This window comes from Triturus cristatus, chromosome 4_1 (genome assembly GCF_964204655.1).
Source record: "Triturus cristatus chromosome 4_1, aTriCri1.1, whole genome shotgun sequence".
Classification (NCBI taxonomy): Eukaryota; Metazoa; Chordata; class Amphibia; order Caudata; family Salamandridae; genus Triturus; species Triturus cristatus.
Genome location: NC_140585.1, coordinates 938456906 through 938528994, shown reverse-complemented (window position 1 = coordinate 938528994; position 72089 = coordinate 938456906).

Genomic DNA, 72089 nt, shown 5'->3' with positions numbered 1-72089 from the left:
TGACAGACATGGCACAGAATGTCCCTCCATTATCCCATGGACCATGACACAGAAACTTGGGAGGCACTTTATGGAGTGGTGTCATGCTTCACAAATGCTCCTACTCCTTTAGGTTTGTTAGCAGCAGTGGCTAATGATAAAGATGATTAGCTGAAGCTGGTTAGTCTTCTACAGCTATGTTCTCACTTTTATTGACAAAGTCATGGAAATAAACCAGGGCCATATATAGAATTTCCAAAAGGCTCCAGGTTATCAGAACACCGCTCTTTCTGCAGCAAATCAGTGCATTATGGAATTATTAATTTTGATTCAGTTCAAATAAACAAATCAGACTAAAACACCTGAAAACGATCTGTAAAAGTCAAGGACAGAATGAAAATATTTTATGCAGTAACATGGTGCTGTCTGAAAATGAGGGTGATCTTATCAAAAGAGAAACAATTGCATAGAGCCCCTTGTGCTAGGTGTTGACTTCCTCAGCAGTAACAGTAGTGTTGGTTCCAAGCAGGAATTTACAAAACGAGGACTCAATGAACCATGGGATCTCAGCACCTGCCTGCCATCAGCCTTACTGAGCAGTCATCAAGTACAGACAAAAGGGCAGGCCCTGCTTTGAACCTACATCACCTTTAATAAGAGATGCAGTGACCTACCCCTTCTGCCATCTATGTTCACTCAAGTAGAACTAAACAGCAGCTGTTTTCTAACAAGTACCTCACATCATTTTGGTGGGAGTCTTTTCTCCATAATCCCTAACTTTGGTTCTGGGTCTCCAACCACTAACCACAGGGATGCAGTCAATACACTTACACTGTCTAGGAAAGATGTATCTACTCTCCATCATATGCCATGCTATACCAGGGGCCATTTGAATATATCATACTAGGCTCAGTACTAAGACTTTTACCACACACACAATCTTACTACTACACACTTGCTACATATGCTTTGCACGTGGGCACACACACATGGAATGTCAGCATAAAGGTCTGGGAGTCAAACAGACACCACTACTGGTTTTAACACTGAGTGCCTCTTTGTTAGCCTTCCAAATACATCTGCCACATATGCATCTCCACCACCCTGCATGTAGCCCTCAGAATTCCACAGACCACTCATCTGATTCTGAAGCTGTCATTGTTATTTTGGTTCCCTGTATTTTCACAGCTGGTAATCAGAGCCCTTTGTTACTAAGAATCCCTCTGCGGGCCATCTGAGATGCCTCCCTCACACCATCTTCTGCTCTTCAGATCCTTCTTATGATACTGGGTTCCCCTTTGCTGATTGTCCTTGAATTATGACCCGCATTGTTATCCATTATTCATTTTTGCAGCAATCTGAAATTTCTGAAACCCTTTCTGCCATCCTACACCACACCCCTTTTGAGCCATTCACCTGTATACCTCTCTGTCAAGTTTCAGTTCCTCTGTCCCCTGAACCACACTAAAACTACTAGGCCAGCATCAGACATCGTCTGCTATTACTCAAAGGTCAGAGTGAAACAGTCACTGCTTTTTAGCGCTTCACATGATCTGATTGTTTCCGCAAATGCTTACCACTTCTTTAAGTGTGCTGAGGTTTCTGGGGCCTTTGGCGTTGGGATGGATGCAGGGCCTCGCCTCAGCCCAGGCTCTGCACCCAACAACCTGTGGATGATAAACAGTGTCATTTTAAATAAGTCAGACCTACTGGCTTTGTCAAATGGTCAAAACACTAAAATATAAAATAGCAGGAGGCCTATTGGCTTTATCAAGTGGTCAGTAGATATGGGTATATAAGTAGACCTATTGGTCTTCGCCAAAAGTCACAACTAGCTATAATTAAATGTATACGATTAAATTCACACATTGCAATTAGGGTGGGAGTAACTGACGTAATTCTCTCTAGCGTAATTATTCGTAAGTACCAAAAGATTGCTACCAATTATGCATAATTGTGTGAGAGGTGTAATCTAGCATTTAGCATTATTCTTTACTGCAAATTGCACCCTTGTGTTCAAAATATACCAGAGGATGCATTTGTGGTAAGAAAACAGCACTAAATGCTACAAGACAGGAACAGCAGTAGCCAGCAGCTGTTCGCTCTCTCTAAGTTTGTTTTCCCTCTGCTCTTGCAGTAGGATTTTTTTCGCCAAATTACTCATAATTACTCAAGCTGGAGTAATAGCTAACTTTTGGTAATTTCATCACAAGGGTATTGTGTAATTAATGAAATCACTCCAATTACTCTGGCGTAATACAATTTTTGCCCAGACCTAACTGAAATGCTTAATAGTAATGATTGGGGTGAACAAAGCAAAACCAAAGGAGATGATGGACGGAGTGTTGAACATTGCAAGCACTCACCCCCAGTCAACTGATCTGGGTTTAATCCATCTTCATTCTTTAGCTCACTCTGCCAGCCCAGTTCAGACATGGCCATATGCAAATCAGTCTGATCATGTGCCTCATGGAAACAGTCCAGTCCAAACTGCCAAGTCATGTCTTCCCTGGACCGGAAACAAGCATCCTGGGACCGGTTTCGGGTTCATAACCCTCATCAGCCAGGCTATCTTGAATCCAGTGGCAAAGTGAGCAAGGGACCCACGTCAGGGCATACCCTGCCAACTTAGGGCGAACAAAGCAAAACCCTTTGGTTTTGCTTAATAATAATGATTGTCATAAGATGTTTTTAATAAAGCATATTTTAAATAAAAATATTAGACATGTCTTTGAACCTTTTAAAAATATTTTTCAGACAAAAAAATATGGTAAGCTCTTCTGGGGTCATGGATTCAATGACACAGGAAACTTACTGTTTTATTTTAATGTTGCTGGGGGCTGCTGTGCTCCCTGCAGCCCTGCCGAACGTTACAGGAAAATGCTTGATGTGCTCCCACCCTTCTAGGGGCACAACCAGTATCGAAAAATATGATTCAAAATTCCTCAGAGACCATTATGGGACACTCCTTGCAGAAGCAGTACATAATAAAATGAGTGGCTATTTGTTCTTTCTTTTTCCTTTTTATGTTGTTGATTTTTTGAGTGCCCCAATGCCCACCCCAGGCACCCACACTTTAAAAACAAAATGTATAAGTTGGGGGCTGAGGCATCAACAGTCCCTGCAGGCTCATCATGGGTTATGGCAGTTTTAATTTTAATTCATTAACTGCTGAGGCATTTTCACTTACTACAATGCTCAGACCTTTTTTTTGGCTATTTGGGTTACTCACTGTTAATTACGTTACATTAATAACGTTTTTACCACATAATGTATCCATGCCTAATATGTGCCCATTTTTCCCAACATCTTGGGGATTCTAAAAGTAGCTTGGGTTTGTGGATTTCCCCAAAGGGATCTGAGGAAATAGGCAAAATATATCTACATTTTCATTTTTTGGGAAAAATAGGAAAAAAGTGCTTTGCAAAAAAACTATTTGTTTACTATAGTTTTGGCATTTTTCTAAGAGGTAGCTTCTTTTTCAGAGTTATTGTACTTTCAACCTACTTCCGCTTTGTGGTGGAAACTAGTGTGAAACCTGTAGGTGATCCCAACATGGCTAGATTTCTGAAAGGTAGACAAACTGAATATAGCAAGGGGTGTTTTGTGTAGACCCCTCAAGGTTTTCCTAAAGAAAAAGACTGTTAAAAAAACATATTTAAAATGAGTATGAAAAAACGGTCATTTGTGATGTTTTCATCTGTAACATCTTGTCACAATGGCCAATTTGCAATAACAATATGACATTATGTCTGCTGGACTCTTCTGGTTGTGGAGATATATAGGTTTTGTAGGTTGTCCATGAACCAGAGGTACCCAAAGTCAACAACTGAGCTGCACCTTACAATGGTTTTCATTATGTGCCAGGTATTGTGCAATATCTATGGTAAAATATATAAAGTGAAAAACTGGTATCAAGGAAACCTATGTATTTCTGAATTGGACACCAGATACAGATTTAATGAGCAGTGGGTATTTGTACATCCATGAATTTGTGGGTACCCATACTAGGATATGATTCAGAGGGCATTTTTTAAAATGCCTTCTTTTTTACACACCAGCTTACATTGTCAGAGAAATCCAATTGGTGACAACAAATGTTCCACTATTGTGTGTTCCCACATGTCTCCTGGTAAAAATGGTACCTCACTTGGGTGAGTAGGCCTAGTTCACGAGATAGGGAAGGGCCCAAATTGCAACATGGCTACATTTCATTTTTCAACCAAAAAATGGCCCCCTTTTTTTTGCAATGTGGGGAGCTGTGGATTTTGGGCCATAGCTCAGCCAGCAAATGGGGAAACCTAGCAAACCTGCACATTTTAAAAACTAGAGACCTTGGGGACGCCTGGGTGGGGTGACTTGCGTGGCTCTCACAATGTATTTCTACCCAGAAGCCCTTGCAAACTTCAAACTTTGACAAAAAACGCATATTTTCCTCACATTTCTGTGAGGACAAATTCTGTAATCTATGGGGAGCCACAAATTTCATATACCCAAAAGATCCCACATGTCTCTCAATAATAATGGTATGCCACTGGTGTAGGTGGGTCGAGTGACAGCGACACAAAAGGCCCTAATGTTCTATGTGGAGAGATCAGCGATAGAGGTAGCTGCTGTATTTGGGGCCATACTTGGCCGCCATTCATGGAAACCTACCAACCGCAGACACTGAAAACTAGACACTATGAAGGGGGCAAAAAGACTGGTTTGTCCCTTTTGGGGTGGAAGTGTGGCCAATGCCAGCGTGCACTGCCCGCACCCCTTTCCTTTGCTTGAAACGCAAAATCCCTGGTGTCTAGTTGGAGGTAGTTTTCAGGCAGCCGCCCAAATTTCAACAAACCTCCTATCAGCCTCCATGCAGGCAGAAAGACTCAATTGCCCCTTCTGGGGCGGCGGTATCACTGGATGCCAGGGTAGGCTACCCTCTCCTTTTTGTTTTGTTCCAGTGCCATTTGGAATTCTCTTGTGGTGCCTAGTGGATGTTCTGCCCCCCCCCCCCAGGACAAATTGGGAGCAAACCCCCTGTCTGCCCCTGGGGGGTGGCTAATGCCAGAGCGAAACACCTGCACTCCTTTGTTTTGCACAAGTGCAAAATCCCTGTATTCTAATGGACATTCTGTCATGTGGGTGGCAGATTTGGGGCATCTTGCCCAACTGGGAGGAAGCTTCTATTGACCCCGAGGTTGCAGAAAGACACTAGCCCCCCTTCTGGGGTAGTGGTATGACTTGATGTCTGGGTAGGCCACAATCTCCTTTTGTTTGTTTTGGCCATTTTGAATATCTTGGGGTCTAATGGCCTTTCTGCCCTCCCCCAGGGGCGGCAGGGTGGGGCAACTTCCAATCTGCCCCTCAGTGGGGGCATAAAGACTGTGTGCATCTTTTGGGGGTGGTGGCATGTCCATGCCCATCGTGGCAAGCCTCCAGCCCTCCTTTTCTGCATATTTGTTTTTATCCCTGGTGTCTAGTGGGTTTTCTGCCCCTCCAAGGAGCTGATTGCGGGTAATTGCCCCATCCAATCCCCATGGGGTTAGAAAGACTGTTTACTCCTTTTTTGGGGTGCAGTTGTGGCCATGACCGTGGTGGCCAGCCCCCACCCCTATTTCTTTCTACCTCTCTATGGTGTTTAATGGGCTTTATGTCCTCCCCGGGGGATATTTGGGGTGCTAGAACTGGGGTTGCTGCTTGGCAGAGGTATGCACCCTGTCCAAGCAGGAATAACCACTCTAGTCAGGATATTCTAGATACACACTAAAAGATAGCCTGTGCTCACCATCTGGTAGTTTGACAGAGAGCAGTCAGGCTTATCTAAAGAGGCAATGTGTAAAGTATTTGTGTAACATACACACAAGTAACACAATGAAAGTACCACAAAAATACTCCACACAGGTCTAGAATAATAGACAATAATGTTATGAGTAAATAAAGTTAAAAAAAAATCCAGTGAGTAGAACTTGAGTCATGAATTTTTAAAGATGAAATCAAAAATGTAGTGCTTAGAACCTAAAGCGATTATGGGTTACTGGAGGTCATGCTCAGATCGACCGCAGTGGAGGGCAGGCCAGCTACATGATTCACACAGGTCCCTCTGAAAAAGTACCTTGGATGAAGCGCCGATGTCGCAGCCTCAATGTGTCATTTCCTATCCGTGCAGGTGAAGAAGGGTTCGTCGATGAGCTCCCTTTATGATGCAGGAGCTGCGTCATGGTCAAAGCATGCTGTCCGTTGTTGTCAAGTCGCACAATTCGTCAAAGCGATGTTGTCGATCAGTTCCTGCGACAAAGGCCAATGCAATGGTTCCATTCGTCACAAAGTCATCACTGAGTCAATTTTGATGATTCTGCACAGCACAAGCTCACTTTCAGGGGCCCAGGACGGGAATAATACTACATGGCAGGGCAAGACTCATAGATGGCAGAGTTCAGTTGCTGTTGCAGGGTTGAAGGAAGTCTTTCATGGCCCTGAGACCTCTGAAAGGGTGCAAGCCAGCAAGCCCTTGGAATCACTCTGGGTTCAAGTGAGATGAGTCCAATCCTAGTCTTCAGCAGGGCACATATCAGCAGGCAGCAGGGCAGCGTAGCAAAGCAGAAAAGCAGTTCCTCCATAGCAGTAGTCAAGCAGAGTGACAATCCTTGTAACACAGCAGTCTTTACTCCTGGCAGAGTTATTCACAGGTCCAGTAGTGTATTGTCTTTGTAGGGTCAGAGGTTCAGCACTAATTCCTAGTTGTGCCTTTGAAGAGGGGGTGACTTCAAAGAAGGGTCTTTAAAGTGCACATAGGTACTTTCAACACATACCTGGCCCCAGACTACCTATGGGAGGGGTTTAATCAGCCATTTGTGTAGGAAACAAGACACTTCCTATTGAAGTGTAAGTGTCAGCTCCTCCTTTTCTTCCAGCCCAGGAAGAGCTATCAGAAAGCAGATGAATGCAGATGAGTGCTCAGAAACACCTATCCTTCCTCTGCTTGTGGCTGTCCAGAGAGAATGCACAAAGTGTAGCTGTCATCCACCCCACAGTTGTATTGGAGACAGGGTCCAGGCACACAGAACAGTAAGAACAGAGCAATGCCCATTTTCTAAAAGTGACATTTCTAAAATGTAATATTAAATGCAACTTCAATTATATATGTATGCACATAAATGTGGTTCGACATGTGAGAGCTGCATGTTTGGGTTTTCGTTGGTGTCAATAATGGGTGTTTGTCAAGAAAGACTCCTACTCGCTAACAATGGTAGTCATTATGTAGGTAACTGATATCATGAATTAATTTTTTAGATTTGTGTGAACTTTATATACCATTATGCATTACTCCAGGAGCAGGAATGCCTCTTGATGCTTACTTTAAAGCTCACGCATTGTTCAATGATATTGTGCAAATATTTACTTAGCATGATGTCTGGTTGACTTTCCATATATTTTGTAAAGGTTTTTATCTATTGTCACTAAGAATGGCCATGGTGTTCAAACATTCATCTAGGTATTTGAGATTTTTATTAATGGGCAGTATAATACCTGTTCACTGTTCACGGAAGACTTAGGGGCAGATTTACAAGCCCATTGCGCTGCCGGTGCATCACGTTGCGTGACACACTTGCAGTGCAAACTGTTGAGTGATATTTACAAGCACAGGTAAAGCCACCCAGCATGACTTTACCTGTGCTTGTAAATATCGCCCCTTTTCACGCAACACTTTGCGTGTCAGGGGTGTAACATGGGTGTTACTGTGGGTGTTCCCCCGCAACACCCATGTCCACTGATGCATTTATAGATTTACGAGAAATAGTAAATCTGGAAATGCGTCAGAATGCTACACCACCATTGGGGTGGTATAGCGAGGTCGAATTAGGAGAAATGTTTTAATTTCTCCTTGGTTGTTTCGTCTTTCAATGCGTGCTGCATTCTACAGCACGCATTGGAAGAGGAAATCACCTCAATTGATTGTTTTTGTGCAGGAAGAGGCTCCTTCCTTCACAAAAACAACCTCCCCACGACGCAGGCATCCTTCCACCATGGTGCAAGGGTGGCGGCACGTGGAAGCAGTATGTGCGCCAGCGCTGGGGGAAGCACAGAGATGCAACATATTGGTGTAAATATGTCGCATCCCTGTGCTTCGAAACTAACGCAGCGGAGCAAAATGACTTGCGGCACCGCGCTGCGTTATTTTCTTGTAAATCTGCCCCTTAGTTAATATTTTGAATTTGTTTCCACCTGCACATTTCAGTTGTGTGGCCGAGATGTAATTTTAGTGCGGTGTACTGCGTTGCACCAGCATAATGCTGGCTCAGGGGGTGGTCAGAAGGATGGGACATCTTTGGCTAGGGCCAGCTATGGCAATTCTTTGGTCTGAGGTGATGGGTTTTAGTGGAGGGCTGGAAGGTTTAGTGACCGGACTTAATCAAGAATTAGTTGTGTGTAAACTATTAATACCAGTTATTAGTTGCCACTTTCATATTGAGGTTACAAAAGCAGAGTCATATCAAATCATAAACTTTGACGGTACAAAATGTTGCCAATTCAGAAAGTGAAAGAGCAACAATGAGAGTTCCCACTGGGGCAAATTAAGCCCTGCCGGGCTAATTTGGGGATTGCTCCGGTAGTTTCCTGTAAAAAGGTCCATTTGCTCGAAATCTCGTCTTTCTGTGGTTTAGCTGGTCTCCAACTTGGAAAACATTTTTCATTGGAATCGTTTCTGTTCTAATTTTACATTAGTTTAACCAAAGAAGGAAAACAGCTACACAGACAAAAAGAAGCGAAAGACAAGCAAGTATGCGGTGAGATGCAGAATTCGAAAAACAGATGAAACCACCGAAAAAATATTGGCTTATTATGTTAAGGGGTGCGTGCGTGTTCTCATCCTGCGTTTCAGAATGGTGACGACTTCTGTTGTCATGAAATTCAACATCAGATTGTATTTATGAGGAAAGGACAAGATTTGTCGTATAATGTTTACCTTAGCAAAAGTACAAGTAACAAAATGGATCGAATATGCAGATGGCTGCTCTTTCAGTGCAGAAACATTTATTTAAAATGTTCACATTGTAGAAACAAGTTATTTACATTAAAATCGAGTCAAGTTTATAAATATGTTGTATCATTCTAAAACAAAAGATAGTGGATGTTATGATCTCTCTAAACATCAGTATATTTTGGGCTCAATTTAAATAGTGTTTAAGTAAATTAACTCAACACCAGGGCCGCTAGAATTATGGGGCAGTGGAGAACCAAATTATGCTGCACGTTTGACTAAACTATGTGCCAAGAAAGGGCAAATTATGCGGTGTAACGTGGCCTAATTATGTGATAGTATTAGGTCTTTAAGTTGTCACTTTTTCACATGTTAACACTATCTGGGCCAAGGTTTTATCTCATTAGCACCAGTTCAAAACACAGACACAGCAATATACAATAGAAAAGTGACCAGTGAACCTTTGCACTAGGCCTTCCACTGTGCTGTAACAAGCGTTGCAGAGGTTTTAGTAACTTTTGATCCGTTTAACTAGAAATACTTTTTTTAAAAAATCTGCAGAATATACAGGAAATGCTGGATTATGAGGCAAATCCAAAAATATGCTGAAAACACCGAAGCTGCAAAATCGCAAAGGACCTTGCTCAAAACGGACACAATTGTAGTCCTTAAAACAAATGTATCTCTATTTATGTCAGGGTGTAGGAATCAGGTAAGCACCGAGCTAAATCCCAAGGGTGTGAAAGCACACAAACAAGAATTGACAGAGGAATCATTTACGCTTTTTTTTTTATATAATAAAAAGCTTTTCTCAAATGTCACTGTGAGATGCAGAAACTGTACAATATATCAGCAACGTTCAAGTATCCCTCCTACATAGAACAAGTGTGCATGGGAGCATCAGTAGAAGATTCCCTCACACGTACACTGAACAGATATAGCACGTACAGAAAACGTGTAGGCTTCCCTCATTCACAGAACAGATACAGCATAGAGGACATCAGTCCAAGCTGCTATGCACACATAACAGGTACAGCTAAGTCTGTAGCAGTGGGCGCTGCTGTCACACCTAAAGAAAACGTGCAGTTTTTGGACATCTACATTACAAGGTTCCCCAACATACAGAAGACATACACATTACTAGCATCAGCAGTACAATCTTTGGACACACAGACAGAACAGGAACATCTGTGCAGCAGCAGTGGGGCATTCACTGACAAAGAACAGGTATATCACAGGCAGCAATACAACAAGTCTTACTCTTTAAAACAGCAGAAGGACCCTGATGCATATTTTGGGATTTGATGCCTGCGAAGCGAGGATTCTTCACATTTTTTAATGTAATTCTGAATTCGTCTTGGCAAACCCAGGATCAAAGGTGTTTGCTGCATTCAATAGATACCTTATCTCAGGGTATCGGTATTCACATAGTCCAGGAAATTTCTCCTCCTCCCATTCGTGAGTTCCACTCACTCCTAATCAGGGCAATAGACTCGGTAAAGCACAAAAACAATGCAATGTTCCTCAGGGCTGGACTGGATATAGGACAATCGGTAGTGCCAGAAGGACCAGTCTGATAGGTCAGTGTGTGGGCCAGTTTTGTAGTTATGTGTGGGCCAGTGTGGTGGAGTTGGGATGTGGATATACATGGGCTTTTGTTGGGAAAATGTTTATATAATAACTAGGATGCAACAACTGGAAGCACTGTACAGGCAATCAAGGGGGTGCTCTGAGAGCTCAGAGCAGTTTAGGCTCAGTGGATGACATGATCTAGCAGAGTAGCATTGGGTCATGTTCAGTTTCTGTGGCAGGCAGTGCTGCTGTAGCTTGAAAGTCTTTCAGCTGCCATCCAACCTGCCATGGTTGTTGAACGCTCAACTTCCTGAAGACCTCCACCCTCCAGCCCTACCCTGCTCCTACTCCTGCAGATGGCACAAGTGAATGGCCATTACATAATTCCAGCAGCAACTAACTGTCTGGATGGAAGGCGTGGCCTGTCTGGGAGCTGAAGTGGCAGTGTAACCCACAAGCTTGTGTGGCCATGGGCCTTGCAGGCATTCATTTGCATGACTGTATCGAAAAAAATCACCCCAATCCTTCGATTGAGCCCCTTGAGAACCTGTCCGTGGCACCTTTGAACAGGCACAGACCGGGATGATTTCTGGCGTTGTGACTTGGCTCAACAGATTTCTCTGAACCACGAGGCAGGATGGTGGCCATTCTGTGAGGTGGGTGCAATTGGTGGCCATGCACTAGATTGACTCCTGGGGGCCGAGACAGGAGGTCTAGATGACTCCTCAGGAAACTGTGACACAACTCCTAGTCACTGCAGATGTCTGAGCGAGTGGCGAATGTGCCCTCTGGCAAACAGCCTGCAGATACATAACTGGAGAATTGACTGGGGGGGGGGGGCAGGTAGCTTGATTAGGCCTGGAGGGTGGTTCTGCTTCAGCGGTGTCGGTGTCCGAGCTAGAGTACCTGGTGGTGGCCACCTGGTTCCCTCCCCTGAGTAAGTAGAGGCTGGAGGGTGAGCCTCTGTACTATCTGCCACACCTGGGCCCCTGCTGCAGCTGAGAACCACAGTCCTCTGTGCGGATGCTACCTCCTGGAGGATTCCTGAGGCCTGGGCCCTCAGCACGAGTTCTGCATTGAAGTTGTGAAGGACAGTGGCTCTGTAATGGGAAGCTCTCATCCCAGATCCTAATAGGGCTTGGGGCGCTTGATGGTAGCCAACTGCTCACCATCCTTATCAACAAGATGGTTAAACACCAGGACCCAAAACAACCCAAACTACCCTCTAAGGGCCGTAAGTCCCACAAACAGTCAGAGACTCTACTAACAACACTCATTGGAGTGGATTCTTTTTATGAAGTGTTCATCGTGAAAAGAGTATACAGGTCTCTGGTGTTCCGGTCCCCTCCTGCACGCCCTATTATAACCAAGCTACTGAATTATCATGATAGAAACTCTGCACTTTGACTGGCATGAGAACATAAGGAACTACAATATAAGGGAGACCACATATTTCTCTACCTGGACTTCACCTTGACTCTGTGTAAGAGGTGTGTGGCGGTTTTGGTCAGTAAGAAAAAAATGAGGGAGTTGGATATACAATATGCCAAGCGGTACACAGCTAAACTGCAGATAAGTCATTTGGGCACATCTAAAATCTTTGCACAGCCCTACCATGTGATTGCCTACATGAAACAGATATGAAAGAAAATCACACATAATGGTGCCAATTCCGATCCTGTAAAAACCGGGTACGAACCGTCGGACGGAGCCTTTTCTCCGTCCGACTCGTACCCGGTGCGAAATCCATCCGAAAATGCAAGTACGATTCATACGGAAACACCATTTCCGTACGAATCGAACAAAACACCGACCGAACAGAAACTAAACACAATTCCGATCCTGAAAGGCGCCGACGTGACGTCGGTATGCATCCAGCCTACGTTTCACGAACCAGGAAGTACGATTCGAACCGACGTCATCCCGCACGGAAAATATTTACCGGCTGCCAAAAACTGCCGGGAAATCAGGACGACACACGCAAGGAGCAGCTGGACGCGACGAACAGACATGGACCCGAACCTACGTGCCATCCCTGCCCTCCTAGCAGTCCACCTGGCGTACAGGAACCGACGCAGACGCCGCAGAAGGTTAGCACAACAACCAGGGGCAAAGGGGGGGGCAGGGGCAGGACACACAACACCAACACATGGTACCAAATCACACATGGCCTGGACATACCTGACCATCAGGGCCTGGACACTGCCAGGGTGTGGGGGCGAGGCCAGCAACGCAAGCGTCCGCCACAACGGAAGTGGATGGTCACGCGAACCGGTACGTACCCTACCCAGGCCGCAAGAGCGTGGGTACGGAACGTACCACGCGTCCCCCTACGTCACTCCAACAATAGCGGTACGGCCCGTACCCACGTCAGAAAGGCCTTGGTACAGCTCGTACCAGCATTGCTGGGGTCATGTAGGGGTACGCGTGGTACGACCCGTAGCCACGCCCCCAAGGCCTGTGTACGGTGCGGACCCCACGGCCCCGCAACAATGGTGGGACGCACCGTACCCACCCACCAAAGGCATGGGTACGGCCCGTACCCAGGCACGCAGAGCGTGGGCAGGGGTATGTACGGACCGTACCCCCACCCGTGGAAGTACGGCCCGTACCCCCACCCGTGCATGTACGCCCCGAACCCCCACCCGTGTATGTACGCCCCGAACCCCCACCCCACCCTGGTATGTACGCACCGAACCCCCACCCGTGTATGTACGCCCCGAACCCCCACCCCTGTATGTACGCACCCAAGCGCCACCCGTGTATGTACGCACCAAACCCCCAGCCGTGTATGTACGCACCGAACCCCCACCCTGGTATGTACGCCCCAAACCCCCAGCCGTGTATGTACGCCCCGAACCCCCACCCGTGTATGTACGCACCCAAGCGCCACCCGTGTATGTACGCCCCGAACCCCCACCCGTGTATGTACGCACCCAAGCGCCACCCGTGTATGTACGCACCAAACCCCCAGCCGTGTATGTACGCACCGAACCCCCACCCGTGTATGTACGCACCGAACCCCCACCCGTGTATGTACGCACCCAAGCGCCACCCGTGTATGTACGCCCCGAACCCCCACCCGTGTATGTACGCACCCAAGCGCCACCCGTGTATGTACGCACCAAACCCCCAGCCGTGTATGTACGCTCCGAACCCCCACCCCACCCTGGTATGTACGCCCCGAACCCCCAGCCGTGTATGTACGCACCCAAGCGCCACCCGTGTATGTACGCACCAAACCCCCAGCCGTGTATGTACGCTCCGAACCCCCACCCCACCCTGGTATGTACGCCCCGAACCCCCAGCCGTGTATGTACGCACAAAACCCCCAGCCGTGTATGTACGCCCCGAACCCCCACCCGTGTATGTACGCACCCAAGCGCCACCCGTGTATGTACGCACCAAACCCCCAGCCGTGTATGTACGCACCGAACCCCCACCCCACCCTGGTATGTACGCCCCGAACCCCCAGCCGTGTATGTACGCCCCGAACCCCCACCCCACCCTGGTATGTACGCACCGAACCTGCTATAAGAATGGGGTGTGCAAAACACCCCCAGCAGTGCCCAGACACAGGAGGGGTGGGTGCAGAGTCCTCCCAGCAGTGTCCAGACCCAGGAGGGGTGGGTGCAGGGTCCTCCCAGCAGTGCCCAGACACAGGAGGGGTGGGTGCAGGGTCCTCCCAGCAGTGCCCAGACACAGGAGGGGTGTGTGCCTATCACTCCCAGCAGTGCCCAGACACAGGAGGGGTGTGTACCTATCACTCCCAGCAGTGCCCAGACATAGGACAATATACCCCATCAACAAGTTCAGTGACCTACAAGGGTGAAACCCCAGATGCAGGCGGAGCCATCGCTGAGCCAGCATGGCTATATTGAACGGCAACCCTCACACATCCAGGAAATGTAGACACAGCACAGCACAGCATTTGGGAGACACCCTGCAGGGAAAATGGCCTGGGCCACAGAGGATGGAACACACCTTGGGACAATGTCACCATACAGTGAGAGCAAACATGACCAAATACCATTGGCAGAGACCTTTGTGATGGCACGCAGATGGCAGGGTACACCCCATGAGCAGCACACTCCAACATTTCACAGACCCCTAACACATTATCACCACCCCAACGCAGGGAGCACCAGCACCAACAGCAAGTCCAGGAAAGCATCAGTGTGCAAAACAAAAAGAAAAGGCTTTATTCAGCAGGAAAATATATCAGAGAAAATGTCCACTATGTACAAGGGCCATGGGCCAGCCCAGCAGCAATGTCCGGGGGGGGGGTACACATCGGGACGTGTGTCCCCTAGCTTGCCTGCACAGTTCACAAGTCCATTTCATCCACAGAAGAGGGGGCATCAGGGGGGAGGGTGGAAACAGGCACCGCAGGGACAGGAGGGGAAAGGGTAGGTGTTGTGGGTGCAGGGAGGGATGAATCTGCCACAGGGGGGGTGCCAGCGCCAAAGGTGGAGGACAGAATGGCGCTGCACACGTCGGCAAGTTCCCCCAGCGACTCCCCCGCACCCAATCCAACCACAGGCCCCAAGGAGGGGGGGGGGGCAAAGGGATGGGTCGCAGCGCCACTGGGGGAGGGTGTGGACAGGGTGGGGGACTCAACTCCCCTGGCCGGGTCCCGCCTCCACCGCTTGCGGGGTGGTGTCATCCTGGGGCTGGGGGGCACACTCGCAGTGGATGATGCTGTCACTGACTGTTGGCCAGGAGAGCTAAGGGGAGTGGATTTGGAGGGAGTGGGTTGTGTGGAATGCGGACTCCCACTGTGGCTGCGTGTTCTACGTTTCCCCCCCGACCCAGTGGGTGTGCCTTCCTCACCCTGTGTGTGCGTGACAGGAGGTGTGCGCTTCGACTTCCCTGGTGGTGTGGTGCCTGTGTCTGTTGGGGTGCGTGCACGCTGACGTCTGGATGTGCGTGGGACAGGCACGGGAGTGGGAATTGGGGATGGGGCAGGGGTAGGGGGTGTTACGCAGCGCTGCAGGAGATCCAGTGCTGCAGTCAGTGTGGAGTCTATGGACCTCAGCAACTGCCGTTGGTCAGACTGCGCAGCCGACATGCCCTCCATGTATGCCTCCATCTGGGTCAGCACCTGGGTGTGGGCATGGAGGACATTTAGCATCGCAGTCTGACCAACCTGCAACTGCCTCAGGATGTCCACAGACTCCGCACTCACCGCAGCAGTGGTGACAGGGGCAGGGGGTGCGGTGCCTGGCAGGAAGGAGACATGTGGGGACCGAGCACGGAGGGAAGGGCCACGAGCATGTGGGAGGCCGGTGATGGAACCTGAGGTGGCGGGGGGATGTGGAGGGCTGCCATCAGCTGGGGGGGCAGACTCCGCCACCTCTGGGAGCTCAGCCTCGGACCCGTCTGCGTCATAGTCTGTGTTGGCAGTCAACAGGTCCTCCGCCTCACTCCCTTCGGCCTCCGTGCCACTCCATGTGGCAGACAGGACAGCACTGCTGGCACTGGTGCTCAATCCCTCCTCCCGGTCCGTGCTAGTGTCTCCTTCCGTGTCCCCCGGCGATGCTGTGGGCAAGGTGAAGAGACAGGAGAAAATCAGACACCTGTACACTTATGTCACATGAGTCAAATATACATAGGTCACATTGCATAGCCTGAAAAGCAACAGGAGTAACACCTACAAAACAATGTACACATGTAGGCCATGGAACACACAGTTTTTCGACCCACCATACCACTGAGACACAATGGAGATCATGACACAACAGCAAATCACTGCACCTGAAATTTTAGAGAGGAGTCAGCCTCTGGGGACAAATGTGCACGGCACCTGCACCACACTGCGTCGTCAAAAAGGGATGAGCATGAATGATATACCTTTACTCTTGCCGCATGCTGCAAAGGCAATACATGAAACCAGGCCACACATGACAGGGTCACTGCACCTTGAGCGTATGTCCAGTCAAACATCACACACAGGCTAAACCCAGCAAGGAGGATGAAGCATCTGACATGTAGGCCTTGTACGCACAACCCACCCACACCTGAGACAATCTCATTGAGACGGAGAAAGTATGTACACCTCTTACTCTGGGATGGAAACACATGGCCTCCACTAATTCATGACTGTACACACACAGCCCCTGGTGGCCATGTCCACACATCATTGACAGGCAAACATCATCAGATTGTCTCAACAACACACACAGGTAATGCCCACTGTGAGTATGCACAAGCAAAATGGGTCCCCCTGTACAGTGGACACATGTAGCAACCTGTAGGTCCTAACAGTTGAGCCCAGGGTACAATGCCACCCTACGCAACCCATGGCGAAGACACAGTGAATGGCCATATTGTTGGATGACGCACATGATACCTAGGAAGAGGTGCCCCAGGGCACAGTAGTGCCCACACTCCTCCATGGTCCAGGATGGACATGACTGCAAATTAAGCAACCGTCCCTGCACTTAGCAGGCCTCCCACTCAGGCACATCATGTCAGAGGGCACACAATTGGACATGCATGCTGGAAGGCTGTACATTTTGGAGACACACCCCTATGTCGTGATTCACAATCAGTGCCAAGTGACATGGACACCACAATGACTGAAATTGGCCATGGCACACGCAAGGTCCCCATACCTGTGGCACATCACCCCCACACATGATGCTGATAGCATAGGGCACCTGCATGAACTGCCTGCCTAAATAACCTTGTGCAAGAGTGGCGACAGACCAGGGAACACATTGCAAGGAGGGGAAGGGAGGGAGTGAGAACAGCACTGTGCTACTTTGTGGAGAAGTTGACGCACTGCACAATCAAACCCTGGCAGTGTATCCATGCAACTGCACACTTACATTGGCTGGGGACACACAACTGACACACATGTACCAACCCCCTTCCTGCTGCTGCCTCTCCTGTAGGCGCCTGTCCATATCGGGGAAGACCACCGCCAGCACACGCTTCTGGATGTGGGTCAGACGACGGCGCCCACGGTTCTTACGGCTCTCAGGTGAGTCCCCCAGCAGGAGCCGTGCAATCCTCCTCGTCCAGCACCGGATGTCCTGCCAGCGTTTCCTCACCTGAGACAGGCTCCGCCTCCGACCCTCTGTACCCCTCACGGCACTGACGGCTTCCCTCCAGATCTCCCCCTTGGCAATGGCGCCTACCTGTGAGGATGCAAAAGAGAGAATACATTAATCCACATGAGCAAAGACACAGAGACACACATATAGAACAATCCTCATTATGAACAGGCCATGGTATGCATGCAACTAATTGCACCTTTGTCATAGGGACATTATCCACTGTGGAAGGCCAAATGCACTACGTGCCAGTGAAAGCACACGGGTGGCATGAGGGGTACCACACACTCACTGACCAGGGATCACACTGTGCCTCACAGGCTACACCAGGATTATGTACAGCACCTCACAGCAGTCACCTGCCCCAGCACACTGATGCTACCTCAGCAGAGTACACAGACACACACAGGTACAGGACAATCACATGGCATTGCCAACTGCGGGTACACACCTCACTCTGCCCATGTGCCAGTAGACGGGGGTGTCACAGGTGTGGGGCTGGCTCAGCACGGCATGCACACAGCACTGCTCCCTGCTCACATCGGATGGCCAGGCCATATCCATCCCTCATGCTGCTTGTGTGCAACACTCCCCATATGCACTCACCCACATGACAGGGGACTAACACACACACCAATGTGCAGGGGACGAACACGGCCTTTGGACACTCACAGCACAGGTACACTGAACAAACACACATCCATGGGTACTGACACCTGTCACACTGGGGGGAACACAGGATCACATCAGGACTGTGGAACCAACATCCCCAGGAGGAGTATGCAGGCAGAATGTGGCATGCACCTTGCATTCATTGTCACAGTAGGCACTATGCAAGTGAGGAGTGCACACAGGAAACACAGCATGCTCTGCATGGGTGACATGAGGCCTTCCACACCCTGGGACCCACTCCAAACAACAGTGCATGTCTGTCACACATGGACACAATGCCAGAAGTCACTGTCACACAAAAGGGGCACAGTCTAAGCTAGTGGAGTCTGCACTCACCTGAACCCCTGGTCGACCATACAGGCTCTGGAACTGTGGGAGGATCACATCTATCAGGGCAAGGTTCTCCTCCTGGGTGAATGGCTGTGACTTCTCCACAGTCCTGGACATGGTGCCAGAGGAATCACTATCAGCAGCAGTGGTCATGGATGAATGGATGTGCAGGCAAGTGCTCTCTCATGGGACCTGGCTGCCTTATATATGCCTGGCTGGCCTGTTCATGTATAGGAGTACAGATTGATTGGTCAGTCACATTAGCATCCTACGTTTCATCCAATCCCTTCAAACCTACCCCAGTGTGTGGCTTTGCATGGTTTCAGTTTTGATAATGATGTCAAGTCAACATCCACATTGCAACAATGTAGATTCTTTCAAACTGACTTCTGCTGTGCACCTGGTGCTCAAATTCAAAAATTTAACTCAGTCTCCATGGCAACCATCAGGCATTTAGGCCCTTATACTTGTCCCTCATGTGTCCCCTATGTGTTTTCATACATTTACACACAGGTACGGTGCGTTCCACGCCCTAGGGCACCCCACAAGCAGTGATACCGACCGTACAAGCGCTTGTACGGTCCGGATCACAATATGGGCGCTGGCGTATGCGTACGCCACAGTAGTACGGACTGTACAAGCGCTTGTGCGGTCCGGATCACAATATGGGCGCTGGCGTATGCGTACGCCACAGTAGTACGGACCGTACAAGCGCTTGTGCGGTCCGGATCACAATATGGGCGCTGGCGTATGCGTACGCCACAGTAGTACGGACCGTACAAGCGCTTGTGCGGTCCGGATCACAATATGGGCGCTGGCGTATGCGTACGCCACAGTAGTACGGACCGTACAAGCGCTTGTGCGGTCCGGATCACAATATGGGCGCTGGCGTATGCGTACGCCACAGTAGTACGGACCGTACAAGCGCGTGTACAGTCCGTACTACTGTGGCGTACGCATACGCCAGCGCCCATATTGTGATCCGGACCGCACAAGCGCGTGTACAGTCCGTACTACTGTGGCGTACGCATACGCCAGCGCCCATATTGTGATCCGGACCGCACAAGCGCGTGTACAGTCCGTACTACTGTGGCGTACGCATACGCCAGCGCCCATATTGTGATCCGGACCGCACAAGCGCGTGTACAGTCCGTACTACTGTGGCGTACGCATACGCCAGCGCCCATATTGTGATCCGGACCGCACAAGCGCGTGTACAGTCCATACTACTGTGGCGTACGCATACGCCAGAGGAAATATTGGCCCAGGGACCCTATACACGCGCTCCGAGCGTATGTATGGTGCGTTTCACAACTGTCAGTGGTGACAGGCGGCACACAGACAGGAATGGAGCGGACAGGTATTGCCAAGGGTGGACACCAATGCATTGTCTGTGCAATACCACATGTGTGTGACACAGGTGTGTCAGGATGTGATGTGGCACTTTACCCCTGAGGTGTGGGCAAAGCACATGTACGATGAGCTGTGTACACATGTCGTGTGTGATGGTGCGCATTGTACCACACATCCCCTGCACTCCTTTGACATGTGTGCATGTCGTACACACTAGTGGAGCCATGAGTCACTTGCATGTCCCAGTCACGGACACCCGCACCTGTCCCCTGATGCCAGGTACACGGAATATTACACATGACACGTGTATGGCTGCGTTGCACGCTGCAACCATGTCATGTGTGTGGCATGTCTTTCCATGATTTTGCTGTAGGTGTGTGGTTCAATGCGTCAGCAGTTGCTGCTGCCAACATGTGTCTGTGTGTCGATGGGCATGGCACACTGTTCCGCACACCAGCCCACATATGTGACTTGCCATGAGGTGTGTATGTATCCAACTACACGGAGTATCAACACAAGTACCTATCCACATGCTCCCTATGTATGTTCTGTCTCGACATGTACTCCTCAAAGGCAATGTGTGTGGCCTGTCCTATTCCTATGACATGTGACCAGTGCATATCGCATCCAACTACCTGTCTGTACCATACGCATACTACTTCTGCACATGTGTGGATGTCTGTGAATCCTGTGATGCGTGTGCATGTTCACTTACACTGGCCCACAGCTAGTCTCATGCCATGTCATCGTGATCTTGCCCCCCTCCGTTAGTGGCTGTCCCTTGGTAGGAGTGTCACCTGACTGGCGTACGTGTCCAGGAACTGTGGCACAGACCTGACTCACAACGTGGCATATGTGTATTGGCTGTGTAACATGTGCTCAGTGCATTGACGATGTTGTTGTACAGTGCTCACTCTTAGGTGTTCCTTCCATTTCACTGCAGGGCTCCGCCTCTCCCTCGACGTATGCCAGACATTGCTGCCCTGCATGAACGGGACTGTATACGCCGCTACAGATTCAGCCAACGGTTGATTGATGAGTTGACTGGCCGGCTGGAAGCACAACTCCTCCCGCGCCACAGGTATCCCAGTGCACTGACACCCAAGTTGAAGGTGATGGCATCCCTACATTTCCTTGCCACGGGTACGTTCCAACATACCATTGCTGATGTCGGGGGCATGTCCCAGACGATGTTCAGCCGTGTTCTGCATGATTTCTTAGAGGCCATGTTGGTTCACCTGGATGAGTACATTAAATTCCCAAATCGTGAGCAGTTGACAGATGTCAAGCGTGAGTTCTATGCCCTGGGAGGGATGCCCCATGTCATTGGGTCCATAGATGGGACACATGTTGCGTTGGTACCACCACAGGCACAGGAGGTGGTGTATAGGAATCGCAAACATTATCACTCCATTAATGCCCTTGTGGTGTGTCTGTCCAACATGGTGATTTCACATGTCTGTGTTCGCTTTCCAGGATCAGCACACGATGCCTTCATCATGAGGCGTAGCAGGGTGCCTGAAATGATGCTGCAGATGCGGAACGAGCGAGCATGTATTGTTGGTGAGTAGACTCTGGCAGTTCAGTGTTTGGCGTCATCTTCCAATCTCACTGCCTGTGCTGACACACTTCTGTCCATGATGTTTCCTTGTAGGGGACGCTGGCTATCCCAACATGCCATGGCTGATGACGCCTGTCCGCAACCCCAGCACGGCTGCCGAGCACCGCTACAACAACGCACATGGGCGGACCAGGAGAGTCATTGAGAGGACGTTTGGACTTCTGAAGAGCCGATTCCGGTGCCTCCACAAGACCGGCGGAGCACTCCCATATGCCCCGGTGAAGGTGTGCAAGATCATCATCGTCTGCTGCATGCTGCACAACATGGCAGTGGAGGAAGCTGTTCCACTCATACTGGATCAAGATGACCAGGACCATCCACCCGTGGAGGATGAAGGCCTTGGTGACGGGGCAAGTGATGTGGAGGAGGAGGAGGCTGTGGAGGACATGCGGAGTCGGCTCATACGCAACTTCTTTGCTTAGTGGTGAGTTCCAGTGTCTGAGTGTGCACGCATTGGGCCGTGTGTGGTATGTGTTGCAATGTGTGTGTCCATCTGCATGTCTGCCAAGTGAGTCAGTGGTGTGTATTGAAGTGTCACTCAAGTGATGGCGCAATGGAAGGATGTTGTCTGAGGGTCATCATTGTCACCTGTCATGTTAACAACATGATACGTGTTGAGTACATGCTTGCGGATGTGCTCCTTTGTGCTGAATCCTTGTGTGTCTCTCTTCCACAGGTCCATGTGCATGCTGTCTGCTGGTGGCATTGTTGTGCTCCTGCTACTCCTCATGAACACAGCAACATGTGCTGATTCAGCGTCACATGCACGGGCAAGTGTTGAAATCTCCTTAGGGTAAGGGATGCCTCACGTCGTTTTGGGTGTGTGAATTGTTTGTAGTCTGTGTGCACTTCTCCGGTTCATGTGTGTTCCATTTGCATACATGGTGATCCTACATGGGGAACATGACATGGGGCAGGCTTCACCTGGAGCCATGCTCAGACTTGGTGACTGTCATGTGGCAGGGGATTGGGGATTGTGATGAGGCCATCATTGTGTGTAACACTGGCCTCGGAAACATACAGGTTGCACCGGGTTGACATGGTGTGTGATTGCCCCATCAGGGCCTCAATGGTGTATAGCGGCCTCTCCGTGGCAGCAGGGGGTGTTTAGCTGTTATCCGTCACTTGTGTGCCAGGTCAATGGGATGCCAGCATCTGTGTTGCAATGGGGGGTGCCAGTGTTGCTCCCACATGTTCATCCACATGACCTGTGTATGTGTTGACAGAGTATCATTGTCATTCCAACACACATGACTAATAAATTTGTCCCTCTGTCTCCAAGGTGCCTCTTCCCTGTCAATGGTGCCCTGTTGCCACTGTGCGTGCGGCAGGTCTGGCATAGTTTTCATAGGTGGTGCATATGTGTCTATGTGTAGAGTGACAAGATGCTAGGGGTTTGTCAGGGAGTGGGAACTGTATTATGCACAAGATGCACAGTTACATCCACCTCAATGCAAGAGAGACCATCCCCCAGGGCAACTACTACATCCGTGTCGAATCCTACCCTGCAGTCTACGGACATGTGCCTTACGACTCCCATGGTACTTGTCCATATCCGGAGTGCATCTGCACAGCTCTGCTACTGCGTCGGGCAACCAGGCCACATCAACGTCCAAACGGGATGGGGGAATGTTTCACAGGCAGCTGCAGGATGACCTTCTCGATCCACGCCCACACTCATGATGCAGCCCACAACCCCAACACAACCATGTGGCACTGTGATCCTAAACTGCATTCTGGCATCTCCATGCATCCAACCTTGGCCTAGCCACCATTCTCAACATCCGCCTGACGCAAGCATGCTGCACATTGTAGGGACACATGTCTAGACATACCTGGGAGCGGCAAGCCAGGTCACTCCACATGATCCCTGACCTCTGCGCATGACTGTTGCTCCCCTGAATGTGTCTGTAGCCACAGTTGTGCGGGAACCACTCAGCTGGTTGGGCCCAGCACAGGTGAGTATGGTACTCCATGTTTGTATCAGATGAGACATTGGGACCCATGTGTGTCCTGGGCAAGACTGCTACCCCACGGTTTGGATGGTTGGAGTTAATTCTGAGATCAGGCATGCTTTGACTGTACGACACACACATGTATTGTAATAATGTAGAATCACGGCATCATCTTGTAAGTGTGATTAATTTATTTGTGGTGGGGTACGGGTTTGTGGGGATGACAAGAGGTGCACAGCGGGAGTGTAGAATCCAAAGTTCACTGGGGGAGTTGGTATCCTTGCCGTAGCAAAATGTCAGAGTCCATGCCACAGTCTTTGTCAACATAGGTCAGACAGTGACCAGCAAGTCCATGTGGCAGAGAATGTCATGTGCTGCTATTGGGCCAGAGGGCCAGGTGCCAGGCCAGGTGACCTGGGAGATGGTGATGTTCTGCTGACTCTCACAGTCTTTTTCGTGGACGACCCACCTTCCTGCGGGGACCCTCGGAAGCAGTCCGTGACGATGTCTGTGACGCTCCGTCGGATGAATCCTCCTCCTCCTGATCCCTCCCTGTGTCTGGTAATGGCCTTCGCCTGGTGCCACAGGGAGGGTTGCCCATGTTGTCGGCAATCCGACGGAGTACACCGGTCATTTGGGTTTGCACCGCCACGAGCTCAGCCTGTCTATCCTCCATCCTTCCTTGGTGTTGCAGTTGACAGGCATGTTGCTGGGACTGCAGGGTCTTCATCTCCTGGAGGGTCCCCTTGATGTCATTGAGGGTGGACGCAATCTGGTCCATGCCCCTGGTGTCACGCCGGTATGTATCCAGGATGTTGCTGACCTGGGACACTACCGGGTCCTGAGCTGCCTGGTCAGGTTCGCGCCTCCGCCGTCCTCCACTCCCGCCACCCCTGCCCACGTGCACCTGGCCTGCCGTTGTGGGTGCATCGGGTCTCCGGGACCCCTGAGGGATGGCATCTGCGTTGCCGCCTGCCTCCTCCTGGGTGCCCGGAGGACCGTGTCCCTCCTGGGCAGACTGGCTGGGTGGTCGTGTGCGGGCAGGGCTCCTGGACGTCTCCTGGGATGTGGCTGGAATGGGGGTGGTGGTTGGCACAGTTGTACCTGACGCAGGTGCTGCAGGTGGTTGGACACCAGAGGGGCCAGGTTGGTCTGCGTCATCCACGGAGTGGTGAGAGTCATCGCTGGCGGTGGGGTCCTCATCCCGCGGAGCCTGGTCCTGTGAGACTTCCCCCCCAGTGTTGGGGGGTGTTCGTCGACGTTGACCTGTGTGTGAGAGAGACAATGTTAACGGTGTCACATGTGGCATCCATGTTGCATGCATTTCTGATTTGGCACTCTTCCTCTGGGTAGTTGGATCTGTCCTGCATTCCTCTCACAGTGCACTTGTGCATGGCTATGTCCCTTGGCCACAGCTGTCAGGGCTTTACGCATGTGTGAGACACAATCTTAGTTGATGCATCTATTTGGGTACACAGTCAGCAGTGTGGTGTGCGGGCGTAGCGAGCCATGCAGAGGCGCCTTACGTGTTGCACTGTACGTGGCCAAATGGTGTTTTGGCAAGGCAATTTAATGTTGCAGGTAGGGGACTGAAGCATTTGTGACAGGGTTCTTACCGACACAGTGGGTGGGTATACTGGGTGTGTGGTTAGGTCTGTGCCTGCAGCACGGATGGACTCGTGCACAGATTGACACATGGACCGGTCTTCATCTACGGAAGGGGGGGTTGAGGCACTGCCAGACCTGGTCTGCATGCACACAGTCCACCGGCTGACGAGTGGGCATGGCCACACCACCCAAGGGTGATTTAGTCTCCCTGTGTCTCCCTTCCTCCCTCCCTCTGTCACCCTCCTCCCTCCCTCTGTCGGTCTCCCTCTGTCACCCTCCTCCCTCCCTCTGTCGGTCTCCCTCTGTCACCCTACTCCCTCCCTCTGTCTGTCTCCCTGTGTCCCCCTCTGTCTCCTTCCCTCTCATTCCCCCTCTCCCTCCCTCTCTTTGTCACTCTCTGTCACCTCAGGCCAGCTTCCTGGGCACACACAGTTAGCCGGTCTTTGAATGGCCATTGGCTTGTTCATGTGAGTTAGTCCCTGTTCTCCGGGCACCCATTGGGCAGTGTGTCTGAGTGTAGGCTGCTGCTGTGGCGGTGTGTGCTGAGACTCTATCAGAGCGATGCATCTTCATTGTCTGCTGTTATGTGCAAATTGTGCCTTCAGACCCATGTCATCCTGCATGGCAGCCACCATTTGCAGGCAAGACAGTACTGTGTGGGTACACACAGTTTGTATGGCTGTGCCCTGGGCCATATGGGCTGAGGGCATTGTTGTGTGCTTGTGAGTTGCTCAATGTTAGTTTTGCTGCCCCCACTCCCAGCATCGACCACATCCTGTGTTGTGTTGGTGTTTTGTGTGGCCTGTGACTTGGCATGGCCCTGATTGATGCATGGGGCATGGAGGCGCTAGTGGCATGTGTGTGTTTGTGGAGTGTTGTTGTGTCCGGTGGTGGCTTGGGGGGGGTGGCATGCATGATTGATTGTGTATGGCATCCCCCCCATGTGAGGTGAGTTGTTTGTGTACTCACCAGGGTCTGGGAGTCCTGGCAGTCCGTGTAGTCCCTCCACCGCCAGCGTGGACATCACCTTCTCCTCCCAGGGATGGTATTGTACCGGTCTGGGGGGCGGCCCTCCTCCAGTGATGTTCCCCTGGTTGTGATTGTCAGTCATCTTCCTCTTGACCGTCCTCCGCAGATCGTACCACCTGGATTGGCACTCGTGCCTGGTCCTTCTGGTTGTCCCAACAGCATTCACAGAATCGACGATCCTCTGCCACATGGCGGTTTTTTCGGATATGCTGGTCTGTCTGACCAATGTCCCAAAGAGCTGTGGCTCGACTCTGAGGATTTCGTCGACAAGGATCTCCAGCTCCTCCTTTGTGAACTTTGGATTCTTGGTGGTGGACATGGCGTGGGGTGTGGGTGTGGATGGTTGTGGGGGTGTGGGTGTGGATGGCTGTGGGTGTGTGGGTGTGGTAGTGGAGGTGTGTGTGTGAATGTGATGAGGGGGTGTTTGTGTAGGTGGTTGTGTGAAGGTATGCAAGTGTGAGGTTCAAGTATGGTGGTGTGGGTCGTCTGTGGGCTCTGGCAGCAGTGGGTCTGTTGCAAAGGCTCATGGTTTGTGTGTGTGGTCCATTTTTATTGGTCCATTTGTGGGTGTGGCTGTGTTTGAAATTTGTGTGGGTGTGTTATGAGGAGTGATTGAGTTTTGGGCCTCTGTGTGGCAGTTTGGCAGTTGCAGGTGAGTGTATGTGATGTTTGTGGGGTTGTTGGGCATGTTTGGTGGTGTGGGGAAACTCTACTTGACTCTCCTTGTGTAAATATGGTTTGTCCGGGTTCAGTACGTGTTTTTTTGGCGTCAGTACGGTCCGTACATGCACTGGTGGGGGTGCGGTCCGTACATTCCCTGGTGGGGTGGTGGTTCGGTGCGTACTTACACGGCTGGGGTGGGGGTTTGGTGCGTACATACACGGCTGGTGGTTCGGTGCGTACATACACGGCTGGGGTGGGGGTTTGGTGCGTACATACACGGCTGGTGGTTCGGTGCGTACATACACGGCTGGGGGGGGGTTCGGTCCGTACATACACGGGTGGGGGTTCGGTGCGTACATACTCTGCTGGGGTGGGGGTTTGGTGCGTACATACACGGGTGGGGGTTCGGGGCGTACATACACGGCTGGGGTGGGGGTTTGATGCGTACATACACGGGTGGTGGTTCGGTGCGTACATACACGGCTGGGGGGGGGTTCGGGGGCGTACATACACGGGTGGTGGTTCGGTGCGTACATACACGGCTGGGGGTTCGGGGGCGTACATACACGGGTGGGGGTTCGGTGCGTACATACACTGCTGGGGTGGGGGTTGGGTGCGTACATACACGGGTGGGGGTTCGGTCCGTACATACACGGGTGGGGGTTCGGGGCGTACATACTCTGCTGGGGTGGGGGTTTGGTGCGTACATACACGGATGGGGGTTCGGGGCGTACATACACGGCTGGGGTGGGGGTTTGGTGCGTACATACACGGGTGGTGGTTCGGCTGGGGGGGGGGTTCGGGGGCGTACATACACGGGTGGTGGTTCAGTGCGTACATACACGGCTGGGGGGGGTTCGGGGGCGTACATACACGGGTGGTGGTTCGGTGCGTACATACACGGGTGGGGGTTCGGGGGCGTACATGCACGGGTGGGGGTTTGGTGCGTACCTACACGGGTGGTGGTTCGGTGCGTACATACTCAGGTGGGGGTTCGGGGCGTACATACACTGCTGGGGTGGGGGTTGGGTGCGTACATACACGGGTGGGGGTTCGGTCCGTACATACACGGGTGGGGGTTCGGGGCGTACATACTCTGCTGGGGTGGGGGTTCGGTCCGTACATACACGGGTGGGGGTTCGGGGCGTACATACACGGCTGGGGTGGGGGTTTGGTGCGTACATACACGGGTGGTGGTTCGGCTGGGGGGGGGTTCGGGGGCGTACATACACGGGTGGTGGTTCGGTGCGTACATACACGGCTGGGGGGGGGTTCGGGGGCGTACATACACGGGTGGGGGTTCGGTGCGTACATACACGGGTGGGGGTTCGGGGGCGTACATGCACGGGTGGGGGTTTGGTGCGTACATACACGGGTGGTGGTTCGGTGCGTACATACTCAGGTGGGGGTTCGGGGCGTACATACACTGCTGGGGTGGGGGTTGGGTGCGTACATACACGGGTGGGGGTTCGGTCCGTACATACACGGGTGGGGGTTCGGGGCGTACATACTCTGCTGGGGTGGGGGTTCGGTCCGTACATACACGGGTGGGGGTTCGGGGCGTACGTACGCGGGCGGGGGGGTGGTGGGGTGTTCGGCGCGTATGCGGGCACATGTCTCCATGGTTGCTATGGGAGTTCGGTTCGGACGGTGTTTTTTGCGTACGGTTGTGAAATGGGGAGGACGGGAGGGATCGTACTTGCGCAGTCGGACTTTATTTTTCCGCACGGTGGGTTTCTCGCCCGGGGACGTGTCGGTGACTTTTCCCGACCCGAGGACGTGTGGGGAAATCTTCCCAATGCGATTCGTATGGACTTTTTTCTCGTTCGATTCGTACTTGGCAGTTTGTACGCTACTTTGACGATTCGGACGGAAAAAAATCCGGATACGAGTCGGACGGGGAATTTTTTTACCGGATCGGAATTGGCACCAATGTAGGGGAAACTGTCAATTGATCCCCAACCGAATCTGACACTAAAATGGGGAGAGGGTGTGGCCGTAAGGCCAGAGCTGCCGACTTTGGAGTTGGGGAACCAGGTTCGAGCCTCAGTGTCGGCTCAGCTTCCTGTGATTCTGGGCAAATCGCTTAATCTCCCCGTGCCTACCAAGAAATGAATGTGTCCTTGTGTAACGTTACTGGTGCTCATGAAAAGCGCTCCAATACCTTCAGGTCGAGTTTGCTCTCTATAAATCTGCAAAAAAAGACAAATAGCATCCCAATTCCTTCACTGCCTTGAGAGCCATTGGCTCCATGGAGCTCAGACTGGACAGAGCTGCTCAATGCCTTACTAGTGCTGCAGACAAGAATTACTGTGGCAGACTACTATTCAAGGAGCCTGTTGCAAGACTTTATTTAAATAGTAGCCTTTCCATTCCTGTTGCCATAAGAAGAGGGACCTGGCAGAGGTGCCCCCTGTCGTGCATAATGTTTGTAATAGTACTAGAACCCCTAGCCGCCTGTTTTTGGCAGTGATATAGTTTATGCTCTCTGAGACGTTTTAGCAGGCCTCACCTAACTTCACTCTATGGGGATTTCATCACACAGAATGTTGGAAACTTGCAAGAAGACCTCCAAGTGTTATCAGGAGAATTTATTAAGTTTGATGAGATTTCAGGTCATCTCACTAATTGGGACAAGTCAATAATATTTCCAGTCACACCTAGAATGACCAAAATCGACCTGGAATATCTATTGGCCTAGTCCAAACCACCTATAAAATAGTTAGGAGTGAGGATCAGCTCTGACATCGCCAAAGTACTTGGCCTGAATCATAGTAAAGCCATAGCCACCCTTGAAGACCAAATAGTCTGTTAGTTGAAACTGCCTCTTTCCATGGAAGGAATCATAGGTCTAATAAAAATGGCAGTGTTGCCTACATTTTTGTACTACTTCATCAATATACCCATTACACGTACTCAGCTTTTTAAACACTTTAAACTCCTTATTCCTTCGTGTAACATGGATGGGAAAACAACCAAGAATAGGTTGGAATGTATAAACTCTACCATATCACTTAGCACATTATTGGACATTCCAACCCCCACAAAACTATCTTAATTTCTGACTTTTAATTTTTGTAATATTGGCTAGGGTATTCACAATGATTTGTTTTTTATATTTTAGCAAATATTACAGATATCTTCAAGAGGTAGTGGACAATATATATATTCATTGAAAACAAAGGTTATATTAACAGTCTTAAACTCTTAGAAAATACACTCACTAGATGATGTCATCAGTGATGTCATTGGAGATGTCATCAGTGATGTCATCACTGAAGTCACTGACCATGTCATGAGTGATGTAACATGTGAGGCCGTAAACAGTGTATTGCAGGGGTGTAAGTTCTAGTTATCTCAGATAACTATGGGCTAGATGTAGGTAAAGTCAATTTTGAGAGTCCTTAATAGTGATTTTTACCGAATCGCTATGAAGGACTCGCAAAATGGAATGTATGTAGGAAACGCAAAAATAATTGCGATTCCTTACTATTCCTTAATTGCGAATTGCAAATTGAGATTCGCAAACAATGAATACCTTCCAATTCATTCCTATGGGCTAAGAGGCCCATAGGAATGAATGGGATTTGCGCACGCAATTTGCGAGTAACTAAGAGGTACTCGCAAATTGCATGCGCAATTTCAAGGGTGCAAGGGTTTCAAAAGGACACCCTATTACACCCCTGAAATGTGCATATGTGCACATGTGGCACTTTTAAAAAAGCAAAAAAGTGCTTTTTTAAAGGAAATCGCAAAATAGCACTAACTTGAAGTTTCCTTAAGGCAATATCACAATTTGTGATGCCTACTAGCATAGCATTTAGGTAATCGCAAATTGCGATTCTCTAAATGCTTGCGCAAAATAAGGAATCACAATTTTTGTGATTCCTTATACTGCGAATTTCATTGTTTCCGATCGCAATTTGGCTTCCTACATCTGGCCTCGAACTGCTGAATTTCTATGGTTTTGTACGAGTGAAATCTAAACCTAACAATAATGTTCCTCTAACCTTGTTTTTCCAGTGAAAAAGTGACAGCCTGCACCAGACTACTGGGGGGCCAGAAAAGGCACTACCAGTAGCTCTGCAAATGCCAAAATTCCTCCCTACAATAAGAAAGGGACAACACTCGAAAATGCAAGATTATCCCTGTTTTATCACATCAGGCAACACCCTACATAGGACACTTTTTGGCTGTAAACAGCCTTTGTCACACTGCAAAAACACCCTTTTGGGAACTGTTAAATACTCACAATGTAATTAGTGTGGAACAGACATAGAAAAAATATATACTCTGTTCTTACGTCAAATATGAATAAACATTGTGTCTGTGCTGCAAGCAATAGACAAAAACATTTACAAAATAAATAATAAAAGTCAAACAGACATCATACTAAGTAAATGTTTGCACAATCTCATTGAACAATGCGTGAGCTTTAACGTAGGTTTCAATAGGCAATCTGGCTCCTGGAGTAATGCATCATGGTAAATGAAGTCTGCACACATCTAAAAAAAATAATTAATAACATCTGTTATCTACAAAATGACAGCCATTGTTAGCGAGTGGAGTCCTGCTTGACAAACACCAAGTATTGACAACAGTGAGAACCCGAGCATGCAGCTCTCAAAAGCTGTACCCCAGTAGTGTGGAACTAACATAGTAAAATATACTTTGGTTGTCATTGGGTTCTCATCTCAATCATAACTAAACATTGTGTCTATGCCAGTCACTATCTCAGTGTTTGTGTCTCTGTCAAATCTTATTGTGGACAAGAACAAGATTGTGAGCGAAAGGGTGTGTCTTGCAACCGCGAGTCCTGATAGATTTGGGAGTGTTGTATTCTGGGGTGTCTAATCACTTGTTTCTCTGTGAGTGAGTAGGAGAGCAAGTGAGACACCTGGGCTTGTGGGTACTAAGGTGGTAGGAAGACCCAGTCCCTATACACCAAGGTCCAATAATCCTATGCATAGTTTTGTCCTTGGGCAGAATCCCTGCAACAAGGGGACATTTTGCTTTGACCATCCTGTGCATGTAGAAATTGTTGCCTGTGGAGAAGATGCTTGATTACATCTTTCTGTGAGAGTGTGTGCCTGCCAGTGAGGTCTGAACCCCAGCTGACAGAAAAGGACATTTGGAAGCTGTTGTGAAATTGTACTATTGCCAGTGCATGAGGTCTTCCCGCCGCCCCAGCCAGACGCTCAAGAATCTACCTACTACATCTACTACATCCCCTGGCATGAAGGAGTAGGGCCCTCTACTTCCTCTACTGCTTGGATGGTAGGGCTCCTTAATCCCTGACCATGCCCGTGCTGCATGTCTCCACCTTTGTCCTTGCTCTTTTCAGTGGCCATTTCCAGTCCCCAGATCTGTCCACCTCAATAGAATTTCTTAATAATGACCAGTGGTTGTCCCAATGCATTACCTTGAACCTTTTATCCAACTTCAGTAGAAATCCTGGTGTGCTGACCAGTCACTGGACACTGGACGCTGATCTTGCACTGCTAGAAGACTTTGATTAATTTACCATGCTTGAGTGGGCACCTTGTTGTTATCTGGATGCAGGAGGTTTCTGTGGCTGGGTAGAAAACCCATTAACAGACCAGCAGCATGTCAAATTATATAAGACCAAACTCAAAACGACTAACCTGTGAATAAAGGGCCAGCAGGAGCAAAGCCAATAGATAAGCAACCTATGCCCCCTAATGCCTTCAAGAGCGAATAAACTCAGCACTCAATCCAAGATGCCACCAAGTGGAAGTGGGGAGTGGGAAAAGATTACTCTCTGCTCCCTTAACAACTGTGAGATGGCTAAATATTAGCATTACAAGCACCTGCACACTCTACAAGTCTTATTTCTTAGTCTACTACATAAATGTTACAAAAAATACCTTGGCAACTGTCAAAGGTTCCTTTATTCATTTTACTTAAACACCTTTAACTGTACTCTAGTCGCTGAACACCAATTTCTCAGATTCTTAACTTGGGTCTATGAATAGCAAATAACAGTCTTAAAACACATATGTACACACTAGCTTTTCTTAGGAATGCTTCTCAACTCAAAATCACTAATTTTTTACCTCCTTTACAATTCTGTATTGCATTTTGTCCTGCAGTAAATTATTCAATTCAAAGTGTGCGCCGAATTGTCTTGCTTAATATTTGCTGTGACTCAAAATGTCTGGCCAACAATCATATTTTGGAATAAGGTATGTTTAAGATTTTGTTTCTTGTGATGCTCTGCACAACGCTAGCATATACTCATGTGAGTTTACAACAAGTTTGCCTTTTCCTTTTCAGGTCGTTTGGGTCATGCAGAAAGCACTGCTGTGCGGGCATGAGGAGAGCCCAAGGGTGGGGGACGCGCAGGGAGGAGGGGTGTTCCCCTGATGAAATGAAGAGTGGGTGAGACCTCCTTATGCCCACTCGATACGTTGCAGCAACTGCCAACTAATGAGGCAAGGATCGAGCTGGCAAAAATAAGCTGTCGTGAGCAGTGCCGCCAACTGAGGAGCCGAAGAGCAAAGTGAGTGCCAAATAGCAGCAGCAGCGCAGTGAGCATATCCATACTACATACCTGCTCAAGCGTCTGCAAGCTGACCCGGTCGGCTGCCGCAAGTGGGAGGATCAACGTGAGGCTACTCCCGGCAGTGGAGAGACTATCTTGCAGACATGGAGGTTCCCTATCTGCTGCAACAGCCCCGTGCAGCCCATGAGGTGAGAGAGGCTGCTGCGGAGCGGCGGGAGTAATTGAAGGGACAGAGAGTAGCTGTCGGCGCACAGCAATGTATTTAAGAAAGGCCAGGAGGTGAAAGTATTACCCTTCCACACCAAGACACTGCTGAGGCCTGGTGTGCCCTCCCGCACAGCCCGGATGGAAAAAGTTCCTACCGTGCAGGGAAGGAGGTGCCGCTGCCCTGCGGAAAGTCTCCCTCCATGCGTGAAGACCAGTGGCAGCTTTTGGCAATGGTGCCCTGCCCGCGAGTAAAGTGAGCGCATGGCCAGCAAGTGTGATGTGGGCAGCATGAGGATCCCAACGAGTACAGCCTGCAGGCCGCGTCGAAGAAGCGGTGGCAGCACCACCTAGTGGTCATGTAAGGTACCGGTGTGGCCGGGAAAAAAAAAGACATACTGGTGCAATGAGAAAGAGACTGCAGTGAATGGTGCAATGAGAAAGAGACTGAAGTGAAGGAATTACAGCTGTGACCCACAGTTGGCGTGGAAGTGTGCCTCTGCCTGAAGTGAAGGGGCAGCCCAGGTGAAGCTGTGTCACCAGGCCATGTTTGTAGGGAAGGTGACCCTTACTCCTCAGTGGACAGAAAAGGAGGGGCATATAGAAACGATGCAGTGATGCCTAGTGGCCACGGGTGGTCACTGCATGCAGTAAAATATCCCTGTGGAAGAGTGAAGCCAGAGTGTGTAGAGGGCTGCCTGGCACAGAGATGAAGATGGTGGCAGCACTAAACAGGAACGGGAATGATGTGCCACCACTGAAGAGGACCCCAAGTAGCTTGAGGCTGCCTGAGCTGGAAACAAGAAGCACCCCTGGGGTACAGGCTGGAGTCATGGGCAGAGAAGAGAAAGTACAGTGTCCCATGGCACCAGCGGAGTGTGTAGCCAATAGGACAGCCAGGCAAGAAGGAGCAATCTCAAGTGAATGACAGAGTGCGCAAAAGACAGAAGTGCGCTGAAGACCATGTCGGATGAACTGACTGGAAGGGCTGGAGCCCAAGAGTGAGTGCACTGCGAGGAAGAGAGCCCTTGTTGTTACAGGGATTTGACCGATCCTGCGAAGCCTGCCTGAGTGGAGGCTGAAGAGTGTGCCATGGCAGTGTAGCCTTGAGGCGCGAGGAGCGCACCATCAAGAGAAGTGACCTTTGAGATATAGAAGAGAAGACCTGTGAGAGGTCAGAGAAGAGACCAGCGAGAGGTCAAGAACGAGACCTGTGAGAGGTTGAAGGAAGAGACCTGCAAGACCCCAGAGAAGGAGACCTGTGAGAGGTCACAGAAGAAGACCTGTGAGAGGTCGGAAGAGGAAGACCTGTGAGAGGTCAGAGAAGAAGACTTGTGAGAGGTTGGAGAAGAAGACCTGCGAGAGGTTGGAGAAGATGACCTGTGAGAGGTCGGAGAAGATGACCTGCGAGAGGTCGGAGAAGATGGCCTGTGAGAGTTCGGGGAGGAAGACATGTGAGAGGTCAGTGAGAAGATTTGCCTGAAGTCGAAGGAAGAAAACCTAGGAGAGGTCATGAAATGAAGAAGGTCAAAACGAGATGTCTGGTCACTGGACGAGGGAAAGCATTGTCCTAGGGGTAGGACATGGCCAGGGAGAACCATGTGAAGTGCAAGTCACATGGAGAGGCCTGGTCAGAAAAAGAAGAAGCATAAGAGAAGATGGGACCAGACCTCGTCATGAAGTGAAAGAAGAGGAAAAGGAAGAAGTGTGGCACGAGGTCACAGTGTAATGTGTCCAAAGAAAGAAGAAGAGAGGAGTGTGTGATAGACACCCGGCAAACCACATACTGTGAGTGTTGTTGATTTCAAGTGCATCTCCAAGAACAACTCTGGAGCTTTTGGACATCTTGAGTGAAGCACAGTACCTATGTAACACCCAGAGATCAGTGAGGTATCCGTGACACCATCAGAGGACGGCTGTCTAGCAGTCTTCGGTTACACCAAGCAAACCTGAAGCCTGTGGAAGAGAGCAAGCTGGACCATTTGTACCATCTACCTTTGGGGTCGCACATGAGACTGGATTGTGGTCTTGCTTGGACGTCCTGAGTGACCTCGGTCATGGGGTCTAGAAGAGGATCTGACCAATCCATACCAGACCGTGCCGATCCAGGGGCAAGGGCCTCAGGGATCACCAGTGAGAGCGGAATCCCAACACGAGAGATGTGTCTACAGCAGCTCCCCCCCAGGTTCCAGGAGGCAAAAATATTTCTTGTCAGAAGCTGGTTCCTTCAAAGACTGTCCTGTTAATGCCGGTGCACCAGAGGGCCTACAGTATGGCATTGGGGCTAAACGGCAATGTCCACACAGTCCTTTGGAAGCCTGGTAAAGAGGACCTCAGAGGACCCCCGTGAGAGGGGAATCCTGGCATGAGAGGGGAATCTTGATGAGAGAAGGATGTCCGAAATTGCTTCTCCATCATGCAGCTGAAAGCGACGCGGCATCTGAGGAAGACTCATTAACAGTGACCAGGAGGTCATCAGTCTTAGGAGGTTTGCCGTTAATGGAGCACAGATGTCATTTGAAAATGTATCATCCATAGACTTCACTATCGCTCCATTTGCATCCTCACAGCATGCAGTGCATATTGATGTTGTATATATATTCCCCTGCATTGAGTCCAGGGAGGACAGGATACACAGTGCACCACTGAGCTGTTCCAATTAAAACTGGTGATCACAGCTGCAGTTCTACACTCATCCTGTCCTGAATGCAGATGAATAGACTCTGTGGAGTTTTCTATTGTAGTTTTGTTCTCTCCCACAGGTTGGACTTGTTGTTCTATTTTTTATAACGTTTGGGAGGGGTGTAGTGACTGGCTTGTCACTGTTCTAGTGTTTTGTGTACCAGCCACTCCCTGAGGGCTGGCTTACATTACTACTCCACACCCATTCATCACAGGCGTCACAGGCTATGTGACCCTGCTAATGAATGGGGCCGGGCACACGTGCCTGGGTCAGTTCTAGATACCCTAACACTTTGTCTGTGTATTACTTATAACTGCATGTGGGTCTAGGGCCCGACGCATTACATCAGCCATAGCACGTGTAATACAATATGTATGTGGGTTGAATGTCCATAACTGTGTACCTTACCTTTATGGAACCGCAAATTAACGTACAGTAATCATGATGCCCGATTCTTTGAGAACACATTTATACTAGTAGTCATGAGGTGCTCCATAAACCTGAGGCCTCTGATGACAGGGTTCATATAGAGCATCTTCCCCAAGCCTGAACTCTGGTTGTCCATTTGGGAGCAGTGTATTTTCTCTTAGGAGTACTTTTGAGTGCCAAATAGATCTTTCCTTTGGTCATGACACAGCAGCACCTTAAAGATTAATCACTGCTGTGCAGACAAAGAGATACATTTGCCTGTTTGAAATGTACGCACTCAAATATTTACTTTTAAAGTATAGCCTTATGAAACTGGGTATTTGGTGCCACTATTTTCTTTACTTTTTGCCAGGACTGTGGACTGTGGTGTTCCAAGGCTGCACAGCCTAGCTTCACGAACATCTATTGGAGAACATTGTCTATGGACCCCCACATTAAATATGCTTGTAATGCTTAGCATGTAAGAGCTGTAATAGTGTTTGGGGTCATCTATTTCACCAGGAAAGTTGTATAGACTTTTAGTTTTCTTTGTAAATTATTAGTTTATGCGTAGTGTATTGTTCTTGTGTATAGTATATTGTTTTTCTTTTATCAGGTAAATCACTGGTTGGGCAAAAAGCTATTAAGATGTAATAATTTGTCATAATGTATTCTGAGAGTCTAACACTATATCAAATACTTAAGTACGTTTTGGATTTTTATGTCATAGTACCCTAAGAGGGTCATGTGTCAGTCAGTCAAAACCACTTTATTCGGTTAACAAAAACCATAAAAGTACACAGCGAACAGCATATACCAATAGGATGAAATATTTCATAAATAATCGTGGGCACCATAAAACATATTGTCACCAAATTTCATAAAGAAGCAAATAAAACAAGCTGCCAGTAATTCACATTGCAGGGGAAAGTCTATTAAAAGATTTCTCTGTAAGATCTCAAGAGAGGGCAAACGATCCACAATACATATAATACAGCAAGACTACTCAGGCAAAAGGGCAAACATTAAATCGCAGCTTGTTTAATCATACAGAAGCAACCGGGTTACTTAACAATAAATGTTGCTATTTCCTTTGTCTCCCAGCGGCCACTAAAAAACTTGCGATATAAAAAGTCTCCCAGGAGTCATTCAGCATCTGCAGGTAAAATAAAGCAGGTCTAACCTGCATAAAACCCTTTCCCTTTAAAATAGGTGTTAAAACGTTTTACGCATATCGGTAAAATAATCACAGAACATTGTAAATTGCATAGTGTCCTGGGTAGAGAAATTATCACATGTACATGGGCCTAGTTCATTTACCCTTTTCCAATCCAGCGGATCTGCTAGCAGACAGTGAATGAGGTTAAAGCGAAATCTGATTAAAAGATAGCCATGGTAGGGCTTAGTGACAAAGTTCTATCTGTGGGGAAGCTTTTAGCAAGAGATATGCTCTCACCGTGGGTTTCGTTATATCACTCATCTCTCTCTCTAAAAATATCATATTTTAAAAGTGTTTTTTAAACCATGCCAGCTCCTCTTTCCTGATCTTTTCTCGAGATTCGAAGAGTTCAGGGTGCCCTCATTTTTAAAAAATTGTTTTAACATATCGTAGCCACGGATTACAGCTTGCTCTCTCCATGGAAACACAATCCCTGTCAATCTCTTGGTTCAACACCAGATCTGGATTAGTCCAGATCGTTAGCCAACATACAACTGGGGCCAGACCTATCAAGTCAGAGACATAGCCAGTGCCTAATTCTTGATGTATAATATATGTGGGGTGGATTGAGGGACAGACATCAAGTTCCTTAAGAACTTATTTTCAACTATTTGTAAACCCTCTACCGGCTTCTAGCCCCAAATTACAGACCCGTACTTCGCAATAGCAATACATTTGGATCTGTAGATATTAAGCATTGCTTCAGGTGGCTTGGCCCCAAGTCGCTGTGCAAAACCATGGACTGCTGCTATAGATCTTGCCATGGCGTATTTTTTTGCCTTCTGTTGAGGTACCCACGAACCCCTCTCATCGAACAATTCCCCCAGATAAGTAAAGGAGGTCACCCTAGAGAGGTCTGCACCTTCACAATAAAAAGTTTTAAACTTTTTTGGTCTCTTGCCCATGATCATCGTATGTGATTTGGCTATATTAACAATTAAATCCAGAGATCACATAAAGGCCCCAAAAGAATCCAAAAGCCTCTGGAGCCCTGCTGCAGTGCGTACCAACATACTGTGTCATACGCGTATAGGTGGGCAGGGATAGCCCGGTCCCCTATGTGGGGAATATCTTGGCTGGTAGAACACGGGATGTGCCCACATTGTTTATATATAAAGTGAAGAGCAGGGGAGCTAAGATGCAACCCTGTTTGCTGCATCTACCATTACTAAAGTGCTTTGTGCATTGGCCTTCTTGGTCAACTCTCACCCTTGCATAAAGATCTCTATATAGGTCAGCCAGGAAATTGACTAGGCAGTGATCCAATCCCTTACCAATCAATACGGTCCATAGTTTCAATCTATTAACTAGATCAAACGGCAAGGACAGGTCCATAAAGGCCAACTGTAATGTCCCAGCCTTGGTCACTGTATATTTCCCAGCTCATAAGTGCAGATTTAAACACTGGTCTAGGGTGCTCCTTCCTTTTCTAAAGCCATATTGGAGATTTGACAGGACACCACTGTCATCCAGCCATTCCGAAAGTTTGCTAAGAATCACTCACCCTAGCACTTTTACGGCAGAGTCAATCAGGGATATAGGCCTATAGCAGAATGGGTCTCCACTCTGGCCTTTTTTAAAAACAGGAATAATAGCAGAGGACCAAGGTCCTAGTCCCAACCAGGACTTCGGAAATCCCTGCTGGCGAGTCACATTAAAAACTTCAGATAAAATATTTGGATTCTCTTTGTACAAATCAGCTGGAACACCATCCGGACCTGGGGCCTTATTGCTAGTCATTTGCATATTTGCTGGCTCTACTCCTACTTAATTAAAACCAACACAGAAGAGCCTGTTTCTTGATCTAGGGATGTGGGGACTCCAAGCTCTACCGGGACCTCACATATAAGTTTAAAATTAGAGAACCATTGCTCCTCCATGATATTGCATTCCAGAGGAGAATTATTAGTACCAGAAAAGAAAGGTTTATTTACTATCACCCAAACTCTGGCACTATCCTTAAGGACCTCCAGTGCAAGTAGGTCATTCCATGCCTCCTCTTTAATTACATTTTTGCGGGATTTCAGAGGACACTTATATGACTTTCTTAGCGTTGCTATGGAAGTTTTATCATGTGGAACCTGTTTCAAAGCAGCAAACATCTTCCGGTGTGCTTCAGAACAATTGCTGTCAAATCAGCTCTCGATTTTTTCTTTACATCTTCTACTGGGCAGGGTAAGGCCTTTCACTACCTGAACTCAAATTTTTTCAAACGCAGGGAGTACCTCAGCACCCAGTCTTGTTGGATCCAGACATATGCCGAAGTTCTCCTCAGCGCTCTCCAGAATTACCTTAGTCCATTTCAACCTATGTCCCTGGTCAGATGGTTTTAAGCAATTCAAAATAGATGATTCTCCTTGCTTACCCTTTAAACCAGTTCCCAGGCCTAGTGCAAGGTAGGTGGGATTATGGTCGCTAAAATGCGACCACTGCGCATTGTAAGAGACCACCTGAGTTGGCAGTACAGGGGAAATAAATATATAGGGGCCTATGCATCAACAATGCCATTTGCGATTCCTTATTAGCGAAAAATAAGGAATCGCTAATAAGGAATAGCAAAAGGCTATGCATGTAGGAATCGCTATTCAAATAGCGATTCCTTAATATTCCTTATTACCGAATCGGTAATACCGAATCGGTAATAAGGAATACCTACCCATTCATTCCTATGGGCTTGGAGGCCCATAGGAATGAATGTAAAGCCAGTCTGTATTAGCGATTCGGTATTACCGAATCGCTAATAGCGGGAGCACTTTCAAGGGTGCCAGGGTGTCAAAAGGACACCCTGTTGCACCCCTGAAAATGATATGTGCACATATGTTGCACACACACATGCTCTAAGGGCATGTGTGTGCGCAACATAAAACTTTGAAAAATGCACAAAAGTGCATTTTTCAAAGTTTTTGCAAATTACCATGCAGTTCATCTTCATGGTAATTTGCTCCCCCTATTAGCGAAATCGCTAATTTTTTAACTTTGATGCATTGCATTTAAGGAATCTCACTTTGGGATTCCTTAAATGCAATCGCTATTTAAGGAATCGGTATTTAAGGAATCCCTATTTAAAGAATCGCTATTTAAGGATTCCTTAAATAGCGATTTCTGCTTTTGGGTTGATGCATTGGGATTGGGTATTTTTTACTTAATACCGGGAGCTATTACCGAATCGGTATTTTACCGACTGGATTTTGGGTTGATGCATGAGGCTGAAAGTCTATAATTGAGTCCTGCCTTCTTGCCTTAAACGTGGGGATCCTCGCCTCACTAGCATTTATGCTATGTTGAACGCGGTCCACTTCGTCCAGAAGCTCCTCCAGGCATTGCCCTTGCTGTGTATGCTCAAAGTGCGAATTAAAGGAGATTACCGGTCCTAAAGAGTCTGTAACATGACAGTTCATAGCACATATATGAGTTTTAAAATCACCCAAGATTATAATTGAATAAAAAGTGGTGTGCTTCACCCTATAATCCTCTAAAAAACATTTCAAATTACATAAGTGTTCATTTATAAAATTACTATCAAAAGAATTATACAAATTAACAATCAGAATTTTGTTGTGTTGGTAGGAGTAATTTCTATCGCTAGACAGTTACAAGAACCAGAGTCTACAATACGGTATGTATCCAGCAGTTTGATTGAAATTAATTTTAGGCGACCCCCCCCCCCTTGCCCTACCTGCTGGAAAGGTCAATGCAGGTTCACTGTAGGACTTATACCCGTCAAAACCAAAAATTGTTTTCCCTGTCCCATGTCTCTTGTAAGCCCGCTATATCATACTCTTTTAAAAGATCAAGCCATCTAGGATCATCTCTTTTACTTCTTAACCCTGCTATATTCAAGCTAGGAGTCTTACAATTTATATTATTACCCTCACTTGTCCCGGCACCCCTTGATTTATCTACACTATGAATCCACTGTTGGGGGGGAGATACCAGTCAATCACCTTCCTTCCTCCCCTTGGGTCTCTTTTAGGAGTGTAGGTGGTGTTGGGGCAATAGAGGGGGTCTGTTGGGGCAATAGAGGGGGTCGAATTAGGAAACTGGCCACCCTAGAGGTTGGTCAGGACAATGGACACGCCATCATTTTTGCCAGTACAAAATCCCACTGCCTCATGCTGGGAACCTGTTGCCCATCTGGTGGTGGGTAAAAAAAAACAGCGGCAGAACCCAAATGCCCCCCGGGGCCCCATTTATACAATCCAGGAACAGCTTCCCTGCTATTCCTGCCTGATCAACATTAATAACAATACAGTCTACCTCTACTAGTTTTGGCCTAAATCCCACCCAGCCAATTCATCTTGCCATTATAATGTGGGAGGAAGCCAGCACCCCGTTGCCTGAATACTGTTTGAACCACAACTTGGTTTTACGTATGAGTTCCTGTACAATTCCCTTTAAGCAGGGTAGCACCTATTAGAATTGCTGCTAGGGGAGTTGCAACTGGTGGCAAATTAAGTCTGCAGCTATTTGAGACCCTAATTTCAAGCCTATTTACAGTTGTCTTGCCCCGCCCTACTGGTTGTTGTTTAGCAACAGTGATTTGCTCATCATATTTGCAGGGCTTGTCCGCATCCCAATGCCCCGAGCTCACCTCTGGCTTAGTGTTAACTAGAGAGCCTATGCTAGTCTGTGGCGAGGTCCGATTTTCCTGCCCTAAGGCCCCCTCTCTCTTTTGACTAGTAATCAAGGTTTGTGAGGTCGTAAACCCGACCTATTAATCATCACACCTTCATTATTCAAGTCCATAGGTTGAGATTCTAAGCGCTCCAGTTTCCCCATTTCCCCATTTACCAGTGTTTTAAAAAGATTAGAGATATCTTGGATAACAGTAGTAAAATGTGGCTCTCGGTGCGTTTTAAGTAAGTCCTCCATAGATTGTCTAACAGCTATATAGGTGGAATAGCCAAGACCTTGGTCCAGTTCACCGTCGTGTCTTGGGATGGGTTCAGTTGATACCATGCCAGGTTTAGTGCCTCTCTTTTTCCCCTTTTGTTTAGCTGGGCTTATGGGGAATTCCTGATGCGAGGACGCTTCTTTTCCCAAAGTCTCTACCTCTGCAGACTGGGACCCCTGCAAGGGATCAAAGGACTCTCCCTCAGTGCACCCTGCATAGTGGGGATGGCCTGGTTCTCCTTAGGAATTACATGCAAAGGGGGGTCAGCTGGGGGGCACTCAGTCCAAGATGGTCAGCTCTCAACCCCTGCTGGTCCTCAGCGTTTTGAATTTCTTGAGTTAAGGCCCCCACTGCAGAAGTTAAATATGAAATGATTGAGGCAGAGTTCCTGGGCACTTTAGCTTTAGATTTCCCCAAGTCAAGACTACAGGGTTGTTTGCGCTTACCCATGGTGGTGGATGGAGAGTAGACAAAAGGGGGTAGCCCAGCCTCTGCCGGCCTCGGGCATGCCAGCCCGCATCCCGCTCTGCAGGAGCCCCGAGCACTCTTTATGCACCTCCGATCACGGTCTCTGGGCGTAGGCACCTCCTGGTGTATGTGCCTTTGGGGATTGAAGTCCCCTGGTGCAGGTATGGTGTTAGGGCAGTTGCTGTGACTGGCTTCCGCGCTGTGGGAGCCCTGAGCACTGTTTACGCGCCTTGGGGCACGGTCTCTGGGCTTTGGCACTTACTGGCGCAAGTGCCTGTGGGATTGAAGTCCCCCATTGCAGGTATGGCATTATGGCGGTTGCTGTGACGGGCCATGTGTTAAAAGGTAGAGGTTGGTTGTCCACTTGGGATATCAATAATACTATTGTGAAAGGAAAACAGTGGTAAACAATTCCAGTTGTTACGAAGGAAGTCAACTACCTCAGTACCCAATTAACCACAAAGCTTCAATAATTCTCCTATGTACAAGAACCTACTCCACTACATACATTTTGATGAGCTACATATTTTCAAGGGTGCATGTTAATGTTTTATGCTGATCTACATTATATATATATTGAAGATAACATATCAGTACTTATAATAAACTGTATAAATCTTAAAACCTGTATTTAAAAAGTAATATGAAAATGCCAAATATAAATCCACCACCATTTTTATGTCCAATCCACATGAGCCCCCTATGATTTGGAGCAAATGGAAAAACGTGTTAGGCAATTATGTAACTGTTTGCAGGCCAAATATAGCTATGGAAAGGAAAGTAGCACTTTTTATAGCATTGTTTTGTGCAGAAGGACAAGAAAGCGTAGAGCAGTTACCTGAGTTGAGTGCAGAGGAGTTGAGAAGTTTAAATGCATTTGAGATTTGCATAAAACAACTAGATATTCATTTTTTTGCCACGCATTAGCACAATCTTAGAAAGATTTGATTTTGTTAGGAGATCCTAAATGGAAGGTGGAACAATTGAAGATTTTGTTTCAGCACTGAGAAAACTAGCTGCAACAAGTACATTTGGAGTTGCCACTGATGAACACATTAGAGACAAATTTGTACCTAACTGCAACAACAACAGAATAAGGGAGGAGTTATGTTTGAATGGCGGCCCACCATTGAATCAGGTATTGATAGGTGCTAAGCAAGTTAAGCACATTCTAGTGTGTGTGAAGGAAATAAAAAAAGAAACGAATAAAATAAATGAACAAAAAGAGGCAGTGAGTATGATCAAGGATAAAAAGAAAGAATCAAAGAAAATTAATTTACCTTCGAAGGTCAGTGTTATTGCTGTGGCCAAGTAGCACATGTGGCCTGTTCGAAAGAATGCCCTGCAACAAAAGCAGTTTGTAATAAAGGTGGAACGAGAGGACACTATATGATATGCTGTAGGAGCCATAAATGCACCAGTAAGAATAATAGTCATAGTGTGAAGGAAGTATGTGACAAAATTGTCTTACAGATGAGTGATTCAGATACAGGTAATCCAAAGGATATGATAAGAATTCATGACATAACTGTTGAAACAATGTTTGACTCATGCTCTAGACTTACTTTATTATCCTTGAAAAAGTCTATATTGATTTCTCCTACAGCAAGACAAAACTAAAACAAAATGGACATAAGGCCAGGAGGTTATGGCGGTCAACCCTTATTTTGAGGGGACAATTGAGTACAAAAATAATATTGCCACCCCAAAACTTTATGTATCAGAAAGGGAAGATAACATATTGGGATGGCCCATGGAGAAAGATTTAGGAGCACACTTAGACCCTAATGCAAACCCCCAAATTCAGATGCAAAGCATATAGAGTCACATGTGTTTTGAGATAGGATTTCCAAAATTTAAATAAAAGCTATGGTGTTTAAAAAATAGACACATAATAAAGATCAGAGAGGAAGCAGTTTCAGTATTAGTAGAAAGGAAATAGAAAAATTGTGTAAACTTGACATCATAGAACCAGTGGAAGCCACAGAGTGGCTAGCACCCATTGTCATAGCCCACAAAGTAAATTGTTAACAAAAATGTATGGAGCAAAAGTCTTCACAATTCAGTCTACTATCAAGTCAGCTTGCATCCTGATTCACAAGAGCTCACGGAATTCATAACATCCAAGGGAGCATACAGATTGAAATGGATGTTCTTTGAATTAGTCTCAGCAGCATCCAAATGTCAAAGGGTCATGTCTTTGATGTTACAATCCATCTCTGGGGTCTTCTATTATCAAGATATGTTGCTATGTGGGGAGAACAATACCCAGCATGATGAAAGGGTGAGATTGATTTTGGAGAAATTCAGAGAGTACAGTGTTATCGTAATAACTGAAAAATGTAAATTTGGATGCGAAAAAACCCACATATTTAGGACAAAGGGGAATAGAACCCCAAAAAGAGTACGTCAAAACTATTCTAAAATTGGTAGTACCCCAAAACAAAGATGTATTAAGAGGTTTCTTTTGTCATGACAGAATTCTGCAGTAAATTTATAAGAAATTTGGCCAGCAGATCATTCAATATGAGGATGTTGATGAAGAACATAGGGGCCTATTAGCATGGCGGGAGATCCGCCCGCCAAAACACCCCACCGGACGGCCTTTTACCCCAGCCACATTTGTATGACAGGGGGTACAGCGACGGACAGAAAGACCGTCCGCCGCTTTTCTGCCGGTAGGCATTTATCACGATTGCCTACCAGACAGAAAACGCCCATAATATGGTGGCGGTGCCTTTCAGGCACGCCATCCATATTATGAAGTGTGCGCGTAAAATGCCTGCATGAGGTTTTTACTTTGGGGGCCCCTTGTGGGCCCCGGGGGGTGGGGAGGTGGGGAGCTGCACTTGGGGGGTACCCATGGTACCCCTCTACATCGGCATGCACAAGGTGGCAGTCACGTTGTGCATGCCAATGCACAACATGCATATTCAACATTGTCGCGGGTGCTGCTTACAGCACTGCCCGCCACAATGTTGAATATGCGGGATGCGACCGCCATGGTGGCGGTCGCATTCTAATTGCCAGTGCGGGGCCGCTGCACTACTGGTGGCCAGTCCGAGCACCGCCTGGGTGGTGGGCGGACTGGAGTCCGCCCACCATCCTAATGGACCCCAAAGTGTCTTTTGCGTGGAGTAAGGCATGTGAAGACACATTTTCAAGACATAAAAAAACTGTTTAATGAGTGCTCCCAAGTTGGGATCATACATATGTGGAAAAACATTTATTGTTACCACTGATGCAAGCTCTAGGGGATTAGGAGTCAGAGTGTCATGATCTGGAATGTGATGACCGTTTCATGCGTATCCTCATGGACAATGATAAATAACAATGAAAAAACTAACTTTATTTTATAGGACTATGAGTACAATAAACCTTTGCCCTGACCTGGCTAGGCATTTTCTGTATAAAAAGTAGTCAAATCAAGGGCCATCTTAACAGCATTATAGGCCCCCGGGCAAAGAAGTGCACTGGGTCCTGCCTGCACAACCACTCACAGGAATAAAATGCTTAATGGAAAATGAGTGTTAAATACTGGGGCCGCTATGCTTGTCGGCCCCCCAGGCAACTGCCTAGCCTGCCCATGTGTTAAGACAGCTAGTCATACCCAGTGACTAACGTTTACTATTCAAACAAGCATTGGCATAGCCAATAGGTCTCGCCTTTGGGACCTTATAAGTGTTTAGCCATGCAACAGTTGCGTAATTAAATACTTATAAGGTCCCAAAATCGAGACCTATTGGCTATGCCAAGCGGCCTTGCGGCCGCGAAAGTGAAAGTGATCGCGATTGCGAGCGTGATCGTGATCAACATCAAAGCGGCCTTGCGGCCACGAAAGTGAAAGTAATTGCGGTAAAACGGAGTGCGCGCACCCGCGCACATGCACTGTAGCTCTAGGCTGGCCTGGTAGCACTTTTTGGAGCCCTCTCAATAAGTCTCGCCAGGCAAGCGCATGCGCTGGGTCAGGCGAGACCTAAAAAGCTTTCAATGGACAGAGAGGAGAAGTCGTCTCCCTGTGATATTCAAATTTTGTATTTGTGCAGTCTTGGAAGGAGAGTTTGTTAGCTCTCAATCATTCAGAACCCTTGTGGAACCTAATCACGTGTAAATCTGCGGAGTGAATGTGACCTCTGTTTCACCTTTCTAAGGTGCGATAAGCAGCACTGTGGAAGCTCGTTCATTTTTGGAAAATCAAAGTTTATCTTAGAAATATCTGTTTCAGTTTTCTGTTTAAGTAGGTCATGAATGCATTTGTCTCTCTTGTCTTTGAATGCTGTTTAACTGCATTGCAATTTCAAAAGTTGAAAGAATTTGTACCCGCATTTAAACCTTCTGAGATCATAAGAACCTTATTGTTATCAAGAAACCTGAGGAAAGTGCATTCAGCTTGTTTGGTAGGGTATGCTCCTATCTGCTTTCAGTTTCAAAATGTAAAAGAGTTTTGTCTTTCAAGATTAAGTCTTCTGGGGTAAAACAAGATTCACTGTGTTTACTAAGAGCTTGGAAGTATGTGGATTAGTCAAGTTCTTCAGTGAACCCTGTTAATTGCTTTAAGTTTCAAACAGTTGATAAAATTTACAACAACAATAAACTCTTTCGAGGAAAAAAAAAGACTTGCTTGTTCTAAAGCTCCAGGAAAGTAAAAGGATTTATTATCTACCTAAAGCAATCTTTGTCAACAATTCAGTCTCATTGGCAATAGAGCTCAGATCAAAATATCATTGATGTAACTTAACAAGCGCTGATGAAAGCGCAATCCTGGTGAACTATATAATTATTAATGAAGCATCATGTGCTGAGGAAAAACAGTTGTTTGTAGTTTAAAAAATGCAATGAATTCACACGTTCATATCCATTGCGAGAAGGTCCAAGCTATGTGTATTTTTTCTCCATGAGAGGAACAGCGTGGAAAAAGAACAATAGGATCAAGGCTTTCCTCTCTCTGTTTACTGAAGATAAATATGAGGATTTTATTTTTGGAAAGACTCTTTCTCTTTAGAAGGAAAGACCTTCAAGACATTTATTGAAGGTACCAGTGGTATTACAAGTACATATATTGAAAGTAATTTTTGAATTTGAGATATACACATACCGTGCTGATTTCTCTTACATTTGTCATTTCAGATCTCCTTCACCACAGTCCCTTTCCCTCCTCCTTCCCCTCACCTGGCATCTCAGAGGTCCTGTGTTAGTTTAATATAGAAACCCATTGATGCCTGGAGGTGGGTCCATTCCCAGCATCATGCCACTCCTGAAAAGCATGTGATTCTTTCCGGACAGAACTGACAAGGGGTGGGTGATAAATTCTGCTCCTCTGGCAGTGTTGGAAGAGTTCTGGCCACAGTTCCGGCTAAATTCTGCCAACCGACTTTTGGGCGTTTTTTTCTCTTGCATGTAGACTAATCCTCAACCTCCCACACCGAACCCATATCACACCACACCACACCTCAGTGAATTGCACTGTCTCCCAATAAACAAGCTTGCACACCCACAACCACAAAGTACTCCACAACACAGGTCCTGTCTACCTGAACAGCTGCATTCACTTCCACCAACCTTCCAGACACCTTGCTCTGCCAGCCTCTCACTAGCACCCACCCAAATGAAACACAAAATCAAGAGGCCGCACCTTCTTGTACCTAACCCTGAAAGCCTGCCTACCTCCAACAACACATCAGATCCTCCTCCATGCTTCTTGACTTTTGCAAGAAGCAGAAGACCTGGCTTTTTGAGTACCCCTCAAGGTCTGACCTCTCACACCTACTACAGAGCACCTTGACACCTTTAAGGGTGATTAGCATTCTATAAAAACACAGATAACACAAAACATAAACGTTTGCAAGCATTTCCATTGGTATCCCTAAAAAGATGCTGCAGACTCATGTTTCCAGAAGTACTTTTGGAAAGCCTTTTTGAATTCCTGTGTGTGATAATGCAGAGATATGTTGAGAAGAGTACTGGTCATGTTGTACAATTATACATGGAGATATGTCTGTTTGTTTGTGCAAGTCTACAGTTTTTTAAAGTATTTTTTCTTGACAGGTAACTTTTTTCAGAGAGTCCGTTTCCAAGCACTCTGCTTCCACTGCAAATATTCCAATTTGCCAGGAGTAAATATATGACCTTTTGCAAGGTGGCAAGGGACGGTTTGGAGTTTGTTAAACATTTATCACTATGCATACACTAAGAGGGCATTCCAGTTCTGGAACACTCACACCCTGCAAATGCCCTTCCCCTTGGAGTACAATTACTCACATAGTGCCATAAGTGGGACTAGTAAAGGACAGAGGCTCTAAAAAACTGAGGCCAACGAATTGTATGTAATAAACGTTCACCAGATGTGTGACTGGGGTACCTAAGTGTGGGGTCAAATCTACGATTGACAAAAGTTTCCATAGCAAACTTACTAAGGGCTATAAGGAATAAAACCCATAAATGCCACACTATGTCACATTTTAAAGTAAATTGCTCCTCGACTTAACGCTTTAGCTTCCTATGGAGAATTAAATGTAAAGAGTGGATAACATGGTTATGAAATTGGAACAAAATTGTATCTTGGGCGAAAGCACACTATTGGTAATCCACAATACGCAGTGTTGCTTTTTCCTCGCGTCACAAAGGGGGCTTCCAGTGTACATTTATGTTGCAACTCCAGTATGTGACATGCATGCAGATAGGGTATTTATTCAGCAGGCATACGTCAGAAATAGGGGACCCAGGATACCAAGTGTATGTATAAATGTGGTATTTGTATGACACAATCTACTAGTGTAGTAGCAGTGTTGAATGCAGCTCTTAGTGCATTGTGGAGCACATTGTTCGAACTGTATTACTAAAACTTGGTGTGGTAGCACACTGTTGTTTACAGACAGAACACTTTCCATTAAAAGGGCCACTAAGTTGGCACAGACATCCAGTTTTTCTGATAGAACTGTATAGTGCACTAACAATAATATGTGGAAACAAGGTTTCAGCAAATATTGATAATTTGCTCATCACCAAGAAAAGTGTCTTGATTTGTTTTCATCCTATTAAAATCTGTATTTCCCATCACATTCAAAATTAAAAAAAAACTTCCCTCATAGGTGCTTTTCTAATGGCGGCTATCATTTGCAATATTTGTACAGTTCATTAACAGGCAGTGCTCAATTTGTAAAATAATAAGTGCCAGGGACCTGACCATGAGGCCACTGCAGCTTGCACCACCCATCGCCCCTGTCATTGCTGCCAAAACAACTACTAACCATCTCTCTCGCCTGCAAGTGCCACAGTTCAGATTATTCCACGTCCCCAAAGCTAAAGGAATGGCTGGGGAGGCAGGTATAAGTAATTTTTTATGTATATTGTATTTATAAACAACCCTTGTTCTGCTCATCTCGAAATTACTTGAGCAGCGCCACCATGTGGCAGACTGCATTGTAGTGCAGTCTGCAGTGTTAACAATTAAGGGGCCGATTCCGATACCGGGTCGGACAGCTCTCCGAGAGCTGTCTGTAGCCATACCGTGCGACCGACACGTACTGTAGCCGGTCCATCCTGCAGAGGAAGTATGATGCGCATAACTGCCAAAAACACGACCGACACGTAGGCTGTGATTCAAGCTTCATTCTCCGTCCGAGCAGTAACTCCTACCGCTGAAGCGAGTCGCCCGGAAGCAGTATCCATAGCAGTTTCCACCCTGACAAGTACGATGCGTACTTTCTACGCGCCGGACGGGTCGCCACGTGCGGCACGTCACAGCATTTGGAAAACAAGCATATCAGCTACGATTCGCGCCACAACTCAATCCATATTCAAAGTTACAAGAGCGACCCTTATGTCCCTGTGAACCGGGTAAGTACAATGTACTACAACGTTCACAAGGAACTGATTTGAAAATAAATATCTGGTACATACAACATCAATGGTTGCTTTCGAATTAATCTCCCACATGTAAGTCAAAAACAATAAGAATTAGATAAGACCAAATCAATGATAAACACAGTAAGCCTTCACACGACCTTTTGAAATCTACCAAGCCTCAGCCGAGGTCTTTATTTCATATACACTTTTTTAAATCACATATAAAAAAACATTTTATATATACACAATTCCTCTCTTTTTTACATTCGCAGTGCAAAGTGAACCCCAGTGAAAAGAACCATAACCTTATAATGTGACAAAACGAAAAAGACAGAAATGTGGAAGGTTATTGGAAAAATTATAAGGACAGTTTATATACAATATACAATAATTCAGTCAAGGCTGTCTCTTATTTTGTTGTCGACGGCGTTTCGACCCACTTTTAAATACCGGGTCTCATCAGGACTGGATTTCTGGGGACAGTGTAAAACATACAGTCGTCCGTATAGGATCCAGTATGCATAAAGATGTGGCGGATGAAAAGGTTACATTCAAACTTGGGCTTTTTATTATTCCTCCAAGAATAGGGGTCAAATAGTACACCCACTATTTAGGGAGATTCAAATTCTCCAAGATATTCTTAATTTCTGTTTCAACACTTATATTCTACTTTTTAGAAGAGAAGAGCAAATCTCCTTCTATCAGTCCTGACACTACTGAATATGAGTGCGGCGGCGCTCACTTTGTGGCCACTAATCCAATACGTAGTTACTCCGTGTGGTGTCCGTAGCGGAATCAATCTCGCTGGCTCTGACAACTCAATCCATGGCTACGAGACGGACCAGCTTGCAGCGGGTACGAGATGGAGCAACAAGCAGTGTGTACGACACGAACACATCATGAATCCCATCGCGCAGGTCATACCAGTACTTTACATCTATGACCGGCTCAGGAACCGACGCCGACGGTGCAGGCGGTAAGTCAAACACCTACCACATAAACAAACAACACGTACCCGCAAAGTGGCACACACACACAGGGGATCCACATCCTGACCACTAACAGCCCACCATAGGGGTCGCATGGCCAGCACCACTAACACCCCCAACCATAGGGCTTATGTTGTCCATCACCCCTGCCACCCCCACTCATAGGGCACATGTTGCCCATCACTCCTGCCACACCCACCCATAGGGGACCTGTTGCCCATCACCCCTGCCACCCCCACTCACAGGGCATATGTTGCCCATCACTCCTGCAACCCCCACCCATAGGGGACCTGTTGCCCATCACCCCTGCCACCCCCGCCGATAGGGGACCTGTTGCCCATCATCCCTGCCACCCCCACTCATAGGGCATATGTTGCCCATCACTACTGCCACCCCCACCCATAGGGGACCTGTTGCCCATCACCCCTGCCACCCCCACTCATAGGGCATCTGTTGCCCATCACTCCTGCCACCCCCACCCATAGGGGACCTGTTGCCCATCACCCCTGCCACCCCCACTCATAGGGGACCTGTTGCCCATCACCCCTGCCACCCCCACTCATAGGGCATATGTTGCCCATCACTCCTGCCACCCCCACCCATAGGGGACCTGTTGCCCATCACCCCTGCCACCCCCACTCATAGGGCATATGTTGCCCATCACTACTGCCACCCCCACCCATAGGGGACCTGTTGCCCATCACCCCTGCCACCCCCACTCATAAGGCATGTGTTGCCCATCACTCCTGCCACCCCCACCCATAGGGAACCTGTTGCCCATCACCCCTGCCACCCCCACTCATAGGGGACCTGTTGCCCATCAACCCTGCCACCCCCACTCATAGGGCATATGTTGCCCATCACCCCTGCCACCCCCACCCATAGGGGACCTGTTGCCCATCACTCCTGCCACCCCCACCCATAGGGGACCTGTTGCTCATCACCTCTGCCACCCCCACTCATAGGGCATATGTTGCCCATCACTACTTCCACTCCCACCCATAGGGGACCTGTTGCCCATCACCCCTGCCACCACCACTCATAGGGCATATGTTGCCCATCACTCCTGCCACCCCCACCCATAGGGAACCTGTTGCCCATCACCCCTGCCACCCCCACTCATAGCGGACCTGTTGCCCATCACCCCTGCCACCCCCACTCATAGGACATATGTTGCCCATCACCCCTGCCACCCCCACTCATAGGACATATGTTGCCCATCACTCCTGCCACCCCCACTCATAGGGGACCTGTTGTCCATCCCCCCTGCCACCCCCACTCATATGGCATATGTTGCCCATCACCCCTGCCACCCCCACTCATAGGGGACCTGTTACCCATCACCCCTGCCACCCCACTCATAGGGCATATGTTGCCCATCACCCCTGCCACCCCCACCCATAGGGGACCTGTTGCCCATCACTCCTGCCACCCCCACCCATAGGGGACCTGTTGCCCATCACCCCTGCCACCCCCACTCATAGGGCATATGTTGCCCATCACTCCTGCCACCCCACCCATAGAGGACCTGTTGCCCATCACCCCTGCCACCCCCACTCATAGGGGACCTGTTGCCCATCACCCCAGCCACCCCCACTCATAGGGCATATGTTGCCCATCACCCCTGCCACCCCCACCCATAGGGGACCTGTTGCCCATCACCCCTGCCACCCCCACTCATAGGGGACTTGTTGCCCATCACTCCTGCCACCCCCACCCATAGGGGACCTCTTGCCCATCACTTCTGCCACCCCCACCCATAGGGGACCTGTTGCCCATCACCCCTGCCACACCTACTCATAGGGGACCTGTTGCCCATCACTACTGCCACCCCCACTCATAGGATGGGTGATGCGTCACACATCGATCATACTCCAACATTAGGTATGTCAGCAAAATACATCCCCCTAACATCATGACAACAGTGTGTAGTCTGCGACAAATGCCCACAACAGTGATTATGACTTCAAACATACAATGTAACTAACAGCACATGTGTGACCAACAAATGAGTGTGCCCTACACAAGGCAAGCATCACTTTAGCACTGGGGCAATGTAAAAAGAACACCCCCTCACCGTGTAGAACAGAAGTTAAGTGTGGGCTTCCAAACTGCAGCAGATGTTGAGCATTGTGGTGATGGGGTCTAAACCCCCCTCATCACAGTGACCAAAATGTAAGTGTCATCATGGTCAAAGCTGCAAATAACAAACAGCATGTATTATCCCTGCTCCCAACACATTAAACACTTCTGGGGCAAAGTAGTGTTTGTGTCCCATTCCCACAGAGATGTGGTGAGGCTAACAGTGCAGTGAAAAACTAACACACTCTCGCCCATGTGCAGACAAGCACCACACATGGGGGCTGACAATGCATACAGTGTACAATGACACAAGAGCAGAAGTGACCATCACCAAGCATACACACATCTCGAAAATAGACAAACTAATCAAAACAACCTGTGTAGACTGTAGGTGTCAGCTCACAAACTCACATTCCATGCCAGCAATGACACCTAACAACCAGGATGAATGTGCACAATGACGTGATATGACTCACAGGGACAGCAGGGAAAATCACAGAAACAGCATCCCGACAAAGGCCCACAACAGCAATACCAATGCACTGGTGCAGATGCACAAACACAAACAGGCAACCTCACACTGCACATCTGACACAGCATGTGTGTGTGTGTCACAGTATCCCCAGGCAACTACACAACACGCGAGGGGGGCTGAACCACAGTGACATTGATGTGAACACAGTGCCATACAAAAGTAAACCATCATTGGGACACCCTTAGTGGGCAATCAGGCACTGTGAGATGAGAGGGAGCACAAAAGACACATGTGACACAAGGTGGAATGAACACCAACTAATACAGCAAGAGACTGACACACAACAGCACTACCCCCAGGGACAAGACATTGGGGTGACACAAGCATGCATGACACCTCCACTGTGATGACAAAGGCAGATGTCGTACAAACTGGGACACCCAGACATGTGTCCTGTTCCACAAACGTACATCACACATACACAAACACAAATCACTCAGCATGGCCCCTCATCCATGGACAAACGGGAGCTAGGGGCCCATCCATGCAAACATTTACATCAGTCCACCCTCAACACCACACACCCTGAACTGCAACAATGTGCATCTGTGAAGCCCACATGGACAGGTGACATTGCACTTGCACCCATGACAAACACAGGAATGTTGGGAGGAATTAAAGTGCACAGACACATCACAGAAGGACAGTTTACAACCCTGGGGAATGACAGACATACTGCACAGTATGCGGTACATAGCCATGACTTCAAAGCTCACATAACCTTCAGAATCCCTGCCACAGTCCCAGGACAATGCAGAAGCCACGGAAAAGGCACACATGTTGACACCTGCCAACATTGCAGCCATGAACCCGACAAGTGGGAGATGTCACACACACATACAAATGTCTCAATCACTGAAAGGTACCACCTAGGGACAACTACATGATTTTGCAAATAAACAAGTGCCTTGGGGAACCCTGACTGTGTCCCATCTGTGTCTGACAACATCATCACCACTCAGAACTGACAAATCCCAATGATGACACACTAATTAACAGTAGTGTGTCATGCACCCACACATCTGGTAGCCCATGGCAAAGTAGTGGGATGAACACAGTACCACTCAGCAAGCATCAACAACTTGAACATATCAAGGGAACACTGCCTGTGTATGAACATAGATGTGGACACACACACATGCTCATACAACACACACCATGGGCCCAGACTATGTCACGGGACAACACACTTACTTGAGGGGACCCAACTCCTGTAGAAGCCCAGCTGTGCCAAACATATTCACAGCACGTCTCACTCATGTCTGCAGAACACTTGGTCAGTCAGCCACCAGTTACCACACAATGAAGGCTCTGGTCACAACAGCCTGGGTACGTGAGTCTCCCCTAAGTCATCTGCACATACTCAAAACATATGTCTAGCAAGTTGCACAGAGGACCCAGTTGCTCCTATACCAATGATGCCCACACCTGTAGGTCCAGTGGTGATGCGCACAAAGTCTGTTGAATTGATAAATTGGACAATGGGAAGCACATCATTTGTGCATGGGTGCAAGCCACAGATGTGACCATCAAATGAAATGTTCACAGAGATGTCCACAAATAGTTGATCATGACACACCCAGGTAGTTGCAAAGGATGCCATGGATACCCACTAGAATAGGATACATAACTCATGGACCACATGGAGTACCTCACAGCAACACATCGGTATTCAACATTGGAAAACAAGCATTACAGGTGCAAGAGCATGTTAAACATCATCAACATAATGTACAGCTAAATCAAGTTCACAGGGATAAAGAAAAAAGCTTTATTCAGCATATTAAAAGTTAAACGTCCGTTCAAACAAAAGGCCAATGGCCAGTCCATGTCCAAATGCCAAGGAGTTGTCACATCTTGCTTGCCTGCACTGCTAAGGACCGGGGTCATCCCCTCGGAGGGGCCTACATGGGGGCAGGCCAGGCACCGCAGGGACAGGATCAGGGCGCAGCAGAAGGAGGCAGTGAAGAGGTGATGGATGCAGGTGAGACACTTGCAACTGCAGTGGAGCTGACTGAAGTGGTGGGTGCTGTCACAACTGTGGGGCACAAGTCAGATGGGGTGGGTGTCGGCACAACTCCAGTGGGCAGGTCAGATGGAGTGGATTGGGTCCCCACTGCAGTGCCCAAGTCAGACAGGGTGGTCGTGGACTCCACTGCAGTGCCTAAATCCATGGGAGCGGAATGGGGGGCAGGTGAGGTTGGCAGGACAGGGGGGGGCACGGTCCCCACATCAGTGGCACTGACCGTCTGACCAGGTGTGGAGGAGCAAGTGGTAGGGGGGGATGGCCTTAGCATTTTGGGGATGGTGTATCTGTGGGTGGGGGAACCCAGGGCAGGGAGTGGTGGGGGAACCTCTGGAGTGGTGGCCTGGGGGATGGAGGATGGAGACTTTGCCTTGGAGCTGCATGGTGGCAGGGGGAGTCTTTCTCTTCCGGCTCTGGGGGGACTTGAGGGTAGGGGTCTCAGTCTGACTGTGCCTGGGGGAGGGTGTCCGGGTGTGAGGGGCACTCCCCTCTGTGTGTTGGGACTTCCTCTTCCCCTTGTAATCAGGATCTGCTGGGTCAGTGGGGAAGAGGCCAAGGTCACAGAGGAAGAGCTTCTGGGGAGATGGGGTTGCAGGTGATGCAAGGGAAGGGGGCTGGGAGGGAGAGGTCTCGGAGGACTGCAGAGTGGTTGTGGATGACTGTGTGTGTGTCTGCAAACCAGCCCCGTGAGTGTGGTATCAGTCCCCTGCACTTGCTTGTGTGCACGTCTAGACCTTGGTTTGGGTGTTTCTGTGCTTGGGGCAGGTAGGCTGCTAGGAATCGTGGGTGGTGCAGGGGTAGGAGGGGTGCGGGACTGTTGGAGAAGGGACACTGGTGCCATCAGCGACGAGGCCATGGACTGATTGGTCCTCTGTAGGGCAGAGATGCCCGAGGAAATGCCCTCCATGAACGACACCAGTTGTGTCAACAGACTTGTGTGTGCATGGAGGACCTTCAGCATCAATGTTTGCCCTACATGGATCTGTCTAAGTAAGTCCACAGACTCCTCACTCAGGGCAGCAGGGGACACAGGGGCAGGGGGTGCAGTGCCTAGCACAAAGGAGACATGCTCACGAACACGGGAGCCAACAGGGACCTCTAGGATAGGAGCCGATGGGAGGGCGGTGGTGGTGGTGGTGGTGGTGGTGGGGACAGCCTCACTAGCTGGGGTTTGGTGGCTGCTGACACCCGCCTCCACAAGGGAGTCATCCTCAGAGCTGCATTGGCCCTCAGCTGGGGGTGATGGTGCTGATGACTCCTCTGTGTGGCTCCACTCACCCTCCGTGCCACTGGCTCCCCCTGACTCCTCTCCTTCTTTCCCTGTCAGTCTTTGTGGCTCCTCCTGGTCCGTGGAGCTGTCCCCTCCTGTGGCCGTGGATGTATCTGGATATGAATAGGAAGTAAGAGAACAACATCAGTCACCTGCACCGACTGCACACACCACAGTGAGTTCATCACATCACAGGGCAAGCCCTGGCATCATCAGCTGAACACAGCTCAAAGTGCCAACAATGTTTAGAATAAGCCAATTGCCATTCTCAACCTCAACCATGGCACACATATCCCTTCTTGACTTTCACACATATGTCTGTTGCATGTTGGATGCTAACACCCCAATGTGCTGACATGCACCACCCACACCTCATTTGGACATGCAAGTGAACATGTAGGAGTATTTCACTATACACACAACACATCTCTTACTACTGACTCAGTACAGGTGTCCGGATGAAGGGATGAGCAGAGACTCATTTCACATGCTTGTGATGCATGCCAGCAACACACACTATGATGTTCTTATGACCTGATGGGCAATGCCACAATGGGATGCATGGTGCACACTTGAACACAATGCAGGATCACTCATAGCAAGTTAAATGCCATGGCACTGGGATGCCCTGAAAGTCAGTCAACACTGTCTCCTGTCACAGGGGCGGGGCATCCAGACAACAACAATATGCACTGACTCACAATCCTAGCTCAGGGGTAAAGCTAACTCTGCAGATGACCGGCGCACTTGCCCATCCCCTGCAAACAACATATACAGGACCCAGAAGACCCCACATCATGCAAATCGGACATATGAGTCTCTGCAAACACAACTCCCTGTACATTAACACATCACAGTCTGCCATGCATGTAACCCAGCTGCATGAAGGACACAGTTGCATACACCATTGTGCGCTATCAGATGATCACACACCTATATGTCACACAGGTCTTGTCTCTCACAGTCACATCTCAGATGTCATGCTGACCCTCTGAATCATGGACACCCATGTTGTACGTAATAACAAGCCACACCCAAATGACACAGAGGCAGACACCTGAGGGCACATGTCACTAAGCACAACCTGTTATTTGATACACAGGAGTGGGATTACAGAGTGTTTCTAAATGCCCTTGAGGAGCCATGACTGGCCAGGTCTACATGAAACAGTGTTTGGCCCTGGACTGTAGTCAGGTGGCTAAGCAAGTGTGACATACTTGATATACATACTCCTGAGGCCCCAAAATTGGAGTCCCCTGCTGCATGGGTTTGTTTGGAATACCCCAGCCACATGTGGTGAGTCAGACCAGCAATTGGAACACATCTCAAGGGCACACACAGATCACATGTCAGATCTCAGGCATTGTGTACACAATTGACCCACCCATGAAACACACAAAAGAGTCTCTGGAACAGATGCTGTCCGGTAGATGAAGCATAGCTGACTGAAGAGACACAGTGCCCTAGTGACACAAGCAACAGACTGTAGGGGCCACACCTGTGGAACAGATGAGGAGGGTGCATCACACAATTGAGGTACCTGAGTATTGGACTACTAGACCTACGTAATGTGGAAGTGTGACCAGGCCAAAAGACTTCAATTAGCATGTCAGACATAGTACACAGATTAGGCATGGACGTACCCCCTTCCTGCTGCTTTCTGGCCTTCAGCTGCCTATCCAGGTATGGGAAGACCACTGCCAGTATCCGGAGTATGTGGGGGGTCAGGGTCCGGTGTCCGCCCCTCCTGCACGGAGGTGACAGCTTCAGCTGGATCTAGCTATCCTCCGGGTCCAGCCCCGAAGGTCCTGCCACCTCTTCTGGCAGTTGCAGATCCGGCGTTTGTAGACCCCCACAGAACCAACAGCCCGGGCGATGGTCAGCCATATCTCCTGCTTCTGGTGGGCATCAACCTGTGAGGATGACAAAGTGAAAAGTACATTAACACACATGCCCCATATTTGTGCAGCACACATTTGGATATACATGTCATCATCACAAAGGGAAATGAGTTACACAGGTAGTGCAACCATGGGGAAGGACAAATCACCTGCATGTCTGACATGTTAACAATGCCTGGATAGTTTTAGCTTGCACTAATGCACTTTAGCAGCAGGACACCTGTACATTACATGTACCTACACACTTTGGGGGATGAAAGTAGTCAGTGAGAATGCTTGCCACTGGTGTACACACTGCTAGTCCTGCTAGTCAGACAACATGCATAATTAGGAAGGCAGTGGACTGCACACTCACCTGCTCCCCTGGTTTCCTATAGAGCTTGCTGTACTGTGGAAGGAGCCCGTCCAGCAGGGCCTGGTTCTCCTGCTCAGTGAAGTCTGGGGCCCTCTCCAGAGTACGTGCCATAGCACGAGCCAGAGGATGCAGCGACAGCAGCAGTGGTAGCAGGGATGTGGTCCAGTAGCATGTAGTGCAGGCAAGTGAGCTCCCTGGGGGCCAGCCAGCCTTATATCTGTGCTGCAGAGGCAGAATCTGTGCCATTTGTCTAAAGTGATAGGTCCAACACGGTTGCATTCTATGAATCTGGCCAACCCACTTAAATGTAAGACTCGTACACGCCTTCCGCATCTTTCAAATCTTCACCTTCGTGAAACACTTGAAATTGCAACATTGTTGTAGGCATCCAACTGAATTTCCAGTGCACAACTCGTACAAGTTTTGAATCTGCATCCTTCTCCATGAAAGTACGGAGCCAATGGGTGCGCCCGGCTCGTTCAACTGACTGTACAACGCGTATTTTGAAAATACACATGCACCCGTCCCCATACGATTCAATGGCCAAAGCGTACGCCTGTCTCGGACCATGCCTGCCCGACGCGTATGCATGATAGTCACCCGTGTAGGACCTCATTGCATTCAATGACAAAGCGTACGTATGGCTCGGTCATGAACCGTGCAATGCATGCGCATTGTCACCTGCGTCGGACCTCATTGCATTCAATGACAAAGCGTATGCACGGCTCTGTCATGAATCGTGCAATGCGTACGCATTGTCACCCACGTCGGAGCTCATTTCATTCACTGACAAAGCGTACGCACGGCTCGGTCATGAACCGCGCAATGCGTACGCATTGTCACCCGCATCGTACTTCATTGCATTCAATGACAAAGCGTACGCATGGCTCGGTCATGAACCGTGCAATGCGTATGCATTGTCACCCACGTCGGACCTCATTGGTGTGACTATTCTATGAATGCAACACACATTTACTGGCCAGGGACACCTGTGCACACCTACCACACTAAAGCATTGGCCACACAGTGTCCCATGGCATATAAGGCTGCATTCCCTGGGTGTTTGGGGGGGCACATATGGTTTGTTGGGTGGCCCTTTTGTGCAGCCACTCCCAGGCTGTGCACATGTACATGGGGGCAGAATCCTTTGTGTGTTGTGCACATTACCACTGTGATGTGCAATTGTACAGTAATGGGCATGAGTCACGGACACAGTTTCATGTTGGATATGTTTGGGGCATGTCACATACACCCTGAGTCCAGGGGGTGATGGCATGTACATCACAGTGAGACCTGTAGCCACAATACTGATGTGCACCCACAGTCTGTGTGCATGTTGTGTCTCAGATGTGTCTGATCAAATGTGCCCAATGGGTGACAGTCTCCACATCCATGTGGTATATGCATCAATCTTGATGGTGTGTGTGTGTCTAAGAGACGTACATGTAGGCCCAACAGGAACAACAGTGGCCACTACCTGTGAGACTTACGCTTGCCTTGTGGTGTGTACGTGATACGCTATGTCCATGCCAGTGTGGATGTGGCAATACAGGGACCCTGGGTTTCTGCATGGCAAGGATCTGTGATGCCTGGGAGACATCAGGCCTCACTTGTCACTCTGGTGTGTGTTTGGAACGTTGCAGCAGTACTTAGGTTAGGTGACACAGCCAGCTGATAGGCCATTGCACCACATGGGACTCATGTGGACATGTGGAAATGAGATGTGAGGTGGTGGTCATGTAGGTGACATATGTGTACATGCACAACAGCACACACCTCAGTACATTGTGTAATGTCATGATCTATCATGTGCGATTGAGCCTGGTCATGGGCACATGGGTGGATGAACTGACAATCTTCCTTTGTGCATCTCTGTACTGCAGGGCACCAGCTGTCCATCGACCGTTCCCAGACCTTGCAACCATGCAGGAACGCGACTGCATCAGACGGTACCGCTTCACCAGGCCACTGATTGAGGAGTTGGCGGAGCAGTTGGCGTCACATCTGCTACCTGGCCCGACATACCCTACAGCACTGACCCCAGAGGTGAAGCTGATGGCAGCCCTGCACTTCTTTGCTACTGGTACCTTCCAGTACACTGTGGCTACTGCTGGTGGTATGTCGCAAACGATGTTTAGTCGGGTGCTACGCGATGTCTTGGAGGGGATGTGGCATTTCCTAGACCTGTACATCAAGTTCCCTAGTCCAGCTGAACTCCCTGAGATAAGGGATGCCTTTTATATACTGGGGAGGATGCCGAACGTCATCGGATCTATTGATGGGACACATGTGGCCCTGATACCACCACAGGCACATGAACAGGCATACCGGAACAGGAAGCCCTACCACTCCATCAAAGCTCTGGTGGTATGTCTTGCAGACATGTCTATCACACATGTGTGTGCACGGTTCCCTGGTTCTGCGCACAATGCCTACATTATGCATTGCAACGCTGATGTCACAGATGCCAGCTCAGCATGCCTGGCTTGTCGGTGTGTACTGACTGTTTGTTATTGTGTGTGTTTGTCAATGTTGTATTCCGCACTCCTACAAGCTACTTGTTCATTTTTGTGTGGGTAGGGGACACCGGATACCCCAACATGCCGTGGTTGCTGACACCCTTCAGGAACCCTGTGACACCAGCCGAGCTGTGCTACAATGAGGCACACGGTCGGATCAGGAGGGTGATATAGTGGACATTCGGCCTCCTGAAAAGCCGCTTTCGCTGCCTGGACAAGACCGGAGGGGCCCTCCCATATGAGCCTGCAAAGGTGTGCAAAATAATCCTTGTATGCTGTATGCTACACAACATGGCAGTGCGGAAGGAGGTGGCTCTCATCCAGGATGACGATGACCAACCGCTGGCAACTGTGGAGGATCCCGGGCTGGGCCAAGATGCCAGTGATGATGAGGATGAGGGTGACGTCTGCTCACAGCTCATCAACAACTTCTTCACCTGATGAGTTTCAAGTGTTGTTAAGTGAATGTATGGAGGTAGCCTGGAATGTGTTGTGGCAGCTCTGTTGCTGTCTGAGTGTGTCTGTATGCCACTTGACTGGATGCGTGCAGTGATGTGTCCATTCAGGTGGTGTGTACTCCACAATAGGGTAGTACTGCTAACTTGTTTTTGTGTAGGTTTGTTGCGACATGTTTTGTGCATGTGTATTGCATTTCTTTCCTGTTCTGCTGTGCTTTTGACTGTGTCTTGTGTCTGTCCTTCCCAGGGTACTTTGCCTGTTGTTTGGTCAACACTGACCCCCAACACCCAGAAGCCAACACCAGTGTTGAAGTTGTCAATTCCCATCAACTGATGTACCACACATCCCTGGACTTCAACTCTCCAACACTTTGTGAGCGTGTCCACTGTTACGTAGTATTATTGTGCAACTATTGTGGAATAAACGTGTTGCTGATGTGTAATGAACCTGTGCTACGCTTTGTTATGTGCGTTGTCTGTCTTCCCACATCTGACTGACATCTGCTTACCTCACCTGTGGTGTTGTGTCTGTGCATGCCAATGTGTTTCAGGTCAACGTCATTGTGTGGGATGAGTAACATGGCCATGGTGGGTATGTGTTGTGGTGCCATAGTGGTGTGTCTCCCTCACGTGTCACATCACCATGACTCACCTTACATTGGTCACATTGTTGCAGTATTTGGCATGCACTGTGTTGTGTAGCAGATCGACATCTCCCTGAACATGACAAGTTGGAATCACAACAGAGGCAAGTATGGTGTACTGGTGAGTTTATTTTCAAACATGCGTGAGGGAAGTGCACAGGATGGTGGGTGCTGTACATTGTTTTTGGAATCCAAAGTTCACATTAGAGTTGGAAGTGCTGGTAGATGAAATGTCCAGAGTAAAGTCCACAGTCATCTGCTACATTGGCCCAACATGAACCCTCCATGTCATGTGGGCGAGTTGTGTGCGATTGGACAAGGTGAACGGGTTGCGCACAAGGAACATTGTCCAGAACAGGTTTACAGTCCCTGGGGGATGTGCTGGGACATCTGCCTCTCACATGTCCTTCTTCGGAGGACCCCTCTTCTTCCGGAGGGGGGATCCTCAGGTGCAGGCCTCTGCGGTGCAGGGGACTCTCCACCAGAGTCCTCCTCCCTCCCTGTGGCACTGGCAGATGGTGTTGCGACAGATGTTGTGGCCACACAGGGAGGTGTGGACAGGTTGGTGTTGATCTGGCAGAGGCATTGGAGTATGTCCCGATGCACCGCAGTAAGGGTATCCCACTTGGCCTCCATGCGAGCATGGTCGGCGACCTGCTCGTGTTGCATGTCCTTGAGGATCCCCACTACCTGGCCAAATCCTCCGGTGCTATCCTGGTACGCATCTATGATGCTTGCCAGGTGGGGGTCATCATGCAGTCCAGACCCCTCTGCAAGGTGCGTTCTCTGCCTCCCACCCCTCCCAACACCCCTATCCACACGGGCAGGACCAGTGGCGGGACGCACAGGTGACACTGGGACCCCTTGGGTGGTGTTGCTGGTGGTGTTTGCTGTAGCATCCGGGGGGTCCTGTGTTCCTGTGCTGTGGGTGTTCATTGGCCTTGGTCTGTCCGTGTTGGCGGGGGTGCCCTGTCGGCGTCCAGATGCTGGAGGCGTGGGTACAGGAGGTGCAGATGTTGATGCTGCTGGTGCTGCATGATGGCTCACACTGGAGGGGCCAGGTTGGTCGTCGTCATCTGAAGAGGACAGAGAGAGAGTCAGACCAGAGAGCTCAGTGGCCACCAGAGTCTGGGACTGGGAATCCTCATCATTTGGTGCTGCTGCCCAGCATCACCTGTGTTTGGAAGAGACACACAATGTGAGTTATGTTTCTACATGCATTGATGGTTCACAAACATGACATTTTCTACTTTTCTAACAGATGCCTGCCTGTACACTACTTTTCCCAGCTTGTCACAGACAGAGTTTGATATTGTTGTTGGCCATTTCCCAGCATGGCCTTGTGCTCCCCACAACAGAGCCCAGTGTCAGACATCTTGTCAGTCCCTTCCCACTCCCTGTGAGGCGAGCATGATTCAGTGTGAGCTTGCTGGGCCATGTGGGTGGGTGTAGATTGTCTGTGACTGTGACTCCCATCATACTCTTGGATACACCCCCCTTCCCAGCATGCACATACTTCCTTCCTCTTGACTCTGCTTCCCTGTGAGGGGGTGTGACAGCAATGGCAAGATGGCTGACTGTGAATTCCTGGTGTTTGTGGTTGGCCATTTCCCAGCATGGTCTTGTGCTCCCCACAACAGAGCCCACTGTCAGACATCTTGTCAGTCCCATCCCACTCCCTGTGAGGCGATTACGGTTCAGTGTGAGCTTGCTGGGCCATGTGGATGGGTGTAGATTGTCTCTGACCGCTACTCCCATCATACTCTTGGATACACCCCCCTTCCCAGCATGTACATACTTCCTTCCTCTTGACTCTGCTTCCCTGTGAGGCGGTGTGACAGCAATGGCAAGATGGCTGACTGTGAAGTCCTAGTGTTTGCGGTTGGCCATTTCCCAGCATGGCCTTGTGCTCTCCACAACAGAGCCCAGTGTCAGACATCTTGTCAGCCCCTTCCCACCCCCTGTGAGGCGAGTATGGTTCAGTGTGAGCTTGCTGGGCCATGTGGGTGGGTGTAGATTGTCTGTGACTGCGACATCCATCATACTCTTGGCTACACCCCCCTTTCCAGCATGTACATACTTCCTTCCTCTTGACTCTGCTTCCCTGTGAAGGGGTGTGACAGCAATGGCAAGAAGGCTGACATCCTGGTGTTTGTTTGGCTACAAGTCCAAAGAGAGCCCCTGTGCTTCACACAGCAGCACCCAGTATGGGGTATCTTCTGCTGATATTTCAATGAGGTGTGTGTCAATGCATTCTACCCGGTGAATTGTGTGGAGTTTGTGTTGGGGGAGGTGTCTCCACATGCTGGTAAGTATGGTCTGGGCTGTCAGTCCTCCTTCCCATCATGAAACATGCTTCCATTGTAGGGAGTGCAAGTTGTCTTTCAGGATGTCAGTCAGTGGTGTCCTGCTTCTGATTTGCACACAACCCCTAGCAGGGCCTTGTGCTCCCCACAGCAGGACCCAGTGTCAGCCATCTTGTCAGTCATTTTCCACTCCCTGTGATGTGGGCATGTTTCAGAGAGGTCTTGATGGGCCAATCAGGAGGGGGAGCATTATCTGTGACTACAGGCCCCATCATGCTTTTGGATACACTCACTTCACCTGCATCCCCACTATTCCTTCCTGTCAGTCAGCTGCACTGTGAGGTAGTGTGTTTGTGGTGGCAAACTGTCTGGCAGTGTCTATTTAGCTTTGTGCCACTGGCTTGCTCTATTTGTTTGTAGGTTGGTGCATGTCATGACACAAGTCCAAGTCACTATGAGATGGCAGGTATTGTGTTTGTCTGACTAGCATACACATCTTGGGATGATTATCTATTGGTTACTGTGGCTTTGCTTGTGGTGCATGGTTTCACTGTCCCCTTGCCACACAATCTTGGGTATGTTGTTTGTGTACTCACCAGGCTCTGGGATGTCTGTTAGGCCATGGACGCTCTCTGGTGGTAGGATGTATCGCACCTTCTCCTCCCAGGTCCTGAAGTAGACTGGTTTGGCAGGAGGGCCACCGCCGGTGCACTGACTCTGGGCGTGATCTTTTTCGATGAGTTTCTTGACCCTCCTGCGCACGTCATACCACCTGTTCTGGATATCGTCCTTTGTGCGCCTTGCTGGTGCTTGAGCGTTCACCTTGTCCACAATCCTCGCCCACATCTTGGTTTTCTGTGACATGGGGGTCCTTTGGACCAATGTACCAAACAAATGTGGCTCTACTCTGATGATCTCGTCTACCAGCACTTCTAACTCACTATCTGTGAACTTTGTATTCTTCTTTGGGGGCATGGTGATGGGTGGTGGTGCTGAGGGATGTGTGTGAGGGTGCAAGTGAGGGTGGGTTGGTTTTGCTGGGTGTATGTGTGTGCTTTTGGATGAGGTGCTGATGGTGTGTCGGTCGTGTGATGTGTGAGTTGTGAGTGTGTCTGTGGTTGCTGTGTAAGGGTGTTTGCTGCTGGCTGTGTCTCCTGTTTGCAAGGGATGATGGTAGTGATTGTTGGAGTTGTGGGTGTGTCTTTGGCCCATTTTTATTTATTTGGTATTTATTGGCTTTGTCATTGCTTGTTTGGTCCTTTTTTAGTCTTTTTTCCTTTGGGTTTTGTAGGCATGAAGGAGACGTTCATGTGACGGAAACGGACGCTGCTGTTGTCTCGTGCGGGCTTCTCCACCTCGTTCACGCTGCCTATCTTCTGTGTTTGGTACGTGTCGGTCGCAAAGGACTCTATTGCTTGTGTGCCCGGTTGTCTGTGCGTGTCGGTCGTGCGGCCTAGTCTCCGTGCGAGTCGGTCTGGTTTTACACGCATTGCATCGTACTGTGCGGATCGGACATCGCGGGTACGGGTCGGTCGGGTTCATTCCGGGTTCGTGTCGGTCGGTGAAAATCCCGTTGGTTTTCCGGCCTGATCACTATTTTCCCTACGGCTCGGTCGTACGGCTTGTAATCCGTACGAGTCGGTTGTAATTCACTTGCGTTGCATCGTACTGCACGGGTCGTACGCCGTTGGTCCGTGTCAGTCGGTATTCGGTCTGGGTCCGTGTCGGTCGGTTCGTTTTGGGGCCGGAATCGGAATTGGCCCCGATGTGCCGAGCACCGGAAACCAAGAGCATCGGAAACAACAGGCCTAAATTCAGCACTGTTAACCCGTTCCCCGCTCATGACGGAACCACTCCGTCATGAGCCACGGGTGCGCTGTGCTCATGACGGAGAGGTTCCGTCATGCTGCGGCCGTTGGCGGCCGCTCCTCCCACGCGGCGCTAATTCCCCGCCTGTGCGGGCGATTAGCGCAGTGGGTGGAGTCATGACAGAACCATGCCATCATGAGCACAGCTCACCCGTGACTCATGACGGCGTGGTTCCGTCATGAGCATGGCGGCGCCGTCAACCCCCCCAAACCCCCCGAGCGCTGCGGCGGAATTCGTGCCGCAGCGAAGGGGTTAACAGGTAAATGTTGTTGTGTTTTAGAATGAATTCACATCTTACAGACAGCCTTTCCTTTCACACTCATGGTACCACAGCAAGATTGCTACAGAGTTCACTGTAGAAAATCGTCTCACTTTTCAGTCAGAGAAAGAAAAGTAAAACACCAATCTCAATATTTAAAGAATAAGAAGCAATTTGTCAGAAAAAATAACCTTCTGTCTTTGAAGTATAACACACATGACAATATTAAAACAAAATGTACAATCCTCATTATTACTCATTCACCTCTCGACTTCCAGCAGGGTTATTTTCGGGTGCTGCAGCACCCTCTGCACCCCTATTTCCAGCGGATATGTGTACAGGATCAAAAGCACAGATACAGAAAAACAAAGCTGTGGGTAGAAGCCAGGTTATGCAAATGAAAGTGGACTGTTGCTTTGTTGTGTTGAAATGTTCATTAAAGAGGTGTATCTTCAGCTCTGTCTCGGATTGGAGCAGGTGTGGGGCCACCCACATGAATTCATAGAATGTTATTCCAGATCCCTGGTGCTGTCTTGTTTAATCTTTTTCAGACTTCTGCATCTCTGGTCTGATGGTATCCTGCTGCAGGTGTCTCTAGAGCTACCGGAGGTAGTGAACTTGCCACCCGCATAGGCAGAGGTGTCTTTGTAGATGAATTAAGAGGATTCAATGGTTATGTTTTTAACTTTGCCAGCTGGCCCACCTTGAGCATTAGTCAAACAGAAATCTTCCTGTGATGTTGTGTGCGTCAATCCTTTTAGGAGTACAAGACCATGGCAAAGTCCAGCTACGCTTTTAAGCCAAACTTGCAAGCACACATATTTTTATGAATTGGGTCCTAAAACAGCCACTAAGTTAATGTAGCTGGAGCAGTTCTATGCTGAATCAGAGTTCATCTGTGCAAAGATGGGTCTGTGCAGTTGTGTAATAAGATGAGGAGGCTGTGTCGTCTTTAAACTATGCAGCATTTATAATATATGCGTCAGTGTAGATTTTGACAGCACGACCTCTTTCATTTTCCACCTGCGGGTCAGTGCTTGTTATCTTCCTAACAGACTAAGGAACTTAGGTATGGGTTTGCCCTTCATTCGAGCAAAGTGTATACCACGAGCCAAAAGCAGAGTTTATTTTGGATGAGCAACAGAAGCAGTGCAACGCTCTCCTAAAAATAGGTACAATTAAAGTTTTAACTAAAGCTTCTGTCTGACCAATAAAACAGTTTCGCTTAAACTTGTAGAATTATAGGTTAGCTCAATGCTGCAGAAATGTAGACTTTTTTTCAAACCACTTTGTAAACGTTTTGTTTTATTTTTCTTGAGTAGAAATTGTGCTTGTGAGAAGTCATATATATTTTTACATACTGAAGACTCGATGTGAGTTGGTAAATCGAAAGTGGCGAAAAAACACAGTTCCCAGGCGGAGACATTGTTAAACTGTGTAATAAATATAGCGCAGATCCATTATCACATATTACGTATTTGTTAGTCAGGAACCACTGATGTTAATGCTTCTATCAGAAAATCAGCAACCTTAATAATAGGCCTGGGTGGATTTTATTTTACTTATCTGTAAATTTGCATAATTCATGTTTGCTGGTTTTTGCGTATGTTGCGTCATTTTTTTCCTACACTTACCTTGTCATTTTTGAACGTAGCAGACTGCTTTTAGTAGAAAATATCTAGTGGGAACTGTGAAACTGGATGTATGCACCGCACATGCAATATTCACTGCATGACTTTAGAAACCATTTGGAAAAAATATTGAGTAGGTATCTCCGGGGCCTTTTTGTATGTGAGATCACACCTTAAGCACAATTTTCATGCAGACAACTGAGAATGCAGTGAGCATATATCTTGAGTGTCCTTTGTTCCCGAAGGCATAAGGCGAATGCAATTCTTAAAGACACCACACAGTATATTGAGCAGGTATCAATTGTGGTTTTTTAAACTAAGGACATACCTCGCATAATCTTTCATTCAAGCAAGAGTAAAGTATTAGGCACAAGTGTTGTAAAAATTAGGAGTATTGTTCATGGAAACATTTACACAATTTTCACAACTCCGCCACAAAACTCAACGTACACATTCAAATTCCAACACAAACTCTCAATCCCTGTATGGCTGACCTCTACGTAGCACCTCACCTGATTATCAAACACTTCAGATTCAATCACACCACTCTTTCCTTGAAGATCATCAATGGTTCCCCTTTTAGACATGCATCACATTCAAATCACTCTGCAAGGCCAAGAGAGCCAAGCAAGGCCTATTGGCCAAGAAATGTCTCTCAACCGTAAGGTAGGCACCATGATAGGTAATTTGCATTGAACTAACTCCTTTCTCCCTTTGTAACTCTACTACGCAGTGCTTAATTTGAGCTGGTGATTGCTGGTGGGGACCACAGTCACTTATTTTTGGGGACTGGCACTTATTTTTCCTCATCAGACATTAACCAAGAGACAGAGAGGGAAAAACAAACACAAGGGAAGAAGGAAGAGAAAGATGGAAAAACCATCACAAAGTGAGAATGCATTAACCTGCAGGAGTTAAATAAAGGGAGAGGGGGTGACTGGCAGTGGATTAAAGAATTATGAGTTGGATTTAAGACTAAGCAGCCTCGGTATTTCGGCACACTGGCATTTAATGGCACCAGCCACCTTCATTCTTTTACAAATAAATACTTGAACTGGTGAGAGTAGTGAGCAATTAGGGGATGTATTCTACTTCATACCAGGCCATGTTATTGGTGACCAGGGATGAATATAGGGTGCTCTTTGCTGTTGAAGTGGCAAAAATTGACTTCAACCTAAGCAAACTTCACTTTACATTGGCATGGGATTTGGTTTCTTTACATTGTCAAAGGCCAGCCCTATTCTCGCTGGAGTGCTCTGATTACCATATTCTTGCTCACACCACTTTAAACCAGTAAGAGTGGCGGACAAGAAAGGGGTGTACCCTTTTTCAAAGCAGCCCATGTGATGGGCCACTAGGGACGATGTAGGGTGCCTATGACTGCAGTAGCTCAATACGAAGTGTACAAAGTGCATTCGCTGTCAGGCTGGAGGGCCGAATGAGCAGGGGAAGAAGATGCTACTGGAGTGGTCATTAAATCTCAGGTTGGGTATTTTTCTGATTGGTGGTAAACTCTCAGCATTCTTGAATGTAATTGTTTCCAGAACAATAAAGGTGTGAAAAATGCAAAACCTCTCAGTAAATCAGGGACGCCAGGGAAGCACAAGAAAAAGGAAAGTATCGGAAGTAGTAAAAATAATCAGGAGCATGAGGTATCATGAGATAAATGCTTGGTATTTTCAGAAGAATGACAGGAGTTTCAGTAGTGTATATAAAGGTTGTTTTGGACTACCAGTTTTGCAGCTTAATTTCTTGGATATATTCATTCTTATTTGTTGATTTCCTTTTATTTATTTTACTTTTCAGATATTAGTTTTGATACATGCTATTTAATAAATGTTTTATATATTGTGGAATAATGCTTTTTTTCTCAACCAAAGACCACCTTCTTCTCTGTTCACCTGCTCTCCTCCTGCACCCCCTCATTCCACCTGCTTCTTGTTAACCTCGCTCATGTCTGCTCCATCTGGGTTTCATATTAAATACCTAAAGGGTTGTCAAACTCACCATAATAAGGAAAATGTAACCTCACATTGTGTTACACCAAATAAAATAGGTAAATACAAATGGAAATATAGACAAAATATATTAGAACATTGGAATGTTGAGTGCTTCAGTGAATACAATGGAGTACTCCGGGCTACTAATGACCGGTAGAAGCCTGGAGCATCAAAATTTCAGCTGTTGCTG